Below are 72,089 nucleotides of genomic sequence, written 5' to 3'. Positions count from 1 at the left end.
AATGTACAGTCCCCTCCTCATCATATGTATATACTCTGTCAGGATCTAGGGGTAACAGTACTGTATATTTGAATACCGCTTATGTCACAAATGTATCAGTACTAAATACCTATATGTCCCTATGCCATAAATGGCATGTATGTTGTGTATGTCATAAATGTCTATATGAATTGAAAATGGGGGACCCTGATGGAAACAAGACAAACGTCTTTCTCAGGTCTGCATCCCCTTAACAATTGTATGTATTGAGCCGTACTGTATTGTACCCATTCTGCAATCTGTTAAATAAAGTTTTCATTCATTCATTCATTCATCCATTCATTAATTCATTCATAACCATCTTGCAGCGTTGTTTAAGATATCAATCAAAGCATTGCAACGTTAGAATAGTTAGGATATCAATTGTGCATGAAAGGACTATATTTATATTGTTTGATTAGTATTATGAGATTCCCTGGCAGCTTTCGTACAGTCAAAATCCGTTGATCTTGAGTTTCAGTGAACACATTGCACTCACCGTCACCAGTCTGCGGTGGTCGAGATGTAACGTTAGTCCAGTTGACTCCAGCAGCCCTTCAAACATGTTCTTTATCTCGTTTCCATGTTGTATATTAATTATCTCTCCAAGTAGTTGCTAAATGGTTTGTTAGTTCGTTATTATTACTGCGTTCTTATTATGTAGATTCATAGCGAGCGTCCTCTTGTTGTTTACTGTAGAGAGCGACTATTTCTTTCAGAACGTCAGTGGCCAATCAGAAGTGCGAAAACAGAATGAGGCTACGGAAAGAAATAATAATAATAATAATACTTCGTTTTATATAGCGCCTTTCAGTCTACAGTAAACAAAACAAACGCAGGCGAAATAAGGACGCTCGCTATGAATCTACATAAAAAGAACGCAGTAACGAACTAACAAACCATTCAGTAACGTAAGTAGCGTTACTGAATTTCAAAAGTAATGCGTTAGAGTACTAGTTGCGGCAAAAAGTAACTTCGTTTCTGTAACGCGTTACTTTGTAACGCGTTAGTCCCAACACTGGTGCTAACTAACTGTTACTTTCCCTGTGTGTGTGTAACGTGTGATTAACAGTGTTCCTTTGGATAGCCTAACAGTGTTCCTTTGGATAGCTCGCCCAGTCTAACGACGAGGTGAGGTGCTACTCTTCTCCGGCTGCAGTATGGACTATTAACAATAACATTGAGCCCTTTTTCCCTTTCTGGAGCGGTCCTTGAGTGGGACCAGTGGAGGTTGCCAGCAGGGGGCGGGGTGGCAGTGGTGGCAGGTGGAGCAGTGGAGAGAAGCAAGCAACGAGGAAGAGGGAGTTACCTGGAGGCAAAGGGAGCAGGAAGCTCTCTTCGGCATTGGACTTGGTCGTGAACAGTCGCAGCCACAACGGGCGTGTGCTTTGGAATAGCCCCGTTGAAGAAGTTAATGAAGGAGAGCCCCGTCGGAGCGAGCGGCGGGTGATGAGAAATACTTGCTAGTGACGGGTTATCCTAGAAGTATCAGCGATAGTGTGTGAGTAAGAGAAACCGAACCAAAGGACTAACGTCTAGAGCAGGGGTAGGCAACCCTAGGCACGCGTGCCTGCATAGGCACGCGGGGGCATTTGCATAGGCACAGGGGGCAGCAGTAAAAAAAAAAAAAAAAAAAAATTTTTTTTTTTTTTTTTGCTCTGAAATATTATAGTGAAATATTTTGCACTGTTGTCGCATTTATCTTGTTGAAATCCTCCCACTGGTTCTTTTTACTACCACATATTTAATTGAGACCCTTTATTTGTTTATTATTTCAATTTAGCTGGAAATACATTGCTACATCATTCAGTAACATTTGCAGAGCCTTATAACAAAAACATTATTACGGTCACCATTGAGACCAGTGGGATTAATCAACTAATTTTATTATTTATTTTTCTATTTCATTGAACATTGCACATGTTAAAAGCAATTTTTTTACTCAAAATGTGAGTATTACCAAGTCAACTTGTGTTCTTAAAACAATGACAATAAACATAGTTTTATTAGGTTGAAATAATGTGGTTGTGTACTTATTTTTCTGTTAACTTATTATGGATTGAAAACTGAAAACCTTAATGCACAGTAACTGAACTCAATATTTGTAAGTACTGGTAACTTATTATTATAATTTTTTTACAGTGTAGTCTTGCGATCAATCAAAACTTATTTACACGATATACCTCACATTCACCCTCCATTCACATCCTGGTGTTCTCCTGGTGTTCTCCATTAGGCATGTAGGTGGAGCTATGACAGCACACGTACAGTACACACACAGATGGTGTGTGATGTGTCCACCAACTCAGATTTAGGGTTGATACAACCATCATAATATTATTGTTAATAATAACAATAACAATAATGATGTAATAATGTAAAAATTATCATAAAAAATACCTGATTATGAGAAAAAAAAATTACGATGCATGGAATATTGTTGAGGCACACTAGTTACAACTATATTTCAAACAGGCACTCCATGTCAAAAAGGTTGCTGACCCCTGGTCTAGAGCTAACGAGACTAACGTCTAACGTTATCGGGTTATAGTAGTTACTGTGTGCGGTATAGTAGTATGCTGCTAACGGCTCCGTCTGACTTGAGTAGACTACCGGGCGCGCGGCGCTGAAGAGACCGGTGGTATAGCCAGCCACGTTGCGTTAGCAGTGTAACCGATATAGCAGGAGGGTGCGTCGAGACCCAAAGCTTAGCTGTGTTTAGGGTAGTCACAGTATTAGCTCGCGCGACAGAAGCAAGCCAGCAACAGCAGCGGTGGACGTTTCTCAGACGGTACAGAGGACGCCTCTTCCCACCAGCAGAGGACGCCATACAGCACGCTCCTCCAGCTAACCACTGCCTGCTGTCCGCCCAGCCTGCCGACGCCATCTTGTCACCCGGACGAGCGGTGACAAGAGTGGGTCCGCCATCTTGGCTAAGTACTAACAGTACCACGTGTATCAACAGCAACGTCCATTGAAGTGAACGCTAACAACCAGTGTCTAAGGGGTACCCCGAACAATTTAAGCCGGCTTAGGTTAGGTTTTCTTTTGGTAACGTGGGCCCACATTTACTTGGTTTTATTTGGTTATTTGTTTATCTGATTATTTGGTTCTTGAATTCCCAATGTGTCTACATTTTATGCCTGGGTTCCCCTAGTACAAGCGGGGTGTTTTAATGTATTGAGCACTCAGTGCCTATGGTGGGAAGAGCTTCCCCTACATTATGATAACAAGAGCACCCGGTGCCATGTATTGAGGAATAACATTGTAATGGATAACATGCCCAGGCTTCAGTAAAAGTAGACTTGATCGGGATTGTTTCTTCCGTTTTCCATTTGCTATTCTAACCCCTGGGTAAATATTGTGACTGCATAATTATTTAACCCTTACACCCCATTCACAGAATAGCATTTGAAGGGTCTATACAGGTGGTCAAGGAAGGGTACTGCTTACAGGGAAGCCCAATAATACTATTGAACTGACAGTCACTGGGTGTGGGAGGGCTGTCGGAGGTACTGGGGGAAGTGAGGGTGTGTGGGGAGCTACTGCTGACCGCCTTGGAAGGCGAGGGAGACCAGAGTACCAGTCCCCAGGTTAGTAAATCCTGGGCCCCATCCACTCCAGCTGCAAGCCCTCCAGAACGACCTTCCGGGCCAAAGACGGGGGTACATATAGGTCCAATACTATAGTATCCTACTACCCAGTGTCTGTGTACTACTACTCCCACAAGCAGGGATAATCCACCCTTCTACACTTGTTTCTGCTGGGAAGAGCTATCGGCTGGTACAGAGAAATCAGCTTTTTCAGCTTTAATGTGATCAGGCTAGCTATAGGTCAGGCTAGGTATAGGTCAGGCTAGCTATAGGTCAGGCTAGCTATACAGTAGGTCAGGCTAGGTCTAGTTCAGGCTAGCTATACAGTAGGTCAGGCTAGATATAGGTCAGGATAGGTATAGGTCAGGCTAGCTATAGGTCAGGCTAGGTCTAGGTCAGGCTAGCTATAGGTCAGGTTAGCTATAGGTCAGGCTAGCTATAGGTCAATAAGTGAACAACACAAGCTATATCCCATAATATTCTCTGGCATAGTTTACGTCTGGTGTTTGGGCATGCAGATTTAGTTCTGTCCACGATAGAGATTGATTAAACAGCAAGGTGTATGCGAGTGTCAATACATTTACCGGTATGGGTCAGTTCGCATCGCCCCAGTCAATGCAATCGTGGGTAGTTTAATATTTCAGTGCATAACGTGAAGCCACAATGTTCATATTTCCTCTCATAATCATTTCAGCAACAGGTCATATCCAAACTGGGAACAACAGATGCAAGGCAGAATATCTGACCTCCAGAGCAAAGACCGTCCTTGTACACCAGACACGCCCTCTTTGTAGAGGCACCATAATGAACAATAATTGAACAAATAAAGATAATGTATGTGTTCCTTATGCTTTCAGCGAATGCATTGAAAGCAAAACTTTATTATTATTGTTTTTTACCAAGTACTATTTGAATTAGAAATATAATTTTTATCTCAAAACTGTGATATGAACCAAACCGTGATTTTTGTGAACCGTTCCACCCCTAGAAAGTAGCTACATTATCAAGGTTAATGTGTGATAACTTTACTCTCAAAGATGGAGGAAAGAGAGGACATGAGAGGAAGGTGATGTATTATTTTCAAGGGTAAGGAGGAGTCAGGACTGATCAGCAAATGACTAAACTGGAAGAAGTGTAAAGCTTGCATAAGTAATGTCGTTCATTTTAGATGATGTGTTGTTGAAGTTATCTCGTTAATTTATATTGGGAAATGTCTTATGATAATTTTGTGTTATTTGAAGGCTGTGTGAGAATACTGGCCAGTTTAAGTGCAGGCTATGAAACTGGGTAGTTTTCAGCATTGTGGTAAAGTCTATGGACTAACTTGGCCTGGTGCAGGGCCGGCTGTGGTATCCATGGTCTCTGTTAGGTTAGTAATGGATTAACTTGGCCTCTAGCAGGGCAGGCTGTGGTATCCATGGTCTCTGTTAGGTTAGTAATGGACTAACTTGGCCTGGTGCAGGGCAGGCTGTGGTATCCATGGTCTCTGTTAGGTTAGTAATGGACTAACTTGGCCTCTAGCAGGGCAGGCTGTGGTATCCATGGTCTCTGTTAGGTTAGTAATGGACTAACTTGGCCTCTAGCAGGACAGGCTGTGGTATCCATGGTCTCTGTTAGGTTAGTAATGGACTAACTTGGCCTCTAGCAGGGCAGGCTGTGGTATCCATGGTCTCTGTTAGGTTAGTAATGGACTAACTTGGCCTCTAGCAGGGCAGGCTGTGGTATCCATGGTCTCTGTTAGGTTAGTAATGGACTAACTTGGCCTCTAGCAGGGCAGGCTGTGGTATCCATGGTCTCTGTTAGGTTAGTAATGGACTAACTTGGCCTCTAGCAGGGCAGGCTGTGGTATCCATGGTCTCTGTTAGGTTAGTAATGGACTAACTTGGCCTCTAGCAGGACAGGCTGTGGTATCCATGGTCTCTGTTTTATACTATGGCTAGGGGTTGGAAAGCAGCCATGATAATATGATAGTCCATGTAGCGTCTGCTAATATATTGTAGAGATCAGCAGCACAGCCAAGAGCCACAGCAGCACAGCCTGTCCATAAAGACAACAAGTCCACCAGAGATCACAGCATAGTCTGTCCATAAAGACAACAAGTCCACCAGAGATCACAGCATAGTCTGTCCATAAAGACAACAAGTCCACCAGAGATCACAGCATAGTCTGTCCATAAAAACAACAAGTCCACCAGAGATCACAGCATAGTCTGTCCATAAAGACAACAAGTCCACCACAGATCACAGCATAGTCTGTCCATAAAGACAACAAGTCCACCAGAGATCACAGCATAGTCTGTCCATAAAGACAACAAGTCCACCAGAGATCACAGCATAGTCTGTCCATAAAGACAACAAGTCCACGAGAGATCACAGCATAGTCTGTCCATAAAGACAACAAGTCCACCAGAGATCACAGCATAGTCTGTCCATAAAGACAACAAGTCCACCAGAGATCATAGTACAAGTCAATTTGGGAGTTATTTTGAGGTGTGTCACCGGAATTTCGGCTTCCCTCACCTGTCAGATCCCACGTTAACCCCTGATTACAGTGCCAAGGAATTAATTACAGGATGAAAGACGAGACACCAACACATCACCATGGAAAGTCAAATAGATTTTATTGATGACCTGGGCCCAGAAGTTCAAAACGTTTAATCCCTATCTGATTGGATCAGATTTGGATTTTGGGTAGTTGAAAACCAAAAAACAGGATTAGGATCACTTTGATATCCGATCAGATCAGGAAATGAAATCCAAGCTTTAATCTGGATCAAATCTTCAAAACGGGTAGTTCAAACCGACAACACAGGATTGGGATCAGTTTCATCCCAAAAAAATTGATTATCTTGATCCCACCAGAGGGGTGGATTTCCAGTGGATTACCAGAGCAAAATGTACTATACAATTTATTAAAAAATATGTTTCAATATAAATAAGATGGCAAAGTTTGTTAACTGAAATAATACAAAATGTTTTGCCTTCATGGCAAATCAATTTTATTTTAAATTATTTGGTCACATTTGTGGTGGCCTATTTTGTTTTTAACCAAATGTTGATGACATAAATGTTTATGCTCATAAAAGTATCACAACAAAGATTGTCAATCACAAATGTAATTTAGGTTAAAGAAAAAATATCTTCAACAAAAAAATCTGTCATCACCTTCAGCAAACTGAAACCTCACTTAGAATTCAGCTCCTCTGAGGGCGGTCGGGTGGGGTAGCGGAGATTGCGCTCGTCACCAATGCAAGAGGCTGCGGTCTCGACTCCCAAAGTCAGCATTGCCTGCGGCTTGGGCCAATCGTCATACTAACTCGTTTGGCTGAGTTAGCGGGAGGGAAGTCGTGGGTGGGAATCTGGCGTTGTGGACAGCGACGCCTACAGGTCAGGTCTGGGCGTGTCATTACTTTTACCAACGTTCCACGTTGCGTTCTGCGATCTGATTGGCCACTGACGTTTCTGGTCATGTGACATCTGCGCCAATCGTGTGACGCCTGTTTCTATCACCGGTTAAGCTTAGGCACTCTTTCGAAGTTGGTTAAGGTTAGAGTTTGTCTTAGAGCGGGGCGATAGAACACCAGCCCTGATTCCAAACTCTAACCTTAACCAACTTCGAAAGAGTCGCCTAAGCTTAGGGCTTTAGGTAGTTTGCAGGCTGTTAAGCGTTAGGTAGTTTGCAGGCTGTTCGACGTGGAAATAGGCGCAGAAACAGGCGTCACACGATTGGTGCACATGTCACATGACCAGAAACGTCAGTGGCCAATCAGATCGCAGAACGCGGAACTGGAAACTGGAAACTGTTGGTAAAAGTATAGCCACGGTCTGGGCGCCTGCTCAGCGAAAGGCAGGAAGTGGTGAAGGCAGTGTGACCTCCCACGCGTTACACTTCACCAATGAGAGTCCTCGCTGCCAGGTGAAAAGAGAGCCGCTGGCTGTCTCTGCATGTGTCGGAGGAAGCATGTGGTAGACTTCAGGGTTCCCTTGTACCGACCAGTAGGGGGAACATGCGCACAACAACCAGGTAGGGGAGGGGGGGAATTGGCATAACGACAAAAATTGGGATGGGGAGAAAAGCATAGAAAAAAAATCAGGCGGAGAAAAAAAAGAGGATTAAAAGAATTCAGCTCCTCAAAGCATGCCTGGATGATCAGCTGCCTTTCAATGAATGTTTTTTGTTGTTACCCTAGTGGGAATTGTATTACAATTCCATTATGATTTTATGTCCTTTATGTATTTAACAATATAATTAGACATTATAGATGTCTCTGCAATGTGGTCTCTTGTCTTCCTTGTATTCTTTTTCATATCCACTACAGGGGCGGGGCTAGGGGGTGGCTACTTGGGCTCAAGCCCTGAATGTTTTATGAAAAGCCCTGAATCTACTTACAAAAAAAAAATATATATATATATATATATATATATATATATATATATATATATATATACATTCTTTTTTTTTGGTGACAATTAATCATTGTTACATGAAAATATGTTTGCACCAGATTTAGCAGAAGTTAATTTCCATCTGTAGTCTATCCAGCTGCTAACTGTATTTGAGTGAGTTAAGTCTTGGTGTTATGGTACTCAGACCTAAGCTTTAAATCACAATCAACAAGTTGACAAAAACATAATTCTTCCACCTTAGTCACATAGCTAAAGTACGGCCATTTATAAATCAAGAGGACGCTGAAAACCAGATCCATGCCTTTATCTCAAGCCGACTCAACTACTGTAATGCACTCCTTACCGGCCTCCCGAAAAAATACGATGATAACTATTTTATTGCAATGCACTATTGCATTATTTTATTCTATTTTACTAACTATTTTATTGCACTGAACTATTTTACTTTGTATCAGTGATAATTAAACCATAAACAAAGAGGCCTATTAACACTTTCAGCGCCAGATGGCGCTGTTTACTGTTACTGTTGAAAGGCCAGCGCCTTTTAACATGGGGATATGTGGCTGTGTTTGCAGGCCTAAAGCTATATTATATATTATAGCTATGGATCTAATAATATGGTCGATTGTCATTGAGTTTCTTCCGGTCAAGATGCAAAAAACAGATAATTTTTCCATCCATACATTTCCGTTTTATACCGTCGTGAATATGAGTGTAGTCATTTCCAAAATGCTCCGTAATGGCCGGCAACGTGTATTCTAGTTAGTAAACGGGTTATCGTTTCTTCCCTGGACTAGCTACTGTTCTCAAATCAAATATAGATTATGTTTCATCATGGATGCATAAAGGGGGGGGGGGGGGGGGGGGCGCCCCTCCGTGCTTTGATCACAACCAACGGAACACGCCACACACACACACCACACACACGCCCCGATAGGCATGGAGGCATTTTTGGATCAACGCAATATTGATACCATATAGTCCTTACCTTGACCAGGATCTGTCCCGAAAAGAATATTCCAATTATCTGATCGCCATTCCAAGTACTGATGTCGATCAAGGTGCCAACGTAATCCAGCATTGAACATGAACCCGACCCTTGTCGATGCATGCGTTGTAAGCATTTGGCTTGACAGAGTAGTTAGACTCCGCCCAGACACCAAGCCACATTGTTTCAAATGGAGTGCAATAGCGGCCGCAATGCGTTAGGCGGCGGTATTGGACTTTTGCGATCTCAGACCCATCCCCAGTGATAACACAGGCTGCCGGCATGGTTTTATGAATGGAAATATCGAATAAAAGAAACAACGATGAAAACCCGACTATACTCTGGTTTTCGGGGGTCCTGGCGCTCAACGCTCGGCGAGTTAACCCTAGATCTTAGATCCTAATATGAAAAACGATGTGATTTACTGTTCTATGTCTTACCTTGACTTTGTCTATTTTGCTGCTATCTATTTTATGCTTTGTCTGCACTTTATGCATTGCTCTTGATCTGCCAATGTTGTGCTCATTTTATGCCTGTCTTTTGTACTGCTGTGAAACACTTCGAGCTGCAATTCTTGTATAAAAGGTGCTATACAAATACAGTGTATTATTATTATTATTATTATTATTATTATTATTATTATTATTATTATTATTATTATTATTATTATTATTATTATTATTATTATTATTATTATTATTATTATTATTATTATTAATTATTATTATTGTTTGCTTCATTAATTAAAGGGTGTGAATTTAAGTGTTCTCTAGTGCCTTTTGTCCGCTTTAAGGTGGTGGTATAAGTTAAAGGTTGTGGTGTCGAAGTACAAAAATGTATCTGATCGGATCAGATAGGGATTAAAAGTTTTGAACTCCTGGGCCCAGGAGGTTATCTGTTTACTTCTTGATGTGCAGCCCAATCTCACTTAAAATATGGAAATTAGGCCTGTCCCCAAATAATGATTTCTATAGTCGACTTTGATTGGCCAAAATTTGCAGATAGTCGACTACCCCCACACAAAAACATTTTAAAAATATATAAAACCATTCAATTTGGGCTGTAAGAGGTACTTAATTAATGTCTGAAGGAGTCGACTGAAGGCTTCTTGTCCTCTGCGAAAGCATGCAATTGGTCCACTGATGGATACATCTTTGTCTAGTGTGTTCATTAGACGGGTGAAATCCTCTTTCAGTGCATCTGTGCCCGTTTTCTTAGGCAGTTACAGTTAACCTCTCTGGTATGCGCGCCATTAGCGTTAGCCACGCTTCTAGGCCTCTTTGCGTTTGAAAAGAATGATCCCTTTTTTTTTTGCATTCGACTGAGAGATTGGGAGTCGACTACAGCTCCTTTCGATCGATTAGTCGACTATTCAGTCAACCCTAATGGAAATAAAGTACTAATCGACCACAGGAAAAAAGTTACATAATGTAAATTATGCTATAGCCATAAGTAATATATTTAAGTATTGTATCAAACATGTGTACGTATTACAAATAAGTATTACAAATAAGTATTACAAATATAAGAATATTACATATTCAAGAAATGTTAACTTTTTACGTTTTCAGAAAACCTTTAAATTCCCTTGCTGGAGATCGAACCCTAACCCTAACCCTAACTTAACCATAACTGTTAAGCAAATGTTAAGACAAACCTTAACTAATCATAGTTAGATAGTGGTGAGATTCGTGGTTCAACTCCTGGTTGTGGCATTTGTTTTGGACTTTTGCCAATACAACACGTAAATATATTATTACTTATGGCTATAACATAACATACATGATGTATGTTGTGAAGGGCCAGATTAAACCGAATATATATATTTATTTATATATATATATTTAATTGTATTTGTATATTCTCTAATATTCCCTGATATCCCTTGTATATTCCTTGTACAATATGCATTGAATATCCATTCTAGCCTACTGAACATCCCATAATAGTCTCCATTCTACTATTGGTCGAGACCTTGGTGCCAGGCTGCCATACCCCTCAGACCCAGTTCAAACGTACCGCTCGACATGTACGAACAAGTCCTAGTTCCGCGTAGGAATTTGGCTACCGCACCACTAATGGGACTATTTGTTCATAGTGCGTATATATACTGCGCTACTAAAGTAGGACTTTCTTTTCAGTCCAGTTTCTTACCCTCCAATAGAGTCACAGACGTAAAGCCTCCCCGCGATGCCACGTGTGGGAGTAAGGCCAAGTTCGGCCTACCATCGGTATTGAGACATCGTGTATATTAATATTTGAATAGTCATATTTGGCACTATATCGTCGAGTTGGACGTAGTCTATTAAGCTAATAATAGTCTGTTAATATATAGTGCTTCGTGCGGTGAGAATACTACCGTAGTCAGTACCCCATCGTTTCGGGCAGAGAACTGGCTGCTTACCCAGGGTGGTTGACCCTATGTGAAGCTGCACCCGAGGAGCCCCAGAGCCGACGAGCGAGTGGACCTGTATACCGGATTATTCTACCGACGACAGCCCGCCTTCCCAGGCACGGATTATGCTTTGGATACTTTGATTATTCTATGGATAAAGACCCCCGACACTACCGTGTGTTGGAACCCCCCCCCCCTGGAGAGGACGCAAGGTGAGGAGACGCTCTGCAAGACGAGGTCTCTCCACATCTCTCCCCCGTGGACCGGAGAGAGCCGGCCCACAAAGAGTCCACCTGCTTTCATCTGTGGTCCAAGGATCGCCGGCGCATTGAACGGCACTACAGTGGGTTCTCCTGGGATACCCTTGGCCGGACGAGGCAGCTGGATTCTACCCCCCCCCCCCTCCTACTCCTGTCGGCTTACAAGCGACCGGATTAACCCCCTCTAGTGTATCCAGCCTATAATCATTAAAGTATCATTGCTGTTATTCCTTAACTATTCCAGGTCGTATATTTACCACCTGCGCCTTCAGAGATTGGACATTATCTATTGATATACCGACGAATACTCCTTGCCATAAAAGTGCATACTATTTCAATTCATAAATGTAATTAAGTGATTAAGTGCTTATTCTACACACCATCGTTGTGTAGGAAATAAAGACCTGTTTCTAATTCGTACATTTGTGTTGGATCCGTTTCATCTACGTGAGAGTGTTCATGATAATATATTTATGCCGTGTACTGGGTGGCCGAATATTAAGTACAAAGGTAGTGGTAGTAAGTATCATATCTAGTAATACAGTCAGGGAATTGTACCCCTCAGTTACAATTGGTCCTTCGAGCCGGAGGGTAATTAGTGTAATATTAATATAGTGTTATTAATATTGAAATGGCCTATGATGAACACTCCACGAAACGATCCTCCTAACCAACGCCCGCAGCGCGAACGACGGCTCCCTCAGTACTTAGAGGCTTACGCTGTCAGTCAACAACCTAGTCTTCTACTAACAGTAAACGCGGTAAAACTAGAAAGTAAAAGTATGTCTAACCCCAACGCCCAGACTACCCCGACCATAGAGGCCCCTACGGGCTCTAATGTAACTGACCAAGTTCACGGTGGGGACCAGTGGGAACCAGACATGACTTCACACCCCGCCAGTACTGAAGAAGTAGTCCCCGATGAGTCCCGGGAGGAATACAACGCTACCGAGAGAGAACTCGGCACGGAAGAAGACGGGGAGAGCACCGTGGAGATAGAGCTCCAAGGCTCCGCAAGGAGTACCCCGAGGGAAGGCTCCCCTATACAACCGCCTTCTCCCAGCGAGGCAGAGAGGACCCTACAGCAGGCATTCCTCGTCAGCCTGAAAGCCTCTACTGAACGCGATAGACTCCAGGGTGAACGCGATCGATTGCAGCTACAGCAACGGAGCGAAGAAGAGCACATACGCCTGGAAATAAGACGCATTCAGATGGAAGAGAATGTGGCCCGAGACCGAGCAGACAGCCAGCGAGCAGCTGCTGGTGCTCTACGGGACGCAGAGCGCGACAGACAGCAAGCGCAACTAATAGAACAGCTGATCAGACGGACAACACCCTCTCCCTCCGCCAGAGGCTCCAGGAACTCGTCTAGACACACCTCCAGGGCGGCATCCCCTAGCCGAGTAAACAACCCTGAACTTGACCAACAGACGAGGTCTATACCCCCCACAGACCACCTCCCCCCACCGGTCCAAGCGAGACCTAGCAACCGGGAAGGAGCAGCATATCCTGTGGAGAGGCTAAACCAGAGACTACAAGCACTGGATGACCTAACTGAAGACGAAGAGGAAGAGGAGGAGAACCGCGCCCGAAGACAGCACAGTACTCTACCGGACCAGGAGGTCCGGTACAGCCCAGGCTATACTCCCGCGGAGCTGCGCTACAGACCCCCGACTCTATACACGGGTGAGCACGACGCACGACCCGCACCGAGGAACAGCACCTGGACAAGCGGGCCATGGTACACTGCCGGTACCAGCCCATACCAAGGAGCGGGAGGAGACTCGCCTAGGAGGCCTCTCCCCCAACGCTCGCCGATGTATCCACAGTCAGCGTCATACATTGGCACGCCTATGGTACCCGACTTCACCCAAGAGAACCGGGCCCAGTATACAGAACTCTGCATGTGTCTGGAGACCATGTTGGTGGATGTATTGGATGAACGCCACAAATACGCCATCCTACTGCAGCACTTAAAGGTGCCCCGCGCACATAATATAGCGCTCGCCTACGCGACTTCCACCACCCCATACACAGCAGCGCTGGTAGCATTGGACCAGAGGTATGGGCGCATATGGGATTACGTGATCCAGGAGATCCGACACATCGACCGCTTACCCCCAGCAATAGACAATCGAGCACTAGACGACCTGTCCATCAGAGTGCAGTCCCTGGTAGGGATGTTGGGAGCGCAAAGAGAGAAGGGGAAGTATGAACTTTACGCCAACTCAAATGTGGAAAGGATTCTGGAGAAGCTGCCGCCCGCTCGTCAGGAGCGCTTTAGGCGGCAGAGGGACCACAGAGACCCGAATGGCCCCGAACCGAACCTCCTCGATCTAGCAGACTTCCTGGCGAGAGAAGTCAGCAGCCTACGGCTAGATACATTCGGACGGAGCACCCCTGGCTCCAGAGAAGGAACCAGACGACTAAATGATGGAAGAAGATCGGTGACTGTGATGCACCAATCGGAGTCAGTACCGAGCAGCAGGAGCCACAGTACCCCCTCCAGAACGGAGAAGTGGAAGATAGTGTGCCCCTACTGTGAGAAAGAACACTGGCTAGCGCAATGTGACTCCTTCCCCAAGCTGAACGCGGAGGAAGCAGGTCAATGGATAAAGTCCAACAAGCGCTGTTTTCGCTGTGCGCGCTCACACATGGCAGCCGAATGCCGCTTAAAGAAAAGGTGCACCAAGTGCGATGGAGCCCATCTGGACATACTTCACGACAGTAACAGACGGCGCCCTTCACCTGCACCATCCAGCCGCAAAGCGAGCGTCATGTACATCGATCCCGCCAGCAGCAGTGGAGCCCGAGTACTCCTAAAAGTAGTGCGTGTGACACTAAGCTACCAGAATAAAGTCCTGGACACTTACGCCGTCCTCGATGACGGGTCAGAGAAGACCCTGCTGCTCGCCTCCGCTGCGGCCCAGCTAGGGCTGCGGGGAAGCGAAACCCAAATGACAATTCGGACAATAAGACGAGATTTGAAGACGATAAAGGGCGAGAATGTCTCATTCTCTATCGCAGCAAGCGGCCAGCCTGAGCGACGGTACCAGATTGCAGACGCTTTCACCAGCCAAGAAATAGGACTGTCGCGGTACACATACCCCGTCGCCAAGCTGATGGAGAAATATGCACATCTGCCTATTACCGATCCCGCTCATAGACAATGCTATGCCGACCCTGTTGATAGGCTCCGACCATGCAGACCTCATTGTCCCGATAGACCGGGTTCATACCGGACCCCAAGGCTGTCCTGCAGCAGTCGAGACCCGTTTGGGATGGACTCTCCAAGGCCCGCTCGCCAAATCTCCCAACCGAAGTACAGCCACTAGATGTCTCCACTCCCGAGTCACAGAGGGAGAAACCGCACTCCTGCAACACGTAGAGCGGCTATGGAGCTTGGAACAAATGCCCTTTAAGAATGGAAAGAAAGACATTCGCTCTAAAGATGACATTTACGCAATTCACCTCCTCGAGACAGGGACCAAGAGAGTCCCGGTCAACGGCGTGTTGAGATACGCCACGCCACTCCTGCGGCGAGAAGGAATGCCTACTTTCCACGCCAAGACAGACGCCACAGAACGGTACCTGCTGAACACGGAGCGGCGCTTAGCCAAGAACCCCGCCCAAGAGAGTGTATACCGCGCTGAGATTGAGAAGCTCATCACAGCGGGACACGTCACAAAGATGGACATTAAAGAGGCTGACCAGACCACTGAATCGTGGTACGTGCCCCACCACAAGGTCCATCACAACGGTAAAGACCGCATAGTATTTAACTGCAGCTACCAGATCGGATCCCAAAATCTGAATAAAGAGTTACTGCCCGGTCCCACACTCGGCCCCTCCCTACTCGGCGTTCTACTCCGCTTCCGCCAGGAAAAGGTGGCCATCAGCGGGGACATTAAAGGAATGTTCCTGCAGGTGAGATTAGTAGAGGCGGACAAGCCCCTGTTACGGTTCCTATGGAGAGAGAAGCCAGGAGATGAGCACCCAGCCATCTACCAATGGGAAGTCCTCCCCTTCGGAACGACGTGCAGCCCCTGCTGTGCGACATTTGCACTACAGAAACATGTAGCAGAGGACCCAGCAGCGGACGAAGAGGTCCGACACAGCGTAAAGAACAGCTTCTACGTAGACAACTGTCTACAAAGCCTTTCAACCCAGGAAGAAGCCGAGGCTCTCCTGATTAAACTCCGCGCCTCATTGATCAAAGGCAGCTTTGATCTCAGGCAGTGGGCCAGCAGCGATCCGCAAGTACTGCGCAGCCTCTCCTCCGAGGACAAGGCAGCCAGCAGCGAGACCTGGATGGCTACAATCCCGGGAGAAGCCCAGGAGATGACCCTGGGATTGGTGTGGCGATTCAAAACAGATTCGCTTCACTACAGACACAAGCCCCTGACTACGGAGCAGGGAAGGCCGGCGGCGGCGCCGACCACCAGACGGAGTGTGTACACAACACTCGCCCGACAATATGACCCGCTAGGATGTATTCTACCGTACACCACCAGGGCAAAAATGATTGTACGAGCATTGTGGGACAAGGACCAGGGCTGGGACGACCCCATTCCCGCACACCTTGCATCCACCTGGAGAGAGTGGGAGATGGAGCTCCACTCACTCCCAGGCGTTAATATGCGCCGAAGCTACTTCCCACCCAAGGTGAGGCCAGAGACATGTAAAATAGACTTACACGTCTTCAGTGACGCCTCAGAGGTCGCATACGGATCAGTAGCCTACTTGCGGGCCCAAGACCAGGGGGGAGAGATCTACACAGCATTTGTCCTCGCCCGCTCGAGAATAGCCCCACGCAAGCAACAATCTATCCCACGTCTAGAGCTCTGCGCAGCCCTAGCCGGAGCGCACCTAGCCACGCTCATCCAACGTGAGCTCACCATACCGGTGTCTAGAACAATCCTGTGGTCAGATTCCACGACGGTACTCGCCTGGATCAAATCGGACTCATGCAAGTACAAAGTCTTCGTGGGAGTCAGAGTCACCGAGATTCAAGACTTAACCGAAGAGTTAACCGGAGAAACAGAGTGGCGCTACGTTGATACAAAACAGAACCCAGCTGACGTCATCACCCGGGGGATGCCCCTGGATGACCTCACCCGTCGCAATGTCTACAGTGACGGCCCCGCATTCCTAAGACTCCCGGAAGGACAGTGGCCCATGCCTATCCCGAGGGAAGCAAGTCCAGAGGAGGTGGAAATTAAGAAGTCTGTGTTCTGTGGATTGAGCACCGTAGCCTCCACCGACCCTAACATAAACGATTGCACGTCCATAGAGAGTGCACAACAAAGAACATTCCTGCGGTACCACCCGGAGTGCAAGTCCCCCGCTGATATGTCAGCGGCTAACTACGAGGAAGCAGAATTGCTTCTACTGCAGCGAGCCCAGAGAGACTTGTTCCCCGATGAATTGGCCTGTCTACAGGGAGGAAAGCCCGTCCCATCCGACAGCAGATTAATTCACCTGGCCCCCGAGAGCGACGCTCACACCCTCATCAGAGTGGGTGGTCGCCTACGCAGAGCCCCCAATCTACCGGATGACATTAAATACCCGATCGTATTGAACAGCCGACACAAGGTCACAGAGCTGATTATAAAGAAATACGATGAGGATGTACATCACGCAGGAGCAGAAAGAGTCTTCGCGGAAATCAGACGTCGTTACTGGATCCTACAAGGAAGAGAGGCGGTACGACGCTTCCAACGAACATGTCTAGACTGCCGCAAGTGGCGCGCGCAGCCCAGCATACCAAGGATGGCTGACCTTCCTCCATGTCGCCTCCGAATCGGTGACAAGCCATTCCACTCAACGGGTATGGACTGCTTTGGCCCGCTGCACATAAAGAAAGGAAGAGGAACCGAGAAGCGGTGGGGTATTGTATTCAAATGCATGACCACCAGAGCGATACACATCGAGCTTCTCCCGACCATGAGCACAGACTCATTCCTTATGGCCTTCCGTAGATTCATATCACGGAAAGGAAGACCGTCTACCCTATTGTCCGATCATGGGACAAACTTTAAAGGCGGCGAAAGAGAGCTGAGAGAGAGCTTCCAAGCTATGGGCCCAGAACTTCAGACGGCAGCAGTTCAAAGAGGCAGTTGTTCGGGTGACTGGAGTCTTTAATGATTCTCTTAGCCTTGCCCTTGCAACGCTTGTGGTAAATGTTCTGGAGGGTGGGGAGCCCCCCTCCAATTGTGCGTTCGGCTGAACGTGTCACTCTTTGTAGTCTGCTTTGGTCTTGTGCAGTGCTATTCCCAAACCAGGAGGTGATGTTGCCGGTCAAGATGCTCTCTATTGTACATGAGTAGAAGTTCTTAAGGATCTTCTGGCTGACTTGGAACTTCCTTAGGCGCCTGAGGAAGTAGAGGCGTTGTCGTGCCTTCTTCACAACACTGTTAATGTGTGTGGTCCATGTCAAGTCCTCGGATATGTAGGCTCCGAGGTACTTAAAGCTGTTGACTCTCTCAACCGGTGCCCCGTCGATGCTGAGGGGGTTGTAGTCCTTGACCCCCGACCTCCTGAAGTCCACAATCATCTCCTTTGTTTTGCTGACGTTCAGGGAGAGGCTGTTTTCCTGGCACCATCCCGCCAGGACCTTGACCTCTTCCAGGTAGGCCCTCTCGTCGTTGGCAGAGATCAGGCCCACCACCACTGTGTCGTCAGCAAATTTGACGATTGTATTGCTACTCCGCTGAGCCACACAGTCGTGTGTGTACAGGGAGTAGAGGAGGGGACTCAGAACACAGCCCTGGGGGGCCCCTATGTTGAGGGTGATGGATGAGGAGGTGCAGTTGCCTGCTCTCACCACCTGGGGTCTGCCAGTCAGGAAGTCCAAGACCCACTGGCAGAGGTCATAGCCCAAGCCCAGGTCCCTGAGCTTGGCTATGAGTATGGAGGGGACTATGGTATTGAATGCCGAGCTGTAGTCGATGAATAGCATTCTCACATAGTTCCCCTGCCTCTTGTCCAGGTGTGATGCTGCTGTGTGCAGCACATGGGATATGGCGTCCTCCGTGGACCTGTTGGGGCGGTATGCAAATTGCAGGGGGTCCATGTTGATGGGGAGGGAGGAGCAGATGTAGCCCTTTACTAGCTTCTCGAAGCACTTCATGGCTATGGAGGTGAGAGCTACAGGGCGGTAGTCGTTGAGGCAAGCAGGCTTGGATTTTTTGGGTACAGGGATAATAGTGGACTTCTTCAGGCAGGTGGGGATGACAGCCTGTTCTAAGGACAGGTTAAATATGTCAGTGAATACTGGGGCCAGTTGGTCGGCACAGACTTTTAGGACGCGGCCGGGGATGCCGTCTGGACCTGCTGCCTTCCTGATATTCACTTTTTTAAAGGTCCGCCTCACCTCATGCTCTGTTACCCTGAACACTGCGCCTCCATCAGCAGCCGACCCCCCCCCCCCCCATTGCCGAGGCTTGTGAGCTGGTGTTGTTATTACCAGCATCAAACCTCGCATAGAAGGTATTGAGGTCATTTGCTAAGGAGATGTCACTGTTCAGTTTGAGGGAGGCGCCTTTGTACTTAAGACCCACCTCGCTCCAGCACAGGTTGATTTCCAATTCAACCCCCCAAACGCACCCCACTTCGGTGGCACTTGGGAACGAGAAGTGCGCTCCATAAAGACAGCCCTGTACGCAGTACTTGGGGCCCAGACTGTGGCGGAAGAAGTCCTAATGACAGTCCTCACGGAGATTGAGGGAGTACTTAACTCGAAGCCCCTCGGATATGTCTCCAGTGATGTGGCGGATATCGACCCAGTTACCCCCAACACACTCCTGATGGGGCGGCTAGATCCTGCATTACCACAGACAATGTACCGGCCTGAAGAAGCGAACGGCCGACGAATGTGGAGGTACAGCCAAGTATTAGCCGACAAGTTTTGGAACAGTTTCCTACTGCACTACCTACCGTCTCTACAGACCCGCCAGAAGTGGGTAAAGGAGAGAGACAATTTGACAGAAGGAACAGTCGTCATGATTATTGATCAATCACTGCCCAGAGCTATGTGGCCGGCCGGCCGCGTAAGCAAAGTGATCACCGGTGCCGACGGCAAGGTCCGAGCAGCTGAAGTGCTCGTCCAGGGTCGCACTTACACCCGTCCCGTGGCAAGGCTCATAGAACTGCCTCGACTCCCAGACACAATCGATGATGACCATGACCCTACAACCCTATGACTTTGTGAAGTTGACTGACCCCTACAGCAAACCCTTATGTGTAAATAGACAACACGATTAATCTGTCTCCGTTTAACTGATTAGGTCTGGGACCTATTCAGGGGGTGGCTGTTGTGAAGGGCCAGATTAAACCGAATATATATATTTATTTATATATATATATTTAATTGTATTTGTATATTCTCTAATATTCCCTGATATCCCTTGTATATTCCTTGTACAATATGCATTGAATATCCATTCTAGCCTACTGAACATCCCATAATAGTCTCCATTCTACTATTGGTCGAGACCTTGGTGCCAGGCTGCCATACCCCTCAGACCCAGTTCAAACGTACCGCTCGACATGTACGAACAAGTCCTAGTTCCGCGTAGGAATTTGGCTACCGCACCACTAATGGGACTATTTGTTCATAGTGCGTATATATACTGCGCTACTAAAGTAGGACTTTCTTTTCAGTCCAGTTTCTTACCCTCCAATAGAGTCACAGACGTAAAGCCTCCCCGCGATGCCACGTGTGGGAGTAAGGCCAAGTTCGGCCTACCATCGGTATTGAGACATTGTGTATATTAATATTTGAATAGTCATATTTGGCACTATATCGTCGAGTTGGACGTAGTCTATTAAGCTAATAATAGTCTGTTAATATATAGTGCTTCGTGCGGTGAGAATACTACCGTAGTCAGTACCCCATCGTTTCGGGCAGAGAACTGGCTGCTTACCCAGGGTGGTTGACCCTATGTGAAGCTGCACCCGAGGAGCCCCAGAGCCGACGAGCGAGTGGACCTGTATACCGGATTATTCTACCGACGACAGCCCGCCTTCCCAGGCACGGATTATGCTTTGGATACTTTGATTATTCTATGGATAAAGACCCCCGACACTACCGTGTGTTGGAACCCCCCCCCCTGGAGAGGACGCAAGGTGAGGAGACGCTCTGCAAGACGAGGTCTCTCCACATCTCTCCCCCGTGGACCGGAGAGAGCCGGCCCACAAAGAGTCCACCTGCTTTCATCTGTGGTCCAAGGATCGCCGGCGCATTGAACGGCACTACAGTGGGTTCTCCTGGGATACCCTTGGCCGGACGAGGCAGCTGGATTCTACCCCCCCCCCCCCCTCCTACTCCTGTCGGCTTACAAGCGACCGGATTAACCCCCTCTAGTGTATCCAGCCTATAATCATTAAAGTATCATTGCTGTTATTCCTTAACTATTCCAGGTCGTATATTTACCACCTGCGCCTTCAGAGATTGGACATTATCTATTGATATACCGACGAATACTCCTTGCCATAAAAGTGCATACTATTTCAATTCATAAATGTAATTAAGTGATTAAGTGCTTATTCTACACACCATCGTTGTGTAGGAAATAAAGACCTGTTTCTAATTCGTACATTTGTGTTGGATCCGTTTCATCTACATGAGAGTGTTCATGATAATATATTTATGCCGTGTACTGGGTGGCCGAATATTAAGTACAAAGGTAGTGGTAGTAAGTATCATATCTAGTAATACAGTCAGGGAATTGTACCCCTCAGTTACAATGTACCTTTTCTCCTGTGGTCGATTAGTATTTTATGTTTCTGATGAGACTGTGTTGTGATGTGCCACATTCAGACCCAGTGGAGAGCTAGCTAGCTTGCATAGCTCTATAGCAGGAGCCAAGAGACTCTCTGATGTCCAACTCTATAACAGGAGCCAAGATATTCTCTGGTGTCCAACTCTATAGCAGGACCCTAGAGTCTCTCTGATGTCCAACTCTATAGCAGGACCCTAGAGACTCTCTGATGTCCAACTCTATAGCAGGAGCCAAGATATTCTCTGGTGTCCAACTCTATAACAGGAGCCAAGATATTCTCTGGTGTCCAACTCTATAGCAGGACGGCTAGAGTCTCTCTGATGTCCAACTCTATAGCAGGACCCTAGAGTCTCTCTGATGTCCAACTCTATAGCAGGACCCAGAGACTCTGGTGTCCAACTATATAGCAGGACCCAGAGACTCTGGTGTCCAACTATATAGCAGGATCCTAGAGACTCTCTGATGTCCAACTCTATAGCAGGAGCCAAGATATTCTCTGGTGTCCAACTCTATAACAGGAGCCAAGATATTCTCTGGTGTCCAACTCTATAGCAGGACCCTAGAGTCTCTCTGATGTCCAACTCTATAGCAGGACCCTAGAGTCTCTCTGATGTCCAACTCTATAGCAGGACCCAGAGACGCTGGTGTCCAACTATATAGCAGGACCCTAGAGACTATCTGATGTCCAACTCTATAGCAGGACCCTAGAGACTATCTGATGTCCAACTCTATAGCAGGACTCTAGAGTCTCTGGTGTCCAACTCTATAGCAGGACCCTAGAGACTCTAGTGTCCAACTCTATAGAAGAAACCAAGAGACTATCTGATGTATATAGCAGGAGTCAGTGTAGGGATCAGGGCCACATTGTGCGAGTGTTACAGAGTTGGAGAAGTTGGTTAAACTCACTCCCCATAAATATTTCATGCATGCTTTTGATTTTAGGTTGATGGATAAACTTGCCAGCATGAACAACACCTGTGACATGAGGCAGGTGTACACTTCATCTTGTCCAAGGAGTTCATACGTTTATTCAAGGTTTTGATAGGACCGTTTGGAAAATTACCTTTCACCTTACAATAATATAATAATAATAAGACAAGTGAGTTGTATTCCAGTCCTGTCTTGCCCACGTGTGTCTCTTGTAATGTCACTGTATTCCTACAGACATCCCACATGAAGCCCAATAAGCATAAACCCCCGTGATGACAGTGAAGCTTGAGTGAGGCCAGCTCGGCGGTCACTTCTCAGCAGTTATCTAGTGCTCTTTCCCGCACTTAATGTCCACAGAAATATCCTACACAACAAGGGCAATACGCCTTTCAGAGAGCTCCTCAGTCCTCACCATCTCTCCTGAGAAGGTTCCATCTTTCCTTGCATACCTTACTTTCAAGACTTGATCCTAAACCCTCCTGTAACCATAGACTCCTTCTAATAACCACAACCCTCCCGACCTCGGTCAGTGTGCCTCTATCCCACGGTCCCTCTGATCTGGTTGACGCCTCTATCCCGCGTTCCCTTGGATCTGGTTGATGCTGGGTCCGTCCGACTCCTCCTGCTCCCCGCTGTGGGGACACTGCTGTGCAGACAGGCGGTCCAATGACCTGGGTGAAGCCCCGGCGTCCCGGGCCCTGCAGCACCAGCACGTGGCCAGCAGGTCGGCCCTGAAGGAGGGCGTGTAGAAGCCGTAGATGACCGGGTCGCAGCAGGTGTTGAGGTTGCCGAAGACGAACAGGGCGTGGTGGACGTACTCCGGCGTCACGTGCAGCATGTCCGGCTGAAACCAGTACCAGATGCCCAGGAGATAGTAAGGCGTCCAGCACACGACGAAGGACACCACGATGATTATGGTCATCTTCAGCGTCTTCATGCGAGCCTTTGGGATCATGTCAGTGCCGCTGCGCCTCAGGCAGGATTCACCTGCTGGAAGAGGAAGAGCTTTGGTTACAAGCAGCATTCAAATGGAACAAGCGGTGATCAAATACGATGAGGTAAAATTTAGAGGTGATGCAAAATATTATTGTGCATTATATTACCTCTGGAGGCAATTGAGGGGGACCCTCAATTTCAGTGAATTTCAATGACGGCATCATGAATGACAATTTATTTTGATAATTTTTATCATTTTAAAGACATATAATTAATAATATATAATAATAGATGTAGTATAATATAATATAATGTAGTAATAAATAATAACCAGGAAAATTAATGCTCAGTTTGCTGGATAAACAGAACAGGGGCTAAATTATGCAGAACATTTTCAAAAGATTCAAGGAGTACAAGAAAAAACGACATGAGCAAGAGATTGAGCTTCAGAACGCTGTATCCTGAGCTTCAGAATGCTGTATGCTGAGCTTCAGAACCCTGTATCCTGAGCTTCAGAACACTGTATCCTGAGCTTCAGAACGCTGTATCCTAGGGCGGCTAAGTGGCATAGTGGGGAAGGTGCTCACTACTAACGCAGGAGATGCTGGGATCGAGCCCAGCTCTCGGCGTTGCTACACGGTTCGGTACGTACCTCGGTTTTGTGGTCACGGTTTTCGGTTCGGTTCGATATATTGTTTTTTATAAAAAAAATTAAATGTAACTCCAAAAATACCAGAATCAGCATAAGATATATTATATAGCCTAAAAATAATCCAACTTTTCAGTTATTCTCAAGGACGTAGTCATGCAAAAACTGAAAGAATGAGGCAGTTTGACATCAGGCACATCATTTTACCACGAGGAGGAAGTGTTTACAGCCTTAAATAATGTTTGGCACACAAAGACCGAACTGACTGAAAAATATAGGCTACATTTGTCAAAGTATTAACTGGCAGCATACATCAAACTAACACACACACACTGTACTGTTTAAAAACAACACTGCTCTGTTCATTCTATTTTTTAAAATACGTACATTATCTGTCTACATTTATTTAGACTAACATTATTTAAATATTGAGTGCAACTGTGGTGGATTACGTAATTCGGTGAGTTGGAACTATCTATGGGTTGGCGCGGGTCCCCACGGACATTTTAGCGTGTGGGACCATCAGTTTAGGAGGAGTTCATAACATCAACAAGCAGCACGAAAGCAATAGCATAATCTGCAATAGTCCGGGTTGGAGTTAGTAAAACACAGTTGTATGTTAGCCTTCTTGGATGTTGAATAAACGCCTATCATTGTCTTTAAACACCCCGCCTCTCAGACTCTCGTTTCCTCCTCTGCTAGCTAGTAGCTACGGTAACATTTTGTTGACTATTAGCTGGGGCAAGTGCTACCATAGTTAAAACGTGCGTTGTGTTGTACAAACTGCTAACGCTATGGCAAGATGTGTGTAGGCCTATGTAATGTTAATGGCTATGTTTTTAAAGTCGTAATGAAGATTGATTTATATTGTGCTTGCCATTTTTACACAAACTGACTAGCACCTGGCTGCAGTGCTGCTGCTGCTGCTGCCTGCAGCCAGCGCTCACCTCTCCCGGCTCCGTGCCAAATTAAGTTTTTTTTATTATTTGCGCATCCCCGGAACCGTACAATACACAGACGCCCCGAACCGTGGAGGTCGTGCCGAACGGTACACGGTTCGTGTAACTGAGGGGTACAATTCCCTGACTGTATTGTTAGATATGATACTTACTACCACTACCTCTTGTACTTTAGACTCTGGCCACCCAGTACTAGGCATAAATAATTATGGTAAACACTCCCACGTAGATGAAACGATCCAACACAAATGTACCAAGTCGAAAGTCTGCGTTTAATAATAATTAATACATAGCAAAAGGTATGTAGAGCAATCACTTAATTACATTTATGATTTGAAATAGGATGCACTTTTATGGCAAATGAGTATTCGTTGGTATATCAATAGAGAACGTCCAATCTCTGGTGGCGCAGGCGGTAAATATACAACCTGGAATATTTAAGGAATAATAGCAATGATACTTTAATGATTATAGAACTGGATACACTAGGGGGGGATTCCGGTCGCTTGTAAGACAACTGGAGAAGGGGGGGGGGGGTAGAGTCTGGCTGTATCCGTCTGGCCGAGGGTATCCTGGGAGAACCCACGGTTGTGCGGCTCGGTGCCTCAGCGATCCTCGATCCACAGATGAAAGCAGTTGGACTCTCTGTGGGCCGGCTTCCTCCGGTCCACGATGGAGAGACGTGAAGCGACCTCGTCGTGTAGAGCGTCTCCTCACCTGTCGTCCTCTCCGGGGGGGGGGTTTCCAACACACGGCAGTGTTGGTCTTTATCCATAGAATAATCACTGTATACAAAGCATAATCCGTGCCTGGGAAGGCGGGCTGTCGTCGGTAGAATAATCCGGTATGCAGGTCCACTCGCTCGTCGGCTCTGGGGCTCCTCGGGTGCAGCCTCACATGGGGTCGGCCACCCTGGATAAGCAGCCAGTTCTAACCGAAACGATGGGGGTACTGACTACGATAGTATTCTCACCGCACAAAGCACTACATATGAATAGACTATTATTAGCTTAATAGACTACGTCCAACTCGACGATATAGTGCTAAATATGACTATTCAAATATTAATATACACGATGTCTCAATACCGATGGTAGGCCGAACTTGGCCTTACTCCCACACGTGGCGTCGCGGGGAGGCTTTACGTCTGTCACTCTCTTGGAGGGTAAGAAACTGGACTAAAAGGGAAGTCCTACTTTAATAGCGCAGTATATATACGCACTATGAACAAATAGTACCATTAGTGGTGCGGTAGCCAGATTCCTACGCGGAACTAGGACTTGTTCGTACATGTTGAGCGGTACGTTTGAACTGGGTCTGGGGGGTATGGCAGCCTGGCACCAAGGTCTCGACCAATAGTAGAATGGAGACTATTATGGGATGTTCAGTAGGCTAGAATGGATATTCAATGCATATTGTACAAGGAATATACAAGGGATATCAGGGAATATTAGAGAATATACAAATACAATTAAATATATATAAATAAATATATATATTCGGTTTAATCTGGCCCTTCACAACAGCCACCCCCTGATTGGTCCCAGACCTAATCAGTTAAGCAGAGACAGATTAATCGCGTTGTCTATTTACACATAAGGGTTTGCTGTAGGGGTCAGTCAACTTCACAAAGTCATAGGATTATAGGGTCATGGTCATCATCGATTGTGTCTGGGAGTCGGGGCAGTTCTATGAGCCTCGCCACGGGACGGGTGTAAGTGCGACCCTGGACAAGCACTTCAGCTGCTCGGACCTTGCCGTCAGCACCGGTGATCACTTTGCTTACGCGGCCGGCCGGCCACATAGCTCTGGGCAGTGATTGATCAATAATCATGACGACTGTTCCTTCTGTCAAATTGTCTCTCTCCTTTACCCACTTCTGGCGGGTCTGTAGAGACGGTAGGTAGTGCAGTAGGAATGTCCTTTGTTGTGCACTCTCTATGGTAGTGCAATCATCTATGTTGGGGTCTGCGGAGATAACAGTGCTCAATCCACAGAACATAGGTTTCTTATTCTCAGCCTCCTCTTGACTTGCTTCCCTCGGGATAGGCGTGGGCCACTCTCCTTCCGGGAGCTTTAGGAATGCTGGGCCGTCACTGTAGACATTGCGACGGGTGAGGTCATCTAGGGGCATTCCCCGGGTGATGACGTCAGCTGGGTTCTGTTTTGTATCAACGTAGCGCCACTCTGTTTCTCCGGTTAACTCTTCGGTTAAGTCTTGAATCTCTGTGACTCTGACTCCCACGAAGACTTTGTACTTGCATGAGTCCGATTTGATCCAGGCGAGTACTGTCGTGGAATCTGACCACAGGATTGTTCTAGACACCGGTATGGTGAGCTCACGTTGGATGAGCGTGGCTAGGTGCGCTCCGGCTAGGGCTGCGCAGAGCTCTAGACGTGGGATAGATTGTTGCTTGCGTGGGGCTATTCTCGAGCGGGCGAGGACAAATGCTGTGTAGATCTCTCCCCCCTCTTCTTGGGCCCACAAGTAGGCTACTGATCCGTATGCGACCTCTGAGGCGTCACTGAAGACGTGTAAGTCCATTTTACATGTCTCTGGCCTCACCGTGGGTGGGAAGTAGCTTCGGCGCATATTAACGCCTGGGAGTGAGTGGAGCTCCATCTCCCACTCTCTCCAGGTGGATGCAAGGTGTGCGGGAATGGGGTCGTCCCAGCCCTGGTCCTTGTCCCACAATGCTCGTACAATCATTTTTGCCCTGGTGGTGTACGGTAGAATACATCCTAGCGGGTCATATTGTCGGGCGAGTGTTGTGTACACACTCCGTCTGGTGGTCGGCGCCGCCGCCGGCCTACCCTGCTCCGTAGTCAGGGGCTTGTGTCTGTAGTGAAGCGAATCTGTTTTGAATCGCCACACCAATCCCAGGGTCATCTCCTGGGCTTCTCCCGGGATGGTAGCCATCCAGGTCTCGCTGCTGGCTGCCTTGTCCTCGGAGGAGAGGCTGCGCAGTACTTGCGGATCGCTGCTGGCCCACTGCCTGAGATCAAAGCCGCCTTTGATCAATGAGGCGCGGAGTTTAATCAGGAGAGCCTCGGCTTCTTCCTGGGTTGAAAGGCTTTGTAGACAGTTGTCTACGTAGAAGCTGTTCTTTACGCTGTGTCGGACCTCTTCGTCCGCTGCTGGGTCCTCTGCTACATGTTTCTGTAGTGCAAATGTAGCACAGCAGGGGCTGCACGTCGTTCCGAAGGGGAGGACTTCCCATTGGTAGATGGCTGGGTGCTCATCTCCTGGCTTCTCTCTCCATAGGAACCGTAACAGGGGCTTGTCCTCCTCTACTAATCTCACCTGCAGGAACATTCCTTTAATGTCCCCGCTGATGGCCACCTTTTCCTGGCGGAAGCGGAGTAGAACGGCGAGTAGGGAGGGGCCGAGTGTGGGACCGGGCAGTAACTCTTTATTCAGATTTTGGGATCCGATCTGGTAGCTGCAGTTAAATACTATGCGGTCTTTACCGTTGTGATGGACCTTGTGGTGAGGCACGTACCACGATTCAGTGGTCTGGTCAGCCTCTTTAATGTCCATCTTTGTGACGTGTCCCGCTGTGATGAGCTTCTCAATCTCGGCGCGGTATACACTCTCTTGGGCGGGGTTCTTGGCTAAGCGCCGCTCCGTGTTCAGCAGGTACCGTTCTGTGGCGTCTGTCTTGGCGTGGAAAGTAGGCATTCCTTCTCGCCGCAGGAGTGGCGTGGCGTATCTCAACACGCCGTTGACCGGGACTCTCTTGGTCCCTGTCTCGAGGAGGTGAATGGCGTAAATGTCATCTTTAGAGCGAATGTCTTTCTTTCCGTTCTTAAAGGGCATTTGTTCCAAGTTCCATAGCCGCTCTACGTGTTGCAGGAGTGTGGTTTCTCCCTCTGTGACTCGGGAGTGGAGACATCTAGTGGCTGTACTTCGGTTGAGAGATTTGGCGAGCGGGCCTTGGAGAGTCCATCCCAAACGGGTCTCGACTGCTGCAGGACAGCCTCGGGGTCCGGTATGAACCCGGTCTATCGGGACAATGAGGTCTGCATGGTCGGAGCCTATCAACAGGGTCGGCATAGCATTGTCTATGAGCGGGATCGGTAACTTGCGCAGATGTGCATATTTCTCCATCAGCTTGGCGACGGGGTATGTGTACCGCGACAGTCCTATTTCTTGGCTGGTGAAAGCGTCTGTAATCTGGTACCGTCGCTCAGGCTGGCCGCTTGCTGCGATAGAGAATGAGACATTCTCGCCCTTTATCGTCTTCAAATCTCGTCTTATTGTCCGAATTGTCATTTGGGTTTCGCTTCCCCGCAGCCCTAGCTGGGCCGCAGCGGAGGCGAGCAGAAGGGTCTTCTCTGACCCGTCATCGAGGACGGCGTAAGTGTCCAGGACTTTATTCTGGTAGCTTAGTGTCACACGCACTACTTTTAGGAGTACTCGGGCTCCACTGCTGCTGGCGGGATCGATGTACATGACGCTCGCTTTGCTGCTGGATGGTGCGGGTGAAGGGCGCCGTCTGTTACTGTCGTGAAGTATGTCCAGATGGGCTCCATCGCACTTGGTGCACCTTTTCTTTAAGCGGCATTCGGCTGCCATGTGTGAGCGCGCACAGCGAAAACAGCGCTTGTTGGACTTTATCCATTGACTTGCTTCCTCCGCGTTCAGCTTGGGGAAGGAGTCACATTGCGCTAGCCAGTGTTCTTTCTCACAGTAGGGGCACACTATCTTCCACTTCTCCGTTCTGGAGGGGGTACTGTGGCTCCTGCTGCTCGGTACTGACTCCGATTGGTGCATCACAGTCACCGATCTTCTTCCATCATTTAGTCGTCTGGTTCCTTCTCTGGAGCCAGGGGTGCTCCGTCCGAATGTATCTAGCCGTAGGCTGCTGACTTCTCTCGCCAGGAAGTCTGCTAGATCGAGGAGGTTCGGTTCGGGGCCATTCGGGTCTCGGTGGTCTCTCTGCCGCCTAAAACGCTCCTGTCGAGCGGGCGGCAGCTTCTCCAAGATCCTTTCCATATTTGAGTTGCCGTAAAGTTCATGCCTCCCCTTCTCTCTCTGCGCTCCCAACATCCCTACCAGGGACTGCACTCTGATGGACAGGTCGTCCAGTGCTCGATTGTCTATTGCTGGGGGTAAGCGGTCGATGTGTCGGATCTCCTGGATCACGTAATCCCATATGCGCCCATACCTCTGGTCCAATGCTACCAGCGCTGCTGTGTATGGGGTGGTGGAAGTTGCGTAGGCGAGCGCTATATTATGTGCGCGGGGTACCTTTAAGTGCTTCAGTAGGATGGCGTATTTATGGCGTTCATCCAATACATCCACCAACATGGTCTCCAGACACATGCGGAGTTCTGTATACTGGGCCCGGTTCTCTTGGGTGAAGTCGGGTACCATAGGCGTGCCAATGTATGACGCTGACTGTGGATACATCGGCGAGCGTTGGGGGAGAGGCCTCCTAGGCGAGTCTCCTCCCGCTCCTTGGTATGGGCTGGTACCGGCAGTGTACCATGGCCCGCTTGTCCAGGTGCTGTTCCTCGGTGCGGGTTGTGCGTCGTGCTCACCCGTGTATAGAGTCGGGGGTCTGTAGCGCAGCTCCGCGGGAGTATAGCCTTAATTGCCGCGATAATTAAAATGAATGCAATGATTTTGACGGGCGCGATTAATTGCTATTTGCGCGTTTGTTTTAATGAGGCGGAACCAGTGCCCCTTGTCAGTCACTGTCCGTGTTGGGAGGCGGGCCGCTGGCTTTACTACAGAGCACAGCACAGGAGCTCCGTGGGGCAACGCCACATAGCTTAACTACATTTCTCAATAGTGTTGCTCCTTTTAACCAAGTAGCGTTATTTGTAGTGTAACGTTAGAATAACACAGAATAACGTTAATACAATTACATGCATCATTGTTTACAATGATCGGGTGGGGCTAGTCAAAGGACTGGAGACGGGGACAAGTTAAACATGAATTAATTTATTATAACAGGTCGTTTTCGAGTCGTGCTGCAGTGCCTACGCACCACAGCTATTCTATTATATACTGCTTTGACGCTTCCTCCTCATCGTTGATTGCCTGTAGTAGCTGCATCTAACGTTAGTAGCTAACGTTAAAACTAAAAAACACAGAACCGGACGAGACAAGTTGTCGGCTAGGATAATCACAACAATACTTCCGGTCCGGTCGGTGGGCTTCAAAATAAAAGTCTTAAACACCGGAAAAGACGGAGCGGTGGGCTTCAAAATAAAAGTTTTGGGAAATTATAATCGCCCAGCAAAATGTGTTATCGTGGCAGGCCTACCTGCACCTGAGACTTTGGAGTCTTCTGCCAGAGGGAATGGGGTTAAAGAGGTCGTAAGCAGGGTGAGAAGGGTCCCTGATCACCGTCTCCCCTTTCCGCCTGATTTGTGTGGCATAAATGGAGGCCACAGAGGGGAGCTCACAGCCGATGATTTTTTACGCTGTGCGTACAATTCTTTCTAAATGTCCCCTATCATGGACGGTGGTGTTTCCGTACCACACAGTCATTGAGAAGGTAAGGACACTCTCCACAGTGGCTCTGTAAAAGCTGAGCATCGCCTCCCTGGACACACCAAACTTTTTAAGCTGGCGCAGGGAGTGGAGCCTCTGGTGGGCTTTGCTAATTATGAGGCTGGTGTTAACTTCCCATTTTAAATTATCACATATGGTGATGCTGGGAGGTATTGTCTACGCCCACCACAAACTTGCATAGGTGTTAAACCGTTGAGAGCACTTTTCACTGCTTCAGTCTCTGAGAAAAAATACAGTTTACAAGATTTAAACTGAGCACATCATAATAATAACATTCTCAGATTTCAAAGACACATCATTTGAAAGCTTACATTCTGTACTTTCACAATCTGGAAAATGAAAATGGAGACTTGTAGGCATTTTCGCTAGACTGGGTCACATGTGCGAATAGGCTATAATAAGGTAATTTATAAGCCTGCTATTCTATATTCTATAATAATATTTCAAATTGCATTGGTCCGGATGGGAGAATTCAGTACTGTATCTACAAAACCTTCTGTTTAATCATCTTCCCTTTATTCATTTCCTTAGATTTTTTGTACACATGATCTCAAGAAGGTACTGAACGAAGGTACTGACTGAAGGTACTGAAGTTTTTCATGTCTGGTCATTGTTAGCATGGTGTTATTCACTGTCAAAGATGCAAAGAAAAATCATAATTCATATTCTCCTTTGTTTCATCACAATTTAAGCAAGCCTAGTAATAGACACAATATTTCTGACACTGGGAATACATTCACTGAGGTCCATAGATGTCCCTAGATACCAGGCAGGGCTTGACATTGACACCTGCCCACCCGCCCAATGCGGGTAGAATTCGTCATTGGCGGGTAAATGCGTCATTCTTGTAGTCTACAAAAGGCATCTGGAATAATTAAGTGAATCCAGGTGATACTATATAATACTACAACTCCCACGAGGACTGGGTGGCCACAGTGTGCTCATTCCATTGGCCCATCCACTTCGCCCTACTATCGCGCGCGTCATGTTGCTTCCGTGTGTGACAGCTGACAGCTGAACGAACGCTGTTAACGTTAATAGCTCAACTGGTTAGTGCGACCGACTCATCCATAGTTTACTTTACAGACAGTTAGCTAACGTTACAATGTGGTGGAATAGTGTGAAAAGACCGGGTGAACCAAACCATCGACAAACAGAAAAGAGAATGAGACAGAGACCGACTATTTGTGGATGTGCGAGTAAGTAAACAAACTAACATGTATTATGTAACGTGTATTATTAAACTAATATTACGGTGTTTGTTAGCTAGCTAGCCACATTCATTTAAGCATAAGGGCTCGAGACTAACACCGTCCTGGCCACCCTCTCAGTCAAGATAGCACTCGCAAATAATATTATATTATACTGCACATTATCACTGTGCGGTCTCTGAGTTAGCTCTCAGCACCATGGACAGCTTCCCCAGATGCCTCTTTCTTGGTTAAAAGCTGCTATATAATTGCAGTCTATTTACCATTCAGATCAAACATGGCTTGTTTCCTATAGCCATTCTATTCTACCGTGTTCTATTATTCTGTGTTCTGTTCTTCCATTGAATTCCATATGTTCTCTCTGACGTCCTCTGTCTGTCTCTCTCTCTCTCTCTCACACACACACACTGAATAGAGGACTAGACATCAAAGCAAATATTGGTAACAATATATCATAATTAAGTTTGTACTTAGTTTTTGTAATTACATACTCATTGTTACACAGTGTACTTACCGCATTACACTTCCTTAACATTAACAATAACCCTAACTATATTCCTAATCCTAACTTTGACCTTATTCCTAGGTATTGAGTCAATTCAATGCAGTAAGTACATTGCAACAATGACTAAGTACAATACTTGTTATACTGTCATTACACAAATGGCTACACAGGAACAGAGAATGTAAAGTGTGACTGTCTGGGTGGGTGGGATGTTCGGGTGGGGACAGATGTTATTGGATTAGATGTTATTTTATCACACACCACACTACTGACACTTTTTGGGTGGGGGCACGAGTGCGTGGATTTTTGGCTGGCGAAAATGCTGAGTGGCTAGTGACTTTGGAAAACCACTAGCCACAGTGGCTAGTGAGCCAAAAAGTTAATGTCAAGCTCTGATACCAGGAATATGCAAATGTACCTTGTAGAAGTGGAGAAATATTCCATTTACTTAGGTATGTATTTTAGGCGGATTTTCAGAAAATAGGGCTCCGGGCTTAAGAGGTTAAGAGGAAAGAGGTTCAGTCTCAAGAGTAACAAATAATATGTTTCTACAAGAAACGCATGTCTTCTGAGGAGGCAAAAAAGCTTTGTGGAGGATGAGTAGGATATGGGTTTTATAGCACTGGTGCCAGTAAGAGCAAGGGGGGGGGGTCTTTACATTCAACCCTTTCACTACCACACTACAGCATATTAACCCTTTCTCTACCCCCACTACAAAGGGTTAACTTTCGGTAGTGTGGTAGTGAAAGGGTCGACAAACATTTGCAATTGAAATGTCTCAAACTAACTAAAGACAACTCTGGAAGAGTTATCATTATATTGGCTGAAATACAGAGGCAGAAACCTAGTCCGGCTAATATCTATAATATTTATGCACCTAATTGGGATAATCAGCCATGTTTTGCAGACTTGGAAAGGAAGTTACAGCCCACTGGGACAACAGGGACCATGACATTGTTTTGTTTTGATTTATTAATGGATCCCCTCCTTGAACATAGTGGTGCTGCAGTAAGTAAGGCTCTCAAGGCTAGGGATGGGTACCAAATTCGGTACGTTTAAAGGTACTTACCGAAACACATCGGTACTACAGAGTATCGATTCACGTGATACCGTAAAAATATATATATATATATATATATATATATATATATATATATATATATATATATTACATTTTTTTTTTTTACCTTTTTTCTTTTCATGTCAACGTTCACATGCACAATATACGCTTACCTAAGATTTGACTTGATTCAACAACAAAGCAGTCAGGGCAATGGCAAGCCGAAAACGGTCGAAAGTGTAGTTATTTGAAGTTTGGATTTTTTTCGCGACTGAGGTAGGTAGATTACATTTTTAGAGACTAAAGTACCGAAAAAAGGTACCGTTGGGTACCGTTATCGATTCACAGGTACCGGTACCGTATCGGTTCAAATGTGAACGGTACCCATCCGTACTCAAGGACTCTCTGTTTGCAAGACTTTGGGATTAGTGGACATCTGGAGAATCCTGAATCCTTCTGGGAGAGATTCTACTTTTTCTCATCAGTGTGTACGATTTATTTACAGGCACCCAGAAAAGTGCAAATTTTTTTACTTGAACTTGAGGACTGCAAACTTTCTTTGCAAAGCTTAGCTTTGTACTTAATACTTATAGCACATGCATGAGCCTGGTCTCTTTTGAAACATAACATTCTGAGGTTACTAATGCAAAAAAGGGAAATCACTTTTAGTGCTAATGAAATAGAGTAACAGAGGTCTGAACTTGAGTTGAACTTGAACTTGTGTACAATTTGTTTTCTGTAGTATAAAAAAAAATAGGTATAAGCTGTAAAACACTGTGGATCCATAGCCCGAAGTCTTATGTAGTAGAGGTCCAAATTTTATAAAAAGCAGTTCAAAAATGGGTGTTTGAGAAAGATCTGGGTAAACCGTGCGAAAAAAAAAAAAGCTCTCCAAAATCCATTCCCTCATCCACGGCCATTCATTCTGAAGTGTGATTCACTTCTGGTTTTCGCTCATCAACTTTCACCTAGATCCCTTATTCGCACCCCCCCCCCCCACGTGGGGTATCATTGGAAGGTACCAATCATTTTCGCCATCAGCGTATGATTGGCAGTTCTGGAGCGTCGGGAGTCCAGGGTGGTCATCTGACGTGCAAGCGTAAAAATATATCGTCATGTAACTCGAGAACCAAGGCACGGATTTGGTCGAGTGAGGTGGTGTTCGAACGGCAACAAATAGATCTTTCGAACGGTAATTTATATGTTCGGTGAGAAAAATGTAGCCCGAGCCGCTAGACGCTCGCAAAGTGCCGTGACTTTGTGCGTTCCGCCCACGGGCCATTGCTTGTTAAGAGGTATCCAAATCACTTATTCCCTCCGCTGCAGGACGTTTAACCCTTTCACTACCACACTACAGACGGTTAACCCTTTACTATCACACGGTTAACCGTCTGTAGTGTGATAGTAAAGGGTTAAATTAACCTTCTGTAGTGTGGCAGTGAAAGGGTTAAGGGAACTTTACATTTACATTTTACATTTAGTCATTTAGCTGACGCTTTTATCCAAAGCGACTTACAAGTTCTGTACGACAAGTCATCAGGAAGGGCACAACTCTATCAGCTGAGTAACAACGTTCATCAAAGTGTTGAGTGCTACACTGTAGGTTAGTATATTAGGACAAGTGCATGACAGTAAGGTTAGTTGGGGTTAGAATATTTTTTATTTGAATTTTTTTTCATTTTACATAATGGTTGAAGAAATGCGTCTTTAGTCGACGGTGAAAGATGTCCTAACTGTGGTGGGCAGTTCGTTCCACCATTGTGGGGCAAGGACTAAGAATAGGCGGCTTCTCCTTGATGACCCTCCCGGAGCTCGGATAGGAGTGGGTCTGAGGTGGCCAGAAGATGCAGAGCATAGGGGTCTTGAGGGTGTGTAGTTATGAGACCATTGACCGGAGGTAGGCGGGAGCGGTTCCCTTTGCCGCACGGTATGCCAGGTCGAGGGCCTTGAAGCGGATTCGTGCGGCAATGGGGAGCCAGTGCAGGTCCCTAAGAAGTCTGTGATCACGCCCCAGTGTGCCTAGACCTGTTTCCTCAATATGAAAGAAGACAATCGTGTAGATGGTGTCTTAATCCATCTCTTTTACAGGAACCAGCTAATATAGAGTGGTTAAGGACAGAGCTAAAAGATAATTTAGAGATGAACTGGTCCTCTGTGTCGTCCGTGGGTGTGGCATGGGAGGCTCTGAAGGGTGACACACATTATTTAAAGTACTTCCTTTCATAAATGGGTTAAAAAGAATAAAGAATTGCAAGAATTGGAAAGTGAAATGAAATGTGCTGAGAGAGAGCTGCAGCGGCAGATGGTCACATAACGGCCTGGGAGAACTAACTCGATTGAAATATCAATATAACAATATATTATCCCACAAGGTTGAATTAAATTTATTCAAGGCAAGACAAACCTATTTTGAGTCAGGAGATGAGGCAGGAAAGCTCCTTGCCAGATACATAAAACAGAGAGAATCTGCCTCCACCATCCCTGCTGCCAGATACCAAACTGGTGAAGTATTTACAGCAACTGTAGATATTTTAGAATTGTTTTAATATGTATCTTTACAGCTCAACATCTACCTCTATGATGTGGAAATCGATATTTATTTGGAGCCACTAGGGTTACCTAAATTGACAGAAGAGCAAAAATTATTCTTAACCAGTCAGGGTTAATTTACGATCGTAGACATACATACCGTTAGTCCAGTTCTTATGCATTCTCGTGTTTTGATGCCTACAGTAGTTGCTATTCCGTGTTTTTGACCGTTTGAAATTCATAACTTTGTACCTTTTGTGTCACAGTCTCGGCCTGACTACCACACCTGGTGATTCTCCTGCCTGCCCCCCATTGTTGGTCCTGGATACTCCTTGTTTTGCTCCGTGGAGTTTGTATATTTTATATTCCTATTGGACTTTGATTGTTCCTGTGGTTTATTTGGCTACTTTGTGTATTTGTCTTTTGGACATCGCTCTGCGTTGCTTTTCATTTGTATTTATTCCTTTTGTGTTTTTATCTGTTCACCCCTGGTCCTATTATTCACCTGTACCATTGTCCCTTGTAAAATAAATATACCCACTGTTGGGTTTTCTCTATGTTCTTCGTCTCATCTTGTTTGTGTCTGCACTTGGGTTCTGGCATTAGAATATCCGTTACATAACAGTGGTATAATTAAAAGAACAATTTGGAGTCCCAGGTATCACTTTTCCAGATATTTACAACTTCGTCGTGTGCTAGTGGAGATCTTTGGATCCAGTACAGCAGCTCCCCAAGCCGCAGAGTCATTCGATAAAGTATTAACCTTTTAACGTTTGGCGTACAGTATACGGTAACATTTAGGATAATCACCCTCAATTATTGCGGTACACACATAACCTTTGTAAAACACTCATTTTTCATGGGATTTGTATAAACTTTGGACCTGTATGACTATAAGACTTCAGGCTATGGAACTGTTATAGTTTCCAGCTCCTACCTCTCAGCTGGAACCCAAAAACCTGTTTCTCTATTACATTAGCACTCAAAGTGAAACTTCAGAATGTTACCTTTCAAAAGAGACCAGACTCATGCATGTGCTAGAAGTATAAAGTATAATAAATTGCAAATTACTTTGGGTATGCAATCGTCAGGCGTTTTATGCAAAATGTGGGGTGAGCTTAAGGGGTTTTAAACAAGCTATGGGAAAGCTCATGAGGCATCTGTGTATCATTCCATAGACCCTAGGTAATGGGGCCCTATTAGCTCTAAAGAAGACATGGGGGAAATATGTGTATTTGACATGGGGCGACGAGGAGTGGGATAGGAATATGTAAGAACATTAAATCAATGTCTAAGGATGTATACGCCTCATTCAACCGCTTCTGCTGGAGTCCCTCCAGACTTTATAGACTTGTGTTAATAGACACACCAGACTGCTGGCAATGCAATTCCGGGAAAGGGCATGTGGTGGAACCTCATCCATCATGTCGTAGACGGATCTTCATGATTAATATAGGTTTTATAGTGAAACACATAGTAACAACGTACATGTAGGTTCAATTTCCTCCCACTCCTTGGCTGGGAGGAGTGCTCTTATCCTGGCCAATTAGGAGACACAGAGAGAGAGATGGGGACACTGCGCTTGAGAGTAGACGGGGTGGGGGCTTTAGTCCCCTTGGCTCTCACCAAGGTGTGAGATTTAAGCTGTTGTTGGGACAAATGCCAAGCAAATGGCTACAATGTCAATGTCAAGACGCTAATCGAGTGAGACACAGCTTCGCTCTAGGCGGAGACATTCCCTCAAGTTGAAATTGTTTCGACTTCACCTGGGGTGATGGAGCAAATGTGGGCAGGCATGTCTTCACAATGAATACGAAACAATGGAAGAACCCGGTCCCGCTCTCCCTGAGAGACTCCCGAGTCGACACATGGAGGGCTTCTGCTTCCTGGGCACCACCATCTCCCAGGACCTCACGTGCTTACCAGCTTAGTCACACAACCTGACTAGCTAGTAAGCAAGTTTTTCTTCTCCCATCATACAATCTAACATAATAAATATAAAAGACGGCCAAAATATGTGGAGGCCTTAACCCTTTCAGGAAAACTCCAACATTTTGGGAAATTAGCTTATTTGCCATCTACCCTGGAGTTAGACAAGAAGATACATACTTTTTTCTTCTCTGTGCGTGCATTAGGCTTAACGGAACGTAAACCAATCCCGGTCACCCTCTTTGTCTGGGAACGCCCAAAACCAAATGCGGCCACGCCCCATTTTGCGCGGCATTCTGGATATTTACTCACAGGCCCAACCAGATTTTGATGTCGAAAGGTAGGTGATATGAAATCATACATATTTTAGAGTATATATATCAAATTTCATAAGTATTCATCTATATTTAGTCATCTAAAGACTACTAGATGTGAACGTTTGTACCACTGCAACATTATAATTGTTAGAATTATAGAATTGCTGTTTTCCAAGTAAAAGTACCATCCTGTTCCTTAACCATTAACTCCCACTCGCCCCAAGATGAAGTCAGATCGTTTGGTTATGTTGCTAGCATATATAGCCAGTGTTTTGTCTGACGAAAATGTGTAAATACATTGTAATCTTTTTTTTTGTATCCACTTTTTCTCCCATTTTCAATTTTTCTCCCATCCCAATTTTCATATCGTCCAATTCAACCCTCCCCTGTCTTCAAACGTTGTTTCTTGCCTCCCACAAGCCGGCTGCAATGTGGACTAAGTCATACATAGCACGAGTCCCCTCCGATACTCGAGGTAACAGCCGTCGCATCTTTTCACCTGCGCAGCTCGATCTTTCAGCGTCGGGGGTCTGGGCTTTGGAGGGGCCCCGCCCCCGTCGCTTCTTGATTCTACTGCGCAGGCGCACCAACCGACCTGTAGGAGTCGCTGTCCACAACGCCCGATCCCCACCCTTCAGTTTCCCTCCCCGTAATACGGCCAATGTGTATTACTGTGGACGACCAGCTAAACTGAAAGCAATGTGGAGAGCGGAGCTCGAACAGGAGGCGTCCTGTTCGAGCCTAGTCTCCAGCATTTGTTGCGAGCGCCTTGCCCACTGTGCCACGTAGCCGCCCAAAAACATTGTAATCTTAAGAAGAGATCTACGTTTGTCTGAAGTGATGAACGGAGGTCGCGCGAAAATAACCGAAGGAAAAAAAAATTTGCGGGGAAAATAATTAACTGATTTTGAGTGGTTTTTAACGTGTATCTGCTCTGTCCCTCGTTGATTGTTTGTGGGATAGGGGACTAACTTACTGATTCAGTTTATGAGTAACAAGTTAGGGACATCCATATAGAGAACTTGGATAATATGCAGAAGTTTTACACATTGTTCTCTCTCTCTCTCTCTCTCTCCCTGATCATCACCCCTCCACCTCTTCCTCTGCAACAGCCATAATGGATGGTATTTTTTGTTGTTTTCTTTTAACAGTTATTTGGGAGACAACATTCTCAGTTAGCAAAAAAGTATTAATTTTCATATGAATAAATAATCATGTTTTATTGTTTCTTAACCATTTTCTCAGAGCCGGCAGTCCCACCGCAGTGCAACGACCGAGTGTCCCAGCCATCGACTCCCTCCTCCTCCCACGCCAGACCCATGACACCCATCGGTACGTTACTTATGTTTTTGAGGTTTTTTTTTGTAAAAAAATTGCTGATTTAATTCGAATTGCTGTGGGGCACTTTGAACTGTGGTCCATGTGTGAAAAGTACTATATAGATAGTTATTCATATTTATTATTGGTATATTGTATTCAAGCAGTGTCATAATAATAATTTTTTTTTTAACTGCAAGGTCACTCCACCAAGAGGCAGAAGCTGGGGGTCTGGCGGCGTGGCCGATGTAAAAAGGCGGACCCCCCTGTGGACTCTGAGGGTTTGGTGTCGTGGGTCCAGTAGAGAGGCGGACCCCCCTGTGGACTCTGAGGGTTTGTGTCGTGGGTCCAGTAGAGAGGCGGACCCCCCTGTGGACTCTGAGGGTTTGGTGTCGTGGGTCCAGTAGAGAGGCGGACCCCCCTGTGGACTCTGAGGGTTTGGTGGCGTGGGTCCAGTAGAGAGGCGGACCCCCCTGTGGACTCTGAGGGTTTGGTGGCGTGGGTCCAGTAGAGAGGCGGACCCCCCTGTGGACTCTGAGGGTTTGGTGGCGTGGGTCCAGTGTGACAACTGGGAGGAGGAGGACGAAGATGCTAGTTTCTGGTGTTACTGGTGTTTGGATGAATGAGTGTATGAATGAAAAAATTTATAAATATGTATGGTGTGCTGTAAATAGTTGATAACATATAGTTGATATTGTTCTAAGTTATATGTTTATTATATTGTTATATATATATATTGTTTATAAAATGTTATGAAGTGCTGGCTGTTGTGTTAAATTTGTCATATTTTTCAAAAACACATGTACTCACAAATGTTAATGTGACAAGTGATTGTGATTAATATTTGTTTGTTAGACAAATAAAATGGGGATGTTGTTTGCTCCTGACAAGAGTCTCAAAGTCTGGGGTGATGGTAGACAAAGCAACTCTGACGTTATACACTACCTTACTGTTGACAGTAGATGGCAGCATTGATTTAAAAGGATGAAAACAGGTTAAAACAAAAGGACTCCAAATTCCAAGACCTTTTTTTGCAGTTCACAGGTCAGCAGGTCAGTAAAGGTGATGAAAACGCGATCTGAACACGGGAGCGTTAAACTATTAATGCGACCTCACGTCACCTCAGTACAGTGACAGCGAATGGTAAACTAATTATCTTAATTAAAGTGCATCATTAGCATTATGTTTGTTGTCTAAAGGGAACCAAAATGGTACAATTTAAGATTTTAAATGTTATCCGCATATAAAGGACAAATAAAACATTGTTAATTTGTAAGAAACCTCAATGAAAACTGTGCAGGGTAAGTAATATTCGCTATTTGGTATGAAAATGTGATAGAATCCTATAAAAATGTGGACGCATTTGGTCACCGTAACGTTAGGGAACAGCCGCTCCGTTAGCGTAGCTTAGCTTCATCACTAGAAGTGGGTCAGACTTGTACCCTGACGTTCCCTACAGTGCCCTACAGTCACGAAATACACTCCAAATACAACTCCAAAACGTTCCTGTAAACATGTTGTGATCTGTGTATTTACCACGTGGAGAAATGAAAAATAATTGAATTCGACAATTACGTTTTCTAAGCAAATATACTCTGAACTATTTATTGCCGAACCACTCCTCTTGGGGCGCAGTCAGTGATTTCAACGTGACGCCGTGTTTGTTTACATTCTCATTTCATTCAAAGGATCCGAACCGATTGAAGTTTATGGATACCATGACTTAAAATCCTCTTACCTTGATGATTAAAAGCCTCCCCAATTTAGAAAACAGTATTCCCATGGCTGATCTTGATATGCTGCTAGCTAACGGAGCTAACCAACAAACACAGAACCGGGCGGACACTAAAGCAAATAACGAGGGCAATGACTTCCGGTCGGGGGGGTTTCAAAATTAAAGAGCGACGTCTATAGCAGCGGAAATACGTTTATTTTGTACATTATCTAACTTTAGGTTAGTTGTAACGTTAGTTTAGGTTCGTGTTAACGTTATATAATGTACAAAATAAACGTATTTCCGCTGCTATAGACGTCGCTCTTTTATTTTTGTTTATTTTGATGGTGTATTGTACTTGTGCTGTATAATAACAATACATTTTAATCTAATCTCATTTTGAGATCAGTCGCAAATCGCTTCCGGCTACCTGTAGAATGGAGCAGCATGGTGGATGGCAATGCCAAACCTCTGCTGTTTTGCACACGCCGCATTCCCCTGATAAGGAGCTGGCGGGGTGTGTCTGTATGCAAATTAAATCAACGAGAACGCGCTTTTGAGTTTAAGAATGAGTGACATAATTAATTCGTGGGGACCCAGCTACGAAGATTTTGTCCACATACGTAGACCATTTAATGCGTTTAGGAATCCGTAGGATTTCCGTAAATCTGTTGGTATGACATATGACAGAACCAAGGAGGAGATTATAAAGACGGCATGGAAAAAGAAGGAATTTCGTTAAAAGGAAAAAAAGATAAGTCTAGACCATGACTACGCTCAGGACGTCATCAGTCAGAGAAAGGAATACAGAGGCAAGAGGAATTGTGACATTGGATCTTTCAGACCATAGTCCTGTGAATCTGACATTGCATCTGAATAATATAAAGAAACATACCCTAGATTGAACTTGAGTATTTTAAATGAACCAATGAAAGAACTTGAGATAAGATAAGATAAGATAAGATAAGATGTTCCTTTATTGATCACCTTGGGGAAATTCAGGAAAGATGTACCTGACAGACAATGACAATGGAGAGGTCAACCCGACTGTGCTATGGGCCGCCTGTCAGGCAGTAATGAGAGGGAATTATAGCAAAATCTGCATTCATTCAGGCAAAACAGGAGATACTCAAGAATCTGGAAAGTGATTAACAATTAGAATTAAAACAAAGAACCAGGAGACCCCAAGATAAAACAAACTAAAGAAAACAAAGAATAGAATGTATTAAATATACACACAAGAAATACAACAAGAAGTGTTATTCCTTAAGCAAAGATACTATGAAGTGGGTGGAAAGTCAGCCAAATGTTTAGCCTATAGACTAAGAAAACAACAAGCCGAGACACTATAACCAAAATGTGAAATCCAGGGCGGCTACGTGGCGTAGTGGGCAAGGCGCTCGCCACGAATGCTGAGACGCTGGGCTCGCCTGTTCGAGCCCAGCGCTCCACATTGCTTTCAGTTTAGCTGGTCGTTCATACTAATACACATTGGCCGTATTAGGGGGTGGGAAACTGATGGGTGGGGATCGGGCGTTGTGGACAGCGACTCCTACAGGTCGGTTGGTGCGCCTGCGCAGTAGAATCAGGAAGTGTCGGGGGCAGCGTGAGCCTCCCACGCGTTACTCCTCGCCACTGAGAGATCGAGCTGCGCAGGTGAAAAGATGCGACTGCTGTTACCTCAAGTACCGGAGGGGACTTGTGCTATGTATGACTTAGTCCACATTGCAGCCGGCTTGTGGAAGGCAAGAAACAGCGTTCGTGACAGGGGAGGGTTGAATTGGATGATACGAAATTGGGATGGGAGAAAATATAGAAATTGGGAGAAAAAGTGGATAAAAAAAATAAAATAAAAATGTGAAATCCCAGAAATAAATTAATCAGGAAAAATTAGATGATATACAGTACAAAGGTGTTTCGAGACATACTAAAAGAACATAATTTATGCTCACAACCAAATATAGATAATGACAGGGAAATGGAAACGTTTCTTGAATCCCTTCAATTACCAAAGGTAACTGGGGACCAAAACACAAAGCTAATTAGCCCAATCACACATGAAGAGCTAAACTCAGCCACAGATAGATTGAAGCCTGGGAAGTCTCCCGACACAGACTGTTTCTCCTCAGAATGGTACAAGTCATTCAGAGAAACATTAGATCCCATTTTGTTTCAACTGGGTGTTACAAAAGGGTGCTCCTGCATCGTGGAGGGAGGCTACAAAATCTCAATAATACAGAAAGACGGCAAAGATCAGTTAAACTGTGTCAAATTGAGGCCAATCAGTGTTTTAAATCAGGATTACAAACTGTTTACATCTAACATAGCCAAGAGAATAGAGAATATCCTACAAGGGATCTGCAAAGACAGATGCAGGATAGTGTTAGAAGTACAGATCCGGGGAAGCTCCAGTAGCTCACCACGTACCGCGAGTGCTATTTCAACGCCGTGGACAACCGCGCTCGCGCGGATCTGGGGCTGAGCGCGTTCGAATCCCGGACGGCAGCCGTGCCTTTCCCAGAGTGTCTTTCCCCCCATCTGAACCCTTTCAGCCTGCTTCTGTCGGTCGAACTTGACCAAGTATGAATGCGACAAAAAAGCGATAAACGCTAAAAAGAACCAGCTGACTGGTCAAAGTTTAAAAAAAAAAAGAAGTACAGATCCAGCTCTTAAAAATCGAACCTCTACTGCAAGATTGCAGTATCGTTAATGCCTCGTTAAAAGCACTGTCAGGTTAATGGTGCATGATTACAGCAGTAGCAGAGCAGAGCTCAGAGTCCTGAGAACTGCATCTGTACATTGCATATCATAAGACTTTAATCAATACTGGTAGGGATAGATACTGAAAAGGCATTCGACTCAGTTAGATGGAAATATCTATACAAGGTGTTGCAAAGATTTGGATTTCACAAGATTATAATTAGGACCATTCAGAGGTTATATGATAAAGCATCAGCAAAGGCATTAAAGATTAACGATGACCAGTCAAAAATCATTCATATTAGAAAGGGGCTGTCGACAGGGTTGTCCAGCAAGTCCACTCCTCTTTGCCATTCTTATCGAACATCTAAGCCAATGGATTAGTCCGAATAATAAGCGGTGGACATGGCAGGAGGGGAACAGGAAATATCTTTATTCATGGATGATGTATTGCTCTTATTTGATGCAACCAGAACAATAACTCCCTGAGCTGATGAAGAGCCTGGACATGGTTAATTATCAGGGTACAAATTGAATGTTAAATATTCCAAAATATTTGAAAGAATTATCAGAAATGAACTATGAATCTCTGATACTAAGGATCAATGCAGACATAGCAAGAGGGAACCTGCTGCCAAGATGGAACCTGCTGCCAAGATGGAACCTGCTGCCAAGATGGAACCTGCTGCCAAGATGGAACATATTACCAAGGTTGCTGCATCTCTTCCAAACACTGCCTGTAGAGGTCACTGAGAATCAATTCATTGAGTGGGACAAAATATGGCAGGGGAAAATACCTATAATTAGACTCAAAACACTGAAACTACGAAAAGATAAAGGGGGAATGGCTCTCGCCTGCCTTAAAGATTACTATTATGTGGCCCAACTAAGACCATTGCTGTGTGGGTGCAATCCTGACTATAATGACATAGAACGTGACTTGGTTAGAGGTGTACCAATACAGACCAATACAGTTGATTGGAGACTGAGGCCTGATGAAGAACCTGACCGGTAAAGAAATTCCATGTATCAAATGACCACTCAAGAGAGAGATGAGGGAAGCAGGAAGGGTGTTAGGATGGTGTGCACACGACACAGACTTCATCCCTAACAGGGGGGTGGGAGATCACACATTCCATTATAAGCTGTATACCAAGGGGGCAATAGAATGTTTTGAGGAGCTGAAACTGAGACATGGATTGGAAAACCATGACTTCTATAAATCTCCAAGTGCAATACAATTTAAATCAAACCATTACAAAATATCATAGAAGAAGGCATATTGAAAGTATTCATAGCAGCATTCAATTCAGAAACATGTAGAAGGATTATAGCGAAAGTATAAAATGGATTACAGAACTTGAAAGTGAGATACAGCATAATCAAGGAGAAATGGGAATGGGAAACAAATTAAAAAAATAGAAGAATTGGGACAACAACAAAAGAACACCAGGACCAGGCTTCAAACGAACATTGTCACCTCTACACTACCCTCACACCCACATGTTGGTTATGGTTAAGGTTAAGGTTAATTGTATGGTTCGCTTAAGGGTTATATAGCATACTGGTCATCGCGTCTCGCTCCTGCCATTATGAGATAACTCTTATCTCCTAGCACCTACTGTGCTCATGAACAAACAATTTGCACCCATGTACCTGACCAGGCCACGCCCCAGCGTCCTCCTATAAGACGCCGGACATGGTCACACTCTACCTTCCTCTTTTTTGTTTCCAACATGGACGCTGCAGTGCACTCCATGAACTAGTTGTTATGAAATGCAGAGAGAAATTACACAATGTTGGGTTTTCGCCGGAGATTCACCAGCCCCTGGAATCTTCTCGGCACATCCTAACAGCGCATCGGGCCTGTCCTGGGGTTTCCACGTCTCGTGACAGCGGATCGAGGGACGTCGCGCGGCGGCTAGCTGTCGGGCTAGGTCGCGCACAGGTAGGGCCTGCGCTGCCAGGCATTAATGCTAGCATTTGTGATACTGCTCGTTGTCCCGTGAGACAGCCGAGTTGTGTATTGGCGCGAGGGGCAGGATATTTGGGAAAACATGGTCGTCATGACTCTGTTTTGGGTGTTTTCCAAGCTATCCTAGTGCGCGTGGCTAATGCTAATGCTACAATGCTGGGTCTCCGTTCTTGTTCCCTGCCGAGGGCTGTCTTTACTAAAAGGTCTTCCCTCCTCTTAACCATTCATGCTGACGGTCAATCGGTGTCTAATGTTGGGAGTTTTGACGGGGGCTTGTTTACCATTTTCATGGGTGGATGGGCTAAAACCTAGGGCTGGTGTGCTTTTTGTGAATCTATGAATTGTGTGCGGGACTGGTGTTTTTCTCTGGTCTGCATCCCCTTAACATTGTGTGTATGGGCTAGCCCATTCTGCAGTGTTAGTGGAGTTTTCGTTCATTTATTCATTTGCCCCTTCATGGGTGCACACCACAGTGGAGGTTGCTGCATTCCTACTAGTGAGGCAGTGCTTCACTAGTAGTAGTCTTTTGTTGCAGCCACCACTGGTGCTCCGTGCTTGTGAAGCAGGTGGCATCAGTCCTTTGCCTCTGACATGGTGGAACGGTGTCCCGCCCGGCCGACGCCATGAGGCGAGTCGGCCCGGCAGGTGGCTGGTGGGCTGCTAAAGCCTATACCGCCATGGTATAGAATTAGCAGCGACTAGCAACATTGTTCAAATTGCTGTTTTTTCTGTCAAAAATGGTGTCGGTGGTGGGGCCTTAGGGCCAGCCGACGTCGAAACATCGCGCAAGGTTTTGAGGTTATTAGCTTTTGACCTAGCCGCAAGCTATAACCGCAGGGAGGGCTAGGATGCTGTCAACGCTTGTTTACAGACATCTTGGTTGGATCAGTCTCCCCTTGAGGAGGAGAGAAGTTTTTTTCCCTCCTCAGGGCTCCCCTCTCCGCAGAGGGACTTTGGTCTTTCCGCAGGAGCGCGGGCGGTATTTGACCTAGGCCCCACACCGCCTCACACCGCGCAGCCAAGGGTGAGGGCACGGCCTCGCCAGCGGCTGTGGCGAGGCCCTTAACCAGCGGCCATGTTTCTCCCGCCTGAGGTACCCTGGACACAAAGAAAACAGGTGATCGCAAGGCCGACAGCCTTGGTGGCCGAGGGATCGGCTACATTAGATGAGCACGCCCTAAGAAAGCCGTCTAGCTGTGTCTAGCTCGCTCTCCGGTCACCCCCCCCCCCCCAACACCAGCGGGATAAGGGCTCTGATTTGTTTCCTTTGGCTGCGGGCCGCGTGCCTTCAATGAAGCGGAAGCGGCCCCATATTTCGGTTCTCATGGGGACAGGGGCTGACACCCAGTTGCTGGCTAGGCCTGGGTCTGTCCGTAAGAATGTTGTGCTGTCAAGCGGCTCCCACACCACACGTTCTGCGTCTGTGTTTGGTGAGCCTGGTGTTGTGTCTGTCAACAACAAAGATTGTCAGCGGGGGAGCTCGAGGCCCTTGGGGTCACAGCGCGAGTTCCCCCAGCCCCGCCCTCGCCAGGCCGGGTATCACGTTAGTGCCTCCCACGGCCGGAAGACCAGCGGTGGTCAGGCAGGCGTGTGTGATTTGGGTGGTAGTAATATCACTGCAGGGCTACGGTGTGTAGGAACCCACCCTATCAGGCAGTGTGGGGATCTCACGTCTTGCATGTCCAGCTGTAGAACAGTTCCTCAGCAATCCATGCCGGGGAGGTGTTCAGTGGGGGAGATTTTGTCACCCAGTGTGATGTCAGCTCTCCCCGTATCAAACCGGCCCTTTCTGTCGGGGTCCCCCCTTGGGTGCGATTGCCTTGTTGGTAGTGTCAGGGTGCGGTATCCCAGCTCCACGAGACGCCCTGCTCGCGCGGTTGGCGAGTCCAGGGTTGGCAACGCACAGCGGGTGGGACCGGGCCGCCTATCTACGGTTTCTGGCGGACCAGCGCCAAGTGGTGGCGGGTGCGCTTGGGATTATCATCACATATGGCTACAGCAGTGTCGAGGTGGATGGAGAGAACGCTGAGGCGGGGACTTGTGTTTACACAACCCCACCCGTTTTCAGGTTTGGTACAGACCCTATTGTCGGGGTCAACAGCAGTGACAGCTCTGGCCGATGAGATCCAATCTCTGTGGGCGAAGCAAGCCATCACCGTGGTCCCAAAAGAGGACGCGATGCGTGGCGTTTCCTCCCGGTATTCTCTGGTGCCCGAGGAATCGGGGGGGGGGGGTGTCAGACCCATACTGGACCTGTCCCATGGAAGGTTCAGAATGTTGACCGTCTCCCACCTGTTAGATGCTGTCAGGTGGGGGCCTGGTTCTCCTCCATAGACCTGTAGGATGCGTATTCGCATCCCAATCATCCATCCTACCTATGGTTCCTTTGCAGGGCTTAGCGTACGAGTACCAGAGGCTGCCGTTCGGCTACTCTCTGGCTCCCCGCATCTTCACCAAGTGCGTGGAGACCGCGCTGGGGCCTCTGCGTCGTTGGGGGTTACGAATTGTATTCTGCCCTGGACGACGTTCTGGTCCTTGGCCAGTCAGGGTAGATCGCCAGGTCTCATACCAGGCAGGTGGTGTCTCACCAGCCTGGGTTTTGCTGTAGACTGGAAGTAGAGTTCTCCTCTTCCCAGTCAACGGGTGGAGTACTTGGGCTTTTTCTAAGCTCAAGGTCTATATGGGCATCCCTCTCGGAGCGGCGACGAGTGGTTGGGTTCTCGGCGCGCTCGGGAGGTTCCGTCCTAGGATGGTTACGGCGCTGTCCATGATGTGCCTGCTGATGGGGTCCCTCTTGGGCTCCTCTTCATGAGGAGGATGCAGAGGTGGTTTTTTCCAGTATGGAAATGGACCCGGTGTGAGACATATGGAAGCGTCTGAAGGTTCCCATGTCAGTACTGGGGGACCTCGTCTTCTGGGGAGGGTCTGGTGCCCTCACCTGCGGGGTCCCCTTGGGAAGCAGGCTGTCACACGTCACGGTCTTCACCGACGCCTCCCTCATGGGATGGGGGGGGACGTGTCGGACCAACGCAGTAGGGGGTAGCTGCCATGCTGCCCGGTCTGCGCTACATTCAATGTGTTGGGATTGAAGGCAGTCCTTCTGGTCCTCAAACGGCTCGACCACCTTGTGGTGGGCAAGCGTTTTTTGGTCAGGACGGACAACACGACGTCAGCGTTGTATATTGTCAGACAGGGAGGAGTGCGCTTCCCCCGTCTGCACCGGCCACCCTCTCGTGGGACGTTCCTGCTTGGCGCTCTGCGTCTCAAGCCTGTGGAATGTTCTCTGTCTCCGAGTGGGACCTCCAACTGGTCCTGGGCCGGTTGTCGAAGGCCCCGTTTGAGCCTCTTGAGCAGGCACCATTGGATCTGCTGTCTTGAAGACCGGGTTCTTTTTGGCCATCACCTCCGCTAAACGCGTGGGTGAGCTGTGTGCTCTCTCGGTGCGGCCTGAGTGCCTGTCTATTCGAGCCAATAGCGGTGCGACTCTGAGGCCTAATCCAGTCTTCGTGCCAAAGAATATCCGGAGCTCTTTTCGCTCCAGGGATATTGTGATTCAGGCGTTTCATCCGCCTCCTCACACTAGTGGGTTAGAGGCGAGCCTTCATCTGTCGTATCCTGTCCGTGCTTGGGGGTTTACCTCCTGTGCTGTGTCACACATGGTCCCGCCTGTACTGTGCGTTTTTAAGGGTCCCTGGTTCCCTCTTTTTCGCACTTTGGTGGAGTTGACTGCCTCCCCCCCTTTGTTAGGACGGGCGGGTGGACGGGACTCTCCTCCTCCCTGGTAGTGGGGCTTACGGGCCCTCAGGGGGTACACTTGTCGGGTCACGCGTCTGCTCTGCCCCATATCTCATAATGGCAGGAGCGAGACGCGATGACCAGTATGCTATATAACGAAAGGTTATCCTATAACCTAGTTATATGAATACTGGCAGAGCGTCTCGCTCTCAGCGCCCTGAGGTCCCTTGGTTGGGTTGTTGGAAACTTTTTTTTCCGAGGAAGGTAGAGTGTGACCATGTCCGGCATCTTATAGGAGGACGCTGGGGCGTGGCCTGGTCAGGTGCATGGGTGCAAATTGTTTGTTCATGAGCACAGTAGGTGCTAGGAGATAAGAGTTATCTCATAATGGCAGGAGCGAGACGCTCTGCCAGTATTCATATAACTAGGTTATAGGATAACCTTTCGTTACGGTGTCGTTAAGGTTAGGGTTATGGTTTGGGTGAGGCTGTCGGAAAAGTGTGTCTCAGTAGTGTCGAGGTCGCTTACCAATGTAGGACCCCGGTTTGGATCCCCGGAAGGCAAACATACACAGTTAAAACTACACGGATAGCGTCAAGGGCCACACACAGTGCCTACTATTCATTCATTAGACATGTAGGCTATACAGTGTGTGTGTGCGCTGAACAGGTGGCCAGGAGCGTGCAACAAGACAGTATAAATATGGAATATTAACACAGTCTATTCCACTATATCCACACGATTAGTTTTAGTTCTTATTTATTTATCCACTGTCATTTGCACTGTTGGTGTAGTGTTTTTATTTATTTTCGGACATTACGATGCCTCTTGAGGCATGACTGTAAATGGTAAACTTAATTATGTATCATACAAATATTGTCATATTTATTTAACCTCTTAAGCCCGGAGCCCTATTTTCTCGTTCAGTACCTTCTTGAGATCACGTGTAGAAAAATCGAAGGAAATGAATAAAGGGAAGATGATTAAACAAAAGGTTTTGTAGATACAGTACTGAATTCTCCCATCCGGACCAATGCAATTTGAAATATTATTATAGAATATAGACTAGCAGGCTTATAAATTACCTTATTATAGCCAATTCGCACATTTATGGATTGTGCCAAATCTTATCTTTCAAATGCCAGAGTTGAATTTGGATTTAGTATCACCAGGCGTGCATAAGAACAGATAATGAAATCTACTGTATGTACAGTAGGTTTCTTATTCTTGCCAGGGTGCCGCCATTTTGAAACTGATTTAAAATCAGATTGTTGCTAAATGCTCAAAATAGGGGCGACAAACTAACTGCGCTCCAATATATGCCAATAACGTTAAGTTTTGTGGTATATTATCCTGAGTAATAAGAGATATTAAAAAAATTAATACAGTAAGTCAGTAACCCATTTGCTTTTTTTTACCTAGGGGCCTCTGGGAAGTGTATTAAAAAAAAAAAAAAAAAAAAAAAACGCTCATTGAAAGCTCTGGATGTCCTCTTCAATATGGCGTAAGAAAAACTACAATTACCGACGGTCCATTTTATAAAAACAGTGGCGGACTTTCGCGATCACAACAACAGAAAAACTAAAACTAAAATCTATCTAATAACACTTTAACCTATTGGTAAACTAACGTATTGATGATAATATACATTATAACGGCTGTTGTGACATGGTTATGATGTTTATACTTGAATACGTTTGAAAAATTTAACTATAATTTTGTCAGACAGTCTGTAGAGCTTGATTTATGACGTGATGTCATTTGCGGTCCGCCGCCGGACCGCACGGGCGGAAGAGGTTAAATTATGATTAATTAATTCCAAGGAGGCCTGTAGAGTTGACATGAACAAAATCACCATTCCTCCCAAATAAAGCCCTTAAGAACACTGCACACACCAGTCTGTCAACTTACAACTGCTCTTCAGCGCTCCTAAATCCTGCTCTTAGTTAGGACCGAATCCAGGAGAAGGGACCGTTGGTGAATCCCAAAATCGGCCAGAGAATGTCTTAACACATCCACCGCCATTCACGCTGTAACACGTTATTGCCCGCCATGCTTTGACCGCCAGATCTCGCTGTACAGCGTTATTGAGATCAATATTTCATTTTTTCGCCATGGCATTCATAATTCATATATATACCTCCGACGCTGCAGCTGGACCCTACGGCTCAATACAACAACGGCTCAATACCGCCGCCTGGTGGATGGTCGGGCGAGTTACACTCGAACAACAGGAAGTGGGAGGTGTGCGTCGATTAAATTCATCCGGCCGTCAGACATTGTTGCAAGGCTCCCGACAGACACTATAGTACATATCGATCGCTTTATAAACTTAATAATCGATATGATTTCGGCGTTTATTGCGACATACAAACCGGAAATGGACCTAGGCGATCGACGTCCTATACTTGGGATATTTCACCGCCAGTCTCTTTGATGCACGGTAAGATGACGCTAATGTTATTTTCAGCCCAATTGTTTATTCATTTCACTGCAAACCATCTGATCAATATATCACCCATGCTACATAAAGCATTTACTGATGATCACGGAATTATAAACGACCCCCCCCCCCCCCCTTCCTCCACGCATGATGACGCATAACGTACTTTACATCGATTGTAAAGTTAAGTTTAGAGATGGGAGGTAGGATTAGTATTTTTAGTGGGTTCTGAGTGGACAGGAAGAATAGGGAAGAATCTTTGATTAAGCCAATAGGGGTAAATAGGAGGGATTACATTGCTAGTATATAACATTGATGCAGAGAGAAATTCTCTCTCTGCCCCCTGCTCAATTTGACTGACGGCTGAAGACCTTTTGTGTGAAGATTTTACATCTAGGTGTGAGTTTAGCTTAGAAGGACATCCTGAAGACAAAGGGACTTCACTTTTGTGAACTGAACTTTAATTTTGAATAAAATAAGCTTTTGATATTAAGAAGTATACAGAGACTCATTTTCCTACAACGGTAATTCATATACCATCTTTGACCATCCTCGACCTGAAGGATATACCACAATATTCCTTTATTGATCCCCTTGGGGAAATTCAGGAATGGGAATGAAATAGGGTTGCTATTCTGGTAAGTAAATCAAACGTATAATTTCAATATATTTAAGTGCATCTGAAGTACGTTTAACACACTAAGTACAAATCAAGTGGCTTCAATTCAACTAGTATACATTATATTCTTTTCCAAATAGATCCTCTAACCTCTTGCTAGCAGTGCCTTGGCGCTCGTACCTTTGTTCTTGAGATGCTGGCGATTGATCTCCACGAGGATCCGAGTATAGCAGAAGCTCATGACCAACAAGGGGAACACGTACAGCGTGACGAAGTGGAACATGTTGTAGACCGTCTCCTGCCAGCGCTCTCTGAAACTACCGTGAGTCACGCACTGCATAAAGTCCACGCCCTCTGCCTTGATGGCCCGGAAGATGAACAGCTGAGGAGGAATAGAATCAGATTCAGAAATGCTTTATTGCCTAGAGGGTGAGTGTAATGTGTTTCTTTCTACTAACACCAAGCTAATGCTAACACCAAGTCTGTCTAAAAGAGGAGGGTGAGTGTAATGTGTTTCTGCTAACACCAAGTCTGTCTAAAAGAGGAGAGAAGGGTGAGTGTAATGTGTTTATGCTATAGTGCTGTCAATCGATTAAAATATTTAATCTGATTAATCGCAAATTAATCGCATTTTTTTATAATCTTTTTTTAATCTACCTTAAACAGATATTTTTCAATTTTTAATACTCTTATCAACATGAGAGTCAACAAATGCTTGCTTTATGCAGCCATTTAACACAAAAGGAAAGGCAAATTTGCATCAAACTCAAAACAGAGTGATGCACAAAAGAACTTAAAAGAAAATAATAATTTAAAACAATGAATAAAGTGTGCATGAAATAATAGGGGAAAGAAAACATTAGGAACTTCTTACATGTCAGAAACAAACATAGTAGCAATGGGTCTCATTCCCGAACGGATTTACGACCAAACATTTCCTCTTAGGCAGATTTCTGCCCATTTAAGACATATTAGGGCTGGTAGTGCGATTCCCCACATTTTCCTGAGATCAGATTTGAGCGTGGCTGAGAGCAGATTGCTAAGGAGCACACTTATGATTGATTGACTAATTGAAAATGTTATTAACTTGACAGACTGTGTTCTCATAGTGATTCCTTCATGTTAACGCTACAGGCCTCCTTTGAATTAATTACTTAATCATAATTAAAATATATATGACAATATTTGTACGATAAGAAATTATGCATTTGATGTCGGAAAAATAAATAATATGGATTCATCTGATCACAGGGCAGCTGGATTAACCATATCTGAACCAGCTATTTTGGACAAATGTATAATTACTTTAATTACTCAGATATTCAAACACAATTATGCAATTATTGTGAAATGATAATTATTTAATGCCTTCTGTGGAATTTGTATTTCTTATTTGTTACACATCTGTTTTAATGATTAATTATATACATTTGAAAGAATGCAGGTCAACATGCAATATATCCCATTGATTGGTATACAATCAATTAAACTTATATTGAAATACACTATATAGCCTATACACCAACACTGAAATTAGTATACTGCGTGTGTGTGTGTGTGTGTGTGTGTGTGTGTGTGTGTGTGTGTGTGTGTGTGTGTGTGTGTGTGTGTGTGTGTGTGTGTGTGTGTGTGTGTGTGTGCGGGCGCGTGCGCGCTGCGGCAGGTGTACCACGTCCACGAGCTGTATGTATGATGACAATACATTAATCTAATCTCATTTCGATGGGTCGCGCAAGACTCGCAAGGCACTTCCGCATCCATTTCCACACAGCTGCGTCATTACTTTGCCTTATAAGGAGCTCTGGAGGCGTTGTTTTGTATGCAAATGACCTGAACGCTCCTCTGAGTGCTCCTTAGCACTCTTAAATCTGCTCTCAGCCACGATCAAATAAGATCTCAGGAAAGTTTGGGGACTCCCACTCCCAGCCCTAATATGTCTTAAATGGGCCGAAATCTGGCTAAGACGAAATATTTTGTCGTAACTTCGTTCGGGAATGAGACCCAATGTCTCGTAGCAAAGTAATACATGTTAGGTGGAAAAGTGAGTATTTCCCCACCCCTTGTCAACATCAATGGCATGGTGTGAAAGGTAGGCTGAGATCTACCAAAACATAGAACTTAACACTTTGATTGCCCATCACAAATTTTCTCGGGTTTACCCCCCGCGGGTTGAATGCCCACTCACGAGAATTCTCGTATTTTCTCTATTTTTTTTTATTAGCTATCTGAAATCATATTTCATCAACCAAGTCTACCGTTGGAAAATCAGCCACTCCAGGTGCTCAGATGTGAAAAAAGCGCCCCCTATCGTCTCCCAGATGGTAATTCACCCTTTTGGATTGGACTCAGTGAAAATGAATGAGAAAGAAAAACCCGGACTCCACATTTTACTTCTCACTCACGCAGCCGGGGTCGATCAGCTCCACTCTGGACCCTCAGAGCAGCTGGGATTATGTGTTTTTACAGTATACTCGTGGGATCAATAAAAGGATCGATTTTTTCGAATGGCGATCAGGAATTGGAATAATCCATTTGGATACCATCTGATCTCAGGTAAGGAATCTATGTTACCAGTCTTAGGATAATCAGACCCGTTTTCACGGAGATATAAGCTTTTATGTGATTATGTGATATGGCTGTTTGACTCTAAGAGTGATCAGAAACTGAGAGAATCGATTTTCAGCGCGCGGCACTAGCGTGCACACGTACACATATACTATCGATAATCTAGCGTTTATTCGAAAACTATTCATAAATAGGCCGCAAAATGACAACGTTCTAGAATATTACAGTAAAGGGCGATTATCATAGAATGTCTTATTTTTTCCGTGAAAACGAGTGATTTTCAAAATGCTATCAAAAAAAATCTGCTTCGACAATGTTGACTGGAAATGGGTCATTGATAATGCGACGGGCAGATTAGACACATAGCCATAATTTAAAACATAGATTAGGCGATATTAACGTTAACATTGGAGTGGATGTGGGCATTCAAGCACTAAATGTGCGCCCCCTGCTGGGCATTCAAAGTGTTAATGCACACAAGATTTTTAAAGGGGACCTATTGCCTATGGCCTTTTCCTGTGTGTTGCATTGAGGGGTTGTCTGAGAACATGTTAAATATGTACATTGTGCCTCTTCTGCAGCTCAGCTGTGACTCTCCCTCCATTCAAAATGGCAGCCATCGGAATCGTTACTAAATTGTATGTACATGTGAAAATATCTTGATAAAATGTGTGTGTACAAGATGGCGGCTTGTGTGTACATTTCTCATTTTCTACCTAAAGTTGAACCTAAAATACGTTTCGGACAACATTTCGACAATGATTACTATTGCTATGCTGTATCATATTTGATCTGCAACGTTTATAGTCTGAAAGCTGTTACAGGCATAGAAAACAGCCCAGGACTGAAACAGAGGGGTATAGAGGCTGCTAGAATGAGAACAGGACTGAAACAGATGCTGCTAGAATAAGAACAGGAAGGAAACAGAGAGGTATAGAGGCTGCTAGAATGAGAACAGGACTGAAACAGAGAGGTATAGAGGCTGCTAGAATGAGAACAGGACTGAAACAGAGAGGTATAGAGGCTGCTAGAATGAGAACAGGACTGAAACAGAGAGGTATAGAGGCTGCTAGAATGAGAACAGGACTGAAACAGAGAGGTATATAGAGGTAGCTAGAATAAGAATAGGACTGAAACAGAGAGGTATATAGAGGCTGCTACAGTAGATTGAGAACAGGACTGAACCAGTCCAAATGATTACAGACCGGTGGCACTCACCTCTGTGGTCATGAAATGTTTCGAGAGGCTGGTCAAGGACCACATTTGTGCCTCTCTCCCCAGTGATATGGACCCTATGCAATTTGCATACAGGACAAACAGGTCCACTGATGACGCGGTCTCCCAGGTACTGCACAGCACTCTCTCCCACCTTGACCGTCAGAAGGGGGGCTATGTGAGACTGTTGTTCATTGACTACAGCTCAGCGTTCAACACCATAGTCCCCACCAGACTGGTGGACAAGCTGATCGAGCTAGGCCTGAGCTCCGCCCTGAGCGCCTGGGTACTGGACTTTCTGAGTGAAAGACCCCAGGCGGTCAGGGTGGGGGGTCAGACCTCCAACACCATCACCCTGAGCATCGGGTCCCCCCAGGGCTGTGTTCTAAGCCCCCTGCTGTACTCACTCTACACACACGACTGTGCGGCCAAGTTCAGCTCCAACTCCATTGTGAAGTTCGCCGACGACACGGTGGTGGTGGGGCTGATCTCGGACAACGACGAGAAGGCCTACCGAGAGGAGGTTGAGGTACTGGAACGTTGGTGCCAGGACAACAGCCTGCTCCTGAACATTGGTAAAACCAAGGAGCTGATCGTGGATTATAGGAGAGGACAGCAGGAGACACACACACCACTGACGATTAACGGGGCTACCGTGGACAGGGTGAGCAGCTTCAAGTACCTGGGGGTCCACATCTCAGAGGACCTGACATGGTCAACACACATAGACACAGTAGTAAAGAAAGCGAAGCAGCGCCTCTACCACCTGAGACAGTTAAGGAAGTTCAGAGTATCGGGGAAGATACTCCAGTCCTTCTACTCAGGAGCTGTAGAGAGCATCTTGACCGGAAACATCACTGCCTGGTATGGGAACAGCACGGCACAGGACAAGAAGGCCCTACAGAGAGTGGTGCGCTCAGCCGAGCGTACCACGGGTATTGCGCTACCTCCCCTGCAGGCTCTATACAACAAGAGGTGCAAATCCAGAGCCTGCAGGATAATGAAAGACCCCCACCACCCCAATAACAGCCTGTTCCAGCTGCTGAGGTCAGGCAGACGCCTGAGAACTCCAGCTACTAGGACGGAGAGGCTTAGGCTAAGCTTCTTCCCCCAGGCCATCAGAGCCTTGAACAATGAACATTGAGAGACACAGAAACTGAACTATCCACACACAAGCACATACACGACACGCACGCTGAGCACGCTCACACACTAGCAGCCACTTTAACACTCATGCCGCACACACGCACACTTATGGCCAGAGGAAAGGCCACTTAAAGTAGTATAACATCAGGAACAGTGTATTGCACTACTAAAGCTACCTAGCATGTCCTATATGCTCTGTAAATACTAATGTACAGATACCGAGATGGCACACCATGTACCTGTTTATTGCACTGTTTTATTGGATTCTATTAATATGTTGTACCACTGTATTTTATTGGATTCTATTATATGTTGTACCACTGTATTGCACATCGTCGCGGGCAAGACCAGCCGCATTTCATTGTATACCTGTATGCCGTGACAATTAAAACTCTTGACTTGACTTGACTTGACTTGAGAGGTATATAAACTACTAGAATGAGAACAGGACTAGAATGCATAATCTGAGTGTTTTTATTCCAGCAAAATACTTCAAAGACATGTTTAGGGGACCTCAAAGACCCATATTAACTTGTTGAAAAAGGACAAAAATATGTCCCCTTTAATTAAAGACAGGGACAATCTCTAATAATCTGGTCTTCTTAGGAGCCGTTTCCAGAGCCAGACCCCTGCCAGAGCCAGACCCCGCTTCCCTCTCAATTATTGATTACGTGTCACAGAAGACGACGTTGGAAAGAGGTTTAGCAGCATAAATCAACCATAGACATATATTTGGCAGCGTCTCGTAGATAGAGATACACAGGTTACAAGCATAAATCAAAGTGAAATACTGCAGGCTTCAGCCCCCCGGTGTATATATGGTTTCCTGAGTAGCGCGGTCCTCCGCTAGTAACCACCTGCTGATCGATAGGGCTGTTTGCACTTGCACCATTTTGTGTGTAATTCATTGTAGTGAAGTCCTAGGAGCGACACGTGACTCCTTCCCAGGAGTAAAAATTAACACATGTAGTGCTTCTAGTCCACTGCAGAATGGTTACAGAGCAGCATTGTGACATCACACCAAACACAAACGCTACATTCCATTCAAAGTTGGAAGTCGGAAATTCCAAGTTTGGGTGTCGGAGTTACACCTTGAGTGTTTGGTTTCCGCAGCGCTAACGATCAAATTGTTGAGTATTCTTACGTTGACAATTGAAGTGGTGTTTTATGGTTTACATACACATAATATGTAATATGTATTATACATACACGACGTCAGATAGTGGCATCCAAGAAAACTCGTAGCCCATTTGAGAAATCATGCCCCGGTTTCCTACTTGGAATTCCGACCTCAAGAGCTTTTTACTGCATTTTTCCTAGCAGGAAGTTGGAATGGAGGGGGGTTACTGGGTGGTTTACTGAGATTTACAACAGAAATACTGTAGTGGTTCCAGGTATTACTGTGTTTTTTTCCGCATACACTCTATAGATTTACCACAGAAATATTTTTTTTTATCCAATTTTCTCCCATCCCAATTACCCGCTGTGCCAATTCTCCCCTCCCCTGTCTTGAACGTTGCTCGCATATGCCCCCCACTGGCCGGTTGTAGGGAGGATAGAAGCCTTGCATCACGTGTCCCCTCCGATACACGAGGAGGCAGCCTGTCACATCTTTTCACCTGCCAGCGTGGACTCTCATTGGCGAGGTGTAACGTGTGGGAGGCTCACACTACCCCCGCCATTTCCTGTCTGCTGTGCAGGCGTCCCCAACCAACCTGTAGGAGTCGCTGTCCACAATGTCCAGATTACCACCCATCGACTTCCACCCGCTAACTCTGCCAATTGAGTTAGTATGACGGCTGGACCAAGCCGGAGGCAACGCCGACAGCCGGAGTCGAACCCGGTGTCTCTTGCGTTGGTGACGAGCGCAATGTCCGCTGTGCCACCCAGCCGCCCAGTGAATGACTATTTCTGTATTTTCCTCATACACTGTAAAGAGACTTACCATTGAAATACTACATACAGTAGATGGTTATTTATATAGGGATTCACTATAGTACTTCGGTAATCACTAGTGCGCACAGAGGAAAAAACACAGGAATACTATAGTTTTACTATAGTTATACCATAGTACATTTTCATATGCACTTCCAATTAGGATTATATTTAATTTAGTTTAGTTTATTTGCACTTACAAATGAAACAAATCCCCCCCTCAAGAAATACAGTAACTTAAGACTATATCTTACTTATCGATACATACCGATACATACATCTGTACACATATCAACTCACATACATGTACACATATCAACTCACATACACACGTGATACATACATGTACACTAGGGGTGTAACGGTACACAGAAGCCACGGTTCGGTACGTACCTCGGTATTGGGGTCACGGTTCGGTACGAGTTCGGTACAACAGAAAAAAAATATTTATAATTATTATTATTAATATAAAGATCTTTTTGTATAATTTTTTTTTTTTTATATATATATTATATTTATGATAATGATTATAATAATAATTATTAAATATAATAATTTTCTATAGGCTTGCCGTGGTAGTCAGTGATACTGGTGTCATTCTGTGTTCAGGCATCCAGAGTAAATTAATTGCCTAGTGCCCCTTTAACCTGTTCCACCCCAGGTGAAAATCCGCATAAAATGTATACCTAGGTAAATGGAATATTGCTCCACTTCTACAAGGGCTATTTGCATATTCTTGGTATCTAGGTACATCTATGGACCTCAGTGAATGTATTCACAGTGTCAGAAATATTGTGTCTATTACTAGGCTTGCTTAAATTGTGATGAAACAAAGGAGAATATGAATTATGATTTTTCTTTGCATCTTTGACAGTGAATAACACCATGATAATAATGACCAAACTTAAAAAACTGCCACTGACCTCGTTCAGTTTTTTGCATCACTCTGAAAAATATGGATATATGATCATAATGTCATTTAAGGGTCGGTACCGACCCCGTGTGGTGGAACATTATAGGCTTGCTAAGTTTCACTTTCACTTCTAGAGAGTTTTTAACTTCACGTGAAGCCGAGACTGAAGACTAGAGAACAGATGACACAACAATGGCAGAGGATTATTTGGATTTTAAACACTGGAGACTGGAGAGGAGCTCAGATGATCAATCCGAAAAAGTATGTTTATTTTTTTTATTTGATCAGCGTGAGTCCGGCGGGGGAGAATGTTGTTGTTGTTTGTTGGCGACGCCAACGGCTTGTGTGTGTGTTGGCGACGCGCGGCGTGTGTGTGTGTTGGCGACGCGCGCCGTGTGTGTGTTGGCGACGCGCGGCGTGTGTGTGTGTTGGTGCTGGTGTGTTTGCGCTGAGGCGTATTCGTCGTAGGCTGCATGTACCGCACTGTGACGGCCGTACGGTAAATTCGCGGGACGAATACATGTACCGTTACACCCCTAATGTACACATAATTCAACTCACATACACGTGTATATTGTTGAGGAATCCCTAGCTGGTCAGAGGAGAGCACTCCTCTTCTTCAGTGTCTCCTAGCTGGCCAGAGGAGAGCACCCCTCTTCTCCAGTGTCTCCTAGCTGGTCAGAGGAGAGCACTCATCTTCTTCAGTGTCTCCTAGCTGGCCAGAGGAGAGGACCCCTCTTCTCCAGTGTCTCCTAGCTGGCCAGAGGAGAGGACCCCTCTTCTCCAGTGTCTCCTAGCTGGCCAGAGGAGAGCACTCATCTTCTCCAGTGTCTCCTAGCTGGCCAGAGGAGAGCACTCATCTTCTTCAGTGTCTCCTAGCTGGTCAGAGGAGAGCACTCATCTTCTTCAGTGTCTCCTAGCTGGCCAGAGGAGAGCACTCCTCTTCTTCAGTGTCTCCTAGCTGGCCAGAGAAGAGCACTCCTCTTCTTCAGTGTCTCCTAGCTGGCCAGAGAAGAGCACTCCTCTTCTTCAGTGTCTCCTAGCTGGCCAGAGGAGAGCACTCCTCTTCTTCAGTGTCTCCTAGCTCAGATTCAGATTCAGATTACTTTATTCGCCATTTCATACAGGTACAAAATGGAACGTGTTTTGGCATTACAGTGCATACTTTTTTTACAATTAAGAACAATACAACAGTAAATAAATAATTTTAAGTAAAGTGCAAGACAGGACATAACAGTGAGACAACAATAAGACTGTGAAAGTGCGGTGGTTGGGGACATGGATACAGTGCAACACAAAGTTCAAGTCCAGAAGTCCAGCCCTAGCAGCTCGCCATAGAGGGGGGGGGGGGGAGCAGGGGGACACCTGACTCGTTTACCAGGCGAGCTGCTGAGGGGAAGAAACTCAGTCTGTGGCGGGACTTTAGTGTCTTGGGCAGCCGTAGCCGCCTGCCGTGGGGGAGCATGTTGAAGAGGTTGTGACCCGGGTGGGCGGGGTCTGCCATGATCTTCCTCGCCCTCCTCAAGGCCCTGGTGGAATGTAGGGACTCGAGGGAGGGAAGGGGGCAGCCGATCACCCTCTCCGCCGAGCGAATCACCCACTGCAGCTTGGCCTTGTCTCTGACCGTGGCTGCAGGGAACCAGGTGATGATGGAGAGGGTGAGGATGGACTGGATGATGGAGGTGTAAAACTGGACCATCATGGTCCTCGCCATATTGCTGGCCAGAGGAGAGCACTCCTCTTCTTCAGTGTCTCCTAGCTGGCCAGAGGAGAGCACTCCTCTTCTTCAGTGTCTCCTAGCTGGTCAGAGGAGAGCACTCCTCTCAGCCAAAGCTCATTTAACCCACATGTATTTTGTATTAATTGCTTTCAATATTAGACCTATTTTGATCAGAGGATATGTCTACGATATAATCGCTGCAGAGATATAACACAGACACACAAATAATATAATATTAATAAGAAACAGTGAGGGTGATTTGATAAGATAACAGCGGCATTAGATAACAATGGATTAGGATACAGATTATGTACAGATCACAGATTTCAGAAACAGTCTAGTACATTACCCGCCCAGGAGCACTACAAGTGTGTACACTGTGTATACGGAGGTGCCTCTCAGAGGAAGACACACACCATTAATATTTCAATACAAGCAAGCAGCAAATTCAAAGAGCCCCCCCCCCCCCCCCCCTCCTTTTATCTTTATTCTTCAAGCGCTAATGTAAAACTGAACGGTAAAGATAAAAGCGAAGTCTAATGATTCCCAGGCTTGTGAGCAGATATCACCATGGCAAGCTGTGTGACGTTCATTAGCAGCTGTGTTAAAAATAAGCAAAACTGAGAGGTCATTAAATATACGTCTCACTGAGTGAGTTCCAAAATTATCCAGCCAGCCCAACACACACACACACACACACACACACACACACACACACACACACACACACACACACACACACACACACACACACACACACACACACACACACACACACACACACACACACACGCCAAGTGAAGACACCAGAACTCCTTGGAGGAGACACACACACACACACACACACACACACACACACACACACACACACACACACACACACACACACACACACACACACACACACACACACACACACACACACACACACACACACACACACACACACACACACACACACACACACACACACACACACACACACACACACACCAAGTGTGCCAAGTGAAGACACCAGAACTCCTTGGAGGAGACACACACACACTCACATGCACACACATGCACGCACACACACAACTCATCTATCTAATTTTATTAGTAATCTCACCAAAGCAGAGACCATAGGGCCTGTCTGTATCTTGATGGCACCCGTCCAAACAGATTCTCTCTTGCCGTTGATGGTGCCAATTAAAAGCTCCCCTTCTCTCACCACAGTCTCCAGAGAGGACAGTCATCTCCTCCTTGAGCATCCCTCCCATATCGGAGGGGCGGTTTACACAGGGCTGCTGCTGTGTAAACCCTGTCATGCCTCTTGCATCACAAGCAGAGAATATTGAGTTACAGTGGAGGTGTGCAAGCTCAGTGAATCACTCGCCAGGTGCGCAGATGAAACCCCCAGCAGTGGAGCGCTGCGTGTGACAGCAGATCAGGCTGATTCCTCTCAGGTTCATAAATCTGGCCTCTAATGGATATCGGAGGTGTGTTCTCTTGCCTTCCTCTTCATTCTAACATTCGATTAGATTAGATTCTAATTTATTGTCGTCATGCAGCACAAGTACAGCACAACAAAAGTAACACATCCAACCAGAGTACAAATGTAACAGTAAAGTGTGATAGTAATATACAAAGTACAGGGCCCAGGAGTTCAAAACTTTTAATCCCTATCTGATCCGATCAGATTTTTAAATCCCATTTTTTGTGATCCAGGATCAGACAACTCGGCCAGATTTTGTCCCGGTATTTCAAAGCAATCCAGGATAGGATCACCCTGATCCAGATTCAGACTTTTCAAGATGACAAGATCCTGAATATCAGTGCTTTAATAGAGCCATATGAAATCCGTTAAATTTTTTTCCAAATTCCATAATTTTTTTTTCCAAATTCCGTTTTTTCCGTTTTAATATTTCAGAATTCTGTATTTTGCTTTGTACGCTCATTTTACCATCAGAAATAGTGTCTAATAAGTGGGAATGAATAAATGTCCACAATTTAATAAGATATAACAGTCCATTTAATAGGGCTGTCTTAAATACTTCGAAGCTTCATTCATTTATTTCATTCGAATATGAAAATAAAATTCGATTATTAAAAAAAATAAAAAAAATAAAAAGGTATATATATTTTTGCAAAATCAACTCTGCCTCTCTTTGTTAACTACAACAAGCAATGCCGTTTGTTATTTAAGATGAGGTCGGACTCGGCACTGACAGATTTGTGTTCATTGTGCTGCTTTTATGAAGCCTCAAATGACTGCTTACAATATTTCATGAAAGCAAAGTGTTTTGTTTGTCTAAGATTTAAAAAGGTTTAAACTTTACAGCACTGACAAAGTTGAACAAAGTGCTGTACAAGTCCCACAACATAAAAAAAAAAAAAAGTAAAAAAAAAAGAAAAAAAAATTTAATACATTTTTTTTTTTATAGTTGATTCCATTTTTATTGCTCAATTCCGCGATTCCGTCCGCGATTCCGTGATCGCGGATTCCATATGGCTCTATGCTTTAATCCTACCGATCTCCATCTAGTGGATATGAAAATGAATACAAGGAAGACAAGAGACCACATTGCAGAGACATCTATAATGTCTAATTGTATTGATAAATACATAAAATCATAATGGAATTGTAATTAAAAAGAATACGCCCACTAGGGTAACAACAAAAAACATTCATTCAAAGGCAGCTGATCATGCAGGCGTGCTTTGAGAAGCTGAATTCTAAGTCAGGTTTCAGTTTGCTGAAGGTGATGACAGATGATGGACTTTTTTTTTTGTTGGAGATATTTTTTCTTTAATCTAAATTACATTTGTGATTGACAATCTTTGTTGTGATACCTTTATGAGCATAAACATTTATGTCATCAACATTTGGTTGAAAACAAAATAGGCCACCACAAATGTGACAAAATTTTTTTAAATAAAATGTATTTGCCATGAAGGCAAAATCATTTGTATTATTTCAGTTAACAAACTTTGCCATCTTATTTATATTGAAACATATTTTTTTTATAAATTGTATAGTACATTTTGCTCTGGTAATCCACTGGAAATCCACCCCTCTGGCGGGATCAAGTTAATCCAGTTTTTTGGGATCAAACTGATCCCAATCCTGTGGTGTCAATTTGAACTACCCGTTTTGAAGATTTGATCCAGATTATAGTTTGGATTTGATTTCCTGATCTGATCGGATATCAAAGTGATCCTAATCCTGTTTTTTGGTTTTCAACTACCCAAAATCCAAATCTGATCCGATCAGATAGGGATTAAAAGTTTTGAACTCCTGGGTGATTAAACTGGGTATATAACATATACATTAGTACTACTGAGTAATAGTGCTAATCAGATCTATGTACAGAGTTGTAGTATTATTATGTACAGTGATACAGGTATAAAGACATTATGGTAGTAAGTCATACTGGCCAGCAGCGTAACTAGTAAGAGTAGGTACAGATATAGATACAGTATCTACAGATATATAAAATGGATTATATGCAGGTATGTACAGACAAATGTGGATAGATCTACAGTATATACAGTAAGAATAAATATATATACGGTATATACAGCATTATTGTACATGCTATCATACAGAGTTATATGGGTTAAATGCAGGTGTATACATAGATAAGGATTATATGCAGGTATACTCAGACAGATATGTATATGTATGCTGTAAATATAAATGTATATATACGACGGTATATACAGCACTATTGTACATGCTATCATACAGAGATATATGGGTAGCCTAGTATGAGGTAGATATTTATGATTATTATGATTACTATGATTACAGTGTAGGGCAGTTGTAGACAGTGAAAGCAGTAGGTATGTATACATTGACTATAGGCAACAGAGTTCAAAGTGCATACAGTATGGGTAACAGAGCCTAGAGTGTAAGCAATGGAGTTCAGAGTTTATAGGGGGAGCATCATAGTACAGAGTTCAGGGAGATGACAGCTGAGATTCATGAAAATGTTTCATTGTTTTTCAGTTTCTAGTTTCAGTTTCACGGCACTTTGCGAGCGTCTGAAGGCTCGGGACTGCATTTTTCGCCAAACACATAAATTACGGAATTAATTAAAGCGCGTCAGATTATCACCCCGGACTCCCGAGGCTCCAGAAGTCAATCATCCGCCGATTGCGAAAATGATTAGTCAGCGTTGTAACTTGTAGCCAACAATGTGTAGCATTCCAGTGATATCCCACGTGGGGGTGTGCGAATCAGGGATCTAGGTGAAAATTGACAAGCGAAGACAGGATCAAGTGATACAAATTCCTAATGAATTTACTTGGATGAGGAAATGGAGAGATGGAGAGCTTTTTTCTTGGCACATGGTTTACCCGGATGTCTCTATAAGACAAATTTCTGAATGGATTTTTATAAAATGTGGACCTGTACTTCAGGCTATGGATTTGTGTTTTCCAGCTTATACAAAAAATATATATATATTATTTTGGAATATTGCAACTACTACACAAAAACGTTGTGAGTACACAAATTCAAGTTCAACTCAAGTTCAGCCCTATGTTACTCATTAGCACTAAAAGTGATTTTTCTTTATTGTGTAAGAAACTTCAGAATGTTATCTTTCAAAAGAGACCAGGCTTATCCATGTGCTATAAGCATAAAGTGTAAAGATAAGCTTTGCAAAAAAAGTATGGAGTCCTCAAGTTCAAGTAAAATAATTGCCACTTTTCTGGGTGCATGTTATGTGGTTCAATTTGGGATATTGCAACCACTACAGAAACATTTTAGTACACAAGTTCAAGTTCAACTCAAGTTCAGACCTATATGCTACTCTATTTCATTAGCACTAAAAGTGATTTTCCTTTTTTGCATTAGTAACTTCAGAATGTTATCTTTCAAAAGAGACCAGGTTTATGCATGTGCTATAAGCATAACGTATAAAGGTAAGCTTTGCAAAAAAAGTATGCAGTCCTCAAGTTCAAGTAAAGAAAATTGCAGCTTTTCTGGGTGCATGTTAAGAGGTTAATGCATCTTTGAGTAAACTTTGAGTAGAGATTCAAGATTCAAGAGGTTTATTCATCACATACATACACAAGAGATAGTGAAATGAAGGTGGCCATGCCCGCTTCGATTGTGCAAAGTATCATTTAGTATCTCGAGGCTGGGGCCAGCATGTCCTCTTTTTTGGAAATCAAAATATGGTCACCCTAACTTATATGCATCCATTATGTTGCAGTAAACATGGTCTAGGGTTTTGTATCCTCTTGTGGGAGGAGGTCAATGAAATAACCTACACTTGATCATGATATGGGTAACGTAACGATAGACGGTGAGGGGCTAGCTTTAGCGTAGCCCTCAGTCCTCCGCGCGTACCACTCTTCTGCTTGCAATCACAGCGGGGGCGAGGAGCTTGGCCAGCCGCCCACACTGTGATGATATTCCCCGGTGTCCAAGCGATCTTGTTTGGGGAGCTGAAGATCGCCGATAACATTGTCAGATTGTTGTAATCCAATGACCAAAAGATATTGTTTAAGTAGGTCTAGATAGGTGTGATATGAAAGCAAGACTGTTCTGGGTGAGCAGACTTGTTTCCCCTTGTAGTTCGTCTTCGCTCAGCCTTTTACAGATAATAAGTCTTCGTAAACAGAACCTGTACAATAATGTTTATAAAGCAGCCGGCTGATAGCAGCAGTGTTGAGACCGTGGATTACCAGGCACCTAGTAGTTCAATATCGGAAATAATGTGAAGGCAATGGGGGGGGGGGGGGGGGGAGAGTGTGCAGGAGTGTTGGCTATCTTATAATGACAAAACCTCCAGCTGGTTTAAAGGAGAACTTCTGTATTTTTAAACCTGGACCATATTCTTCTGTCATGTGGGGTCTAAATGAATAATAGAGACAAACAATTGGTCCAGTATTGATGGAGATTGCTTCAGCCAGCAGTTGCAAAAGAGGCTGCAATGTAATCACAACAGTGGTCCACAAAAATTGCTTATTTTTGCTGAAGGCAGGCTCAGACTTTTATAATAAGTGTCTGGCAATATTCTGTTCCCTAAATCCCTGTTCCCTAAATCCCCTTACAGAGATAGACCGCTGTGTAATGCTTCATCCGGTCTCCATCCATTTCACTATTTGCGGCCAGGGATGATTTTTCTGATGTTTACATATTTTATAATCAATCAAGACTTGATATTTTGTACATATTACTGGATTTCTGAGTGATTGTTTCTGACGTTATCCTACCAAGCTTTTGTGTGTAGGTTTGGGGGATACTAGTTTAAGGAATGTTCTGTAGCTTTGGGGACTACTACTGTAGTTTACTGCACAATTGTACAGCCCTGTCCTATATTCTATTCTATAGTATTTTAATTCTAATTTAGTTTATATATTCCATTTTATTTTATTCTACTTTCATTAACAAATTTGTTGTATGTGCAAGCTTACTTGGCAATAAAGACTCTTCTGATTCTGATTTAAGGAAGGTTCTGTAGCTTTGTGGACTACTAGTTTAATGAGTTATGTAGCTTTGGGGACTACTAGCGTGGATATATCTATAGTGGAATAGACAGTATTAATATTCCATATGCGGGCTCCTGGCCACCTGTTCAGTACACACACGCGTGCGCGCGGCACGCTCGTGCGTACTGTATAGTCTACATGCGTAGTGATTCTGAATGAACAGTATAGGCTTATATTATTTTAATGACTTGTTTATTTATTTATCCACTGTCATTTCAGTGTTGGTGTATAGGCTATAGTGTATTTCAGTTTAAGTTTAATTGATTAATGATATATTCGAAGGAATGCAGGTTTATAAATTACCAAGTATGGTTTTGTCAATATTCCAATGTACAGTTTGGCTTGTACTGTACCCATTCTGCAATCTGTTAATAAAGTTTTCAATCAATCAATCAATCAATCAATCAATCAATCAAAGGTCTGTCCCATTGTATACCAATCAATGGGATATATTGCATGTTGACCTACATTCTTTCAAATGTATATAATTAATCATTAAAACAGATGTGTAACAAATAAGAAATACAAATTCCACAGAAGGCATTAAATAATGATTATTTTCAATACAACTACTAGTTTAAGGAGTTCTGTAGCTTTGGGGACTACTAGTTTAAGGAGTTCTGTAGCTTTGGGGCCAGGGAACAAAATAACCACCCGCCAAGCGCCAATGGCCTGTAGATTTAATGTTTGGCGAGTAAAAATGTTAGGTCTGCCCGCCATCTGGCGTGTAGTTCATATCGATACTCTTATTTAGAAAATCCTGTGCGGGTCTCATTTCCGCCCCAAGCGCAGCTCCAGTCATAATATCTGGGCTCCGGCAGCTAGCAACGTTCAGGTTCATATGATACTCTTATTTTGAAAAACCCTGTAGTAACTCCACGAGTCATAATATCCGCCCAGTCCGTGTTTCTGAAAGCAGAGCAGCGTTAACACAGCAGTGCGCCTACAGGTCCCGAAATAAGTCTGTGGTGTTTTTTTTCTTCTCACAACGGGTCAAATGCATCTACATGCTTTGCACCGTCGCCATTCCTTTATGCCCACATCGCCCGAAATTAACGTTTATGTACCATTACAATCACTACAACGTTAGCGTAAGCTAACAAGCTAATCCTGATCAGAGGCAGAGGCGCAGAGCCATAGAGAACAGCAGACACAGTGTGGACTGGGGAAAGGGAAATGGGGGGGCACTCTCCCCTTCCCTGTGTGTGTGCGTGCGTGCGTTTGGAAAGACAACGAAGTCACTAGTCAGGACTCAGGACAGGAGTATATTATAGTAAACTGAGGATTACTGAGGATGGACAGATAATGTTGATATTCAAATATAAAAAAGTTTCGAGAGGAGTGGAAGTTTGAAGACAGACTACAATATGATGCGGGGGGTGAGTTGAAACAGTGTGTGTGTGTGTGTGTCCCGACCCCACTTCTATGTTTCAATAAATTATTTGCATTTAAAACTATTAACGCTGACTCATTCCTTCAGTCCACTCAAAATTATGCTAATATTCCTTATGTTGTTTATGATATTAATTGAAAATAGCATATGAGAGTATTATATAGTAATAATAACACATGGCGATATACTAAAAAGCTATTTATAATTTTTGGCTGGTAAAAAATCTGCCCGGCTGGTAGTTTTTCAAATCTACCTGCCAAATGGCTGGTAAGTCAAAAAGTTAAGTTTGTTCCCTGTTTGGGGCCAGAGAGAGAGAGAGAGAGAGAGTCAGTATTAGTAAACACGCAGCGCTAGAATCCAGAGAGAGAGCGTCAGTATTTTTAAACACGCAGCACTAGAAGCCAAAGAAAGATAGAGTCAGTATTAGTAAATGTGCAGCACTAGAAGGCAGAGAGAGAGAGTCTTGCTCACCTGCGGCGAAGCCAGCAGCAGACTGAGGCACCAGGCCAGACCCAGCATCCTCTTGTTCCTCCGGTGGGAGTTGAGCGAGTCCAGCGGGTGCAGGATGGCGTGGTGTCGGTCCAGGCTGATGACCACCAGGATGAAGGCGGAGGAGTGCATGGCGAACAGCTTGAGGAAGCACAGCAGCTTGCACATGGCGTCGCCGCCGTACCACTGCACCGTGACGTTCCAGACGGCGTCCAGCGGCATCACCACGAAGGTCATCATCAGGTCGGCGGATGCCAGGCTGACGATGAGCGGCCGCAGGTGGGAGGCGAGGCGCCGGCCGCGCCCACGGCACACGCTGACCAGCAGCGCCAGGTTGCTGCACGCCGCGAAGAGGAAGAGGACGAAGGTGGCGCTGACGCGGAACTGGGCAGCGCGGGTGAAGGCAGGCGCCTCCCACTCGGCCAGCGGGGGGAACTGGGAGGCGTTGGAGACGACGGGGGGCGGCGGAGAACCACTGGTCTCCGCAGAGAAGGACCAATTCCCTGACATTCTGCAAAAGAGAGAATGATGATTTTGTAAAACTGAACAATATAGTATAGGACAATTAATGTCAACTGACATTAAATGGTAAATAAAATTGAAAAAAATTGTGCATTTTGCACAATTTGTTTCTCACATTTTACACATTCACTCACACATTCACACACCGACGGCGGAGGCAACCATGCAAAGTGCCAACCTGCTCATTGGGAGCAGTTAGGGGT

General features: G+C 45.3%; 1 protein-coding gene across 1 annotated transcript; it reads right to left on the bottom strand.

Annotated features, from left to right (window-relative positions):
* Nucleotides 1-22,946: 22,946 nt before the first annotated feature.
* gnrhr3 (gonadotropin releasing hormone receptor 3) lies at nt 22,947-71,874 on the bottom strand (the record flags this gene model as incomplete). Its single annotated transcript, XM_084336602.1, has 3 exons — nt 22,947-23,365; nt 53,683-53,884; nt 71,347-71,874. The coding sequence occupies 3 exons, from the start codon at nt 71,872-71,874 to the stop codon at nt 22,947-22,949; spliced, it is 1,149 nt and encodes a 382-aa protein (XP_084192728.1).
* Between the last annotated feature and the right edge of the window lie 215 nt (nt 71,875-72,089).

Source organism: Notolepis coatsorum (genome assembly GCF_963971535.1).
Source record: "Notolepis coatsorum genome assembly, chromosome: 19".
NCBI classification, from domain to species: Eukaryota; Metazoa; Chordata; class Actinopteri; order Aulopiformes; family Paralepididae; genus Notolepis; species Notolepis coatsorum.
This window is presented reverse-complemented; position numbering and strand designations above follow the sequence as displayed.